We start from the raw sequence: 72,089 nt of genomic DNA, 5'->3' as shown, positions 1-72,089 counted from the left end.
GCCAAGGACAGAGTCTTTGGAGACTGTTTCCCCAGCCAGGAACTGAGTGGAGACAGAAAAGGGACAGGAAGTTGATCACCATGGAAACCACAAAGGGTGTGAGGATGGTGCCCTCAACCTGTAGCCAACAATTCCTCTAATCAACATGATGGACCGACTCCTATCTGAGGGTCTACTCCAGAATTTAGGAACTCTACGTCAAGAATTCACTAACCCTAAGATCGTAAATTGGTCTTCAATCAGAGGGCTATTCAGACAAAAAAGTTCAGTTAATTGGTTCCTGTTAGGAATAAAGAATCTTGAATTAGCGCCAAAGTAACAACAACAATAGCAACAATAGAAGCAAAACAAATAAATAAAATGCAGGACAGCCTAGTGCCACAGGTACAACCAGGGCTGTCCCAAGAAATTCTGGGCATCTGGCCTGAATTGATTACAGACAATGAGGTCCACGTCATTATTTTGGGAGTCTATAAGAAGGTGCACCTACAGTATGCAGATAACTTAAGGAAAGGGTCACTCTCAATTTTACGAGGGAGAAAAGCAAGGGTTTCAGAACTAGGAAGACCTCAGTTCAAATCAGGGCTCCTCCCGTTGCTGCCCATCACAAGCAAACGTCCTAATGCCAAGAAGCCCACGTTCTTCATCTTTAGAACTGCAAAAACAACATCTTCCTTTATAAGGATGTTGCCAATGTCATCTGTGCTAATAGTCATAAAGCAATTCACATGGTGCCTGACACACAGAAAGTGCTCAGTCAGTGGAGGCTGTCGTCACTGCAGATAGGCAGCTGCTAAGCTGTGTGCCCCAGAGCTAGTATGCAAATATGAATGTGCAATCTAATCTAATCTAGTCCTGCATCAAATCAAGAGGGCGTTACTCTGAAACTGTAACCCACTCAATTGTATTGTGAAACATCTGAGGTCATTGTGCTGTCATAAAGGAAATGGGATGCTTGGAATCTAGAAAAAGTATAAACAAAGACTGTAACAAGTATTGCATGCTTACTATGGGCTGTATGGATTGTGTTATATGAAATAATTCATTCACTCCTCAGGGCAGTTCTCTGAGGTATGAACTATTATAGTCCCCTTTCTGCAAATGAGGAAATTGAGGTGCAAAGCAGTTAATAACTTGCCCAAGGTTTCACAACTATTAAGTGGTAGTGGGGAAACAGAAACCCAAGGTCTCCAACTCTGGGGCCTACGAATTTAATCCATATTCTACGCTTTCTCAAAAGAAGGCATGGTCTCCAGAACTGCTGATGGAGTCATGACCAATGGACACAATGCACTGTTCCTTCCATGATAGATTTCCACAGTAGAAATAGGTAGAGCAATCCGGTTGCTTTCTGAATCCCCTCCAAGACAAGGTGATGGGGAAGGGAGTGCTAGACTATTGGTTGGAAAAAAGGTTCTGGTTGCTGGGCTAGATGTGGGAATGAGCAGGATCAGTGCCAAGAGTTATCTGGAGGACAGAAGCCAGGGGTGAAAGTCAGGTTGAGAACCGGGGGCCATCTGAGGAAACATCAATACCAAAGCAGATGGATTGAAAGGTGAAAACCAGATTGAGGAAAAGGGAGTATGAAAGGGAGCCAATAAGATGCAGTCATCAGATTCAGGAGGATCTGGAGCCTGAAGAGAGAATCCCTGAGTGTGGAATGGGAAGTAAATCCTTTCTTGAAGGGAGCCAGCTGTAGGGAAAGGAGCACTTGTCAAGGCAGCCAGACTCCTCTGCTGTAATCCACGTTTTCCAAGCTTGCATCGGTCATTTGGCTTCTATGAAGACTTTACTACTGAAGAGGTGTGTGTTGATCAGCCAAGAGCAAAAACAAACATGGTTGTTTTTCACTTTGTAAATTAATAAACAGGCCTCTCATTTATTAGTCAGCATATCTAGTGAACTTGGTAACTCAGTCTGTCCTCCAGGGCTTAGTTACATTTGGGTGACACAATAAATTAAGTTTTACACCTGTGAGGCTGAAGACAACATCCTGGGTCTCAACTGATTCCATTCAAAGGACAATCTCCTTTCGTGAGAGAGTTAGTCAGCCTGTCTCTAACATCTTTTTAGGAGCAAGAAGTTCCAGGAATTCCATGTACTAAGAGTTTACTCAGTTCAATCACTCATACATTTACCAAATTTACCAACAATCTATGTGGTTTCTTAATTGGATTGAAATCATTTGAAGACCCAGGCTGCTTTTCATCGATCTTCATGTGCCCAGGACCTAGCACAGCGCTAAGCACTTGTAGACTAAAAAAATGTGTGTTGAACCAAGCTGAATCAATGGGGATAAGAATAATCTATCATACTAAAGACAACACAGGCAGTACACCCAGTATGTTTCCAGATAGTGGATTAAACCACTTTCAAGATATCACTTGACCTCTCTCCATGTACTAAATATAATAGATATTTTTAAATTATAGATTAAACACTCATTTGATAAATGTAATTGACTGCCATTTTGTTTCAAACCGATTGTAGTATTTTCCTTCCTGTCCCCAATTTCATACCCAATTTCAACAGCCAAACCCTTTGATACCATAGAACAAACAAGAGCAAAATTAACCTTGCTTCATTTAGTCAACACACTTTCCCTTAAACAAATTCTCTCTGAGCAAATGTTTGGTTTACCGGATGTTCTTCGTCTTTGTACCCAGAAGATCAATGAACTCAGATCATGAGTCATGGAGTCAAAGATCCCCTCGGTGAGCACACATTAGCCATGACTGTGTTCAATTCAGACCATTCAGTCAACATGGAGGTGACTTTAAATTTTTTCTCTACTGCTTATGTGATCATTAATTCATTGGTTACTTTTATCAATTCAACTGTTAAAAGCACCTTGGCTATGTGGGGATTTGACTAAATAGTCAGATTAATCTGCAAAGGTCTGTGTGAGTAGCTACTGTCATAGTCTCCAAATTCTTTGTATTAAACCAGAAGACATTAGAGATGTTTTGACAGCATACTTTCACTGAAAAATATGGTATTTCAAAATACACCTTTAATTCACTACCAAAGACAGAGGTTTTGCTGCCAGTGGCGTATTCTGCAGTGAGTTCCTAAATAATGGTCTTTTTAAAACCATATGATTTTATTTTAAAATTTCTAGAGGTCATTGTATTATAGTTTTCACCAGCCACTAAGTTAAATTTTTAAAAATTGTAATAATAATAAAAACTTCGGTGGATTCAGGAGATGAGGGAAACTTACCTTGCATGTGTGCCTCAGTGTCTCATGGGCAGACTTCTCCTAGAAGTCGGTGGAGAGTTCCAGGATATTCTTTAGGTTATGACACCATGTCTTCTCTAAGGATAAGGTAAAGGTCACCCTTTTCTTAATCTCCTTACTTTGCCATTGACTGAGAAGTGGATCGGTGACCATTGCCGCCTCTCCCCATTGAGCTACAACAATGTGAGGTCAGGAGAAGAGAGCTACCTGGAAAAGAGCTCTAAAAACAGATTTTTGTGCCCTCTGTAGTTAATGGAGCAGTTAGAATTGTAATTTGTGGAGTAGCTTCTGGAAAGAAAGCCTTCTGATCTAACACTTTTATAGACATGGCTGACCCTATAACGAACTGAAAGAGTGATAAGCACTTGCTAGAACAGAAAGGAATTTCCAGATTCCCAGGACTGTGTGGAGAGCACACTGCGCTGTTCACAGCAACCAGAAGGCACTTGGGGCTCTCCACCAATAGAGCTCGAAAAGCAAGCAGTGGACTCCTATCCCAGTTGCTGAGAGGTTTGGGAAGTCTTCAATGCCCTTCTCAGGATATTGTGTCCAACACCCTTGCTAGTGGGGGGATGCATGGACTTCCAGAAGAATGGATGTCCTTGTGGGACATGTGACTCCTCACCCTGATCCCCAACCTGATGAACAGTTTAGGCTCTTGATAGACTGAAGTTGCAGTTATAGTACCAACTGCCCTATACACAGTTGTTGTTGCTAATACGCTTTCTGTGGGGCACTCGATTTCAGTTCTATTGCAGCTCTGGAGGTGGATTTGCACAAGATCACTCCCGGCCCATGTGATCAGCTGTGTGTGATTGGGAGATACACGTGGCTGGGCTGTGGAGTCTGTCCAGGCCAAGCAGCACTTACAGGACTGAGCCCTCACCTCAGCCTCACTCTCACAGAGAGCTGCAAGTCTACCAAAGGACACTTTTCCCAAGTGTGGTGTATTCATTCTATGAAATAGCATACTCAGAGAGAAATCAGGGGTCACAGATGGGGCAAGTCTCAGAAGACGGGGAGAATAGGATGGGCGGTCTGTTATGCACATTACTGGTAAGCTTTGTTTAAGCTAAATATTTAAACATCTGTTTCTTGGGTCATATAAAAGTGGGTACATACCAGGTGGATGCGTGCTTCTTGGGTACATACCAGGCACTGTACCACTGCCTGGGTAAAAATGGCTATATCAGAATGTCATGTAAGTGAGGGCATTTCTGAAGACGGAGGGCCGCTGGGAAATCTGAATGTCACAACATATACTATAAGCTAGACACACTCCAATAGATTAACATTGGAATTAATTTTGGAAACTGTTTTCCAGATTGATTTTAGTTTGAGGTGTTTTCAAAGTATCCCATGCCACAAAAGACAAATTTTGAAAAAGCTTATTTATTTGTATGACAAACGTTTACTGTGCTAAGCCCTTTAAGCCATACCAAGAAATATAAAACACAGTTCTTACTTTTGAAGAGTTTATCATCTATTTAGGGGAGAAAAAACACCTGCAGGCATACACACGTACACACACACAGACAAGAACAGATAAGAAACTGTATATAATTAAGGGCTAAGTGAGTAATTCACACCATGGCTGGTGCAGGCATTTGACTGTGGGAGATTTCACTGTTCAATGGAATTGTGAGAGAAGGGTTCATAAATGAGGTAGAAAGTGGACCTGGCCTACGAAAGAAGAGATGAGTAGGGCTTGAACAGGAAGAGAAGCAGAGGAAGGGCATTCCAAGTGAAAAGACAACAGCACAAGAAGAACTTGTAGGTAGAAATGAGTGAGGCACTCTGTGGGACCTATATGGGCCCTTCTGGATGAAACGGAGTGTGTGGTGTTGGGGGATATTGACACACATATTAGGGCAGATATGGAGGAGCCAGACTGGTGGGAGACGTTGAATATCAGAGTAGGGAGTTTGGGCTTTATCCTTTACAGAATGGGGAATCACTGAGTTTTACCAAAGGAAATGTTGTAACTCAATTGTGTTTTAAAAAGATTTCTCTCTCGGGGAAGCACAGAGTCAATCAGGGAGCAGAGGGAGGCAGGGAGCTCATTTTTTTCTGTTATTTTTCAATGTTGTTTTATTTTTTCTCTTTATTAATAAAACAAATGTAAAGTATAAAAATTCATGGTACAATGAACACTCTGAGCCCCGCTCGCAGTCTATGATGAGCAATAGGTCCGTTACCTTACTGCCCCCTATGTGGCCCCTCAAATCCCTTCCTTCTCCCACCCCCTCGGAGGTAATCACTCTCGTGAGCTTTTTATCTGTCATCCCTTTGCACTTCTTCATAGGTTTACCACCGACGCTTGGTCCCTAAAAATACGTTGAACAATTTAGCATGTGTTTTTTTCTTAACGTAAAAGGAATCATTCTTTATGCATTCTTCTGCAACATATTTTTTTGTTTAATTATGTTTCAGAGATTCACTTATGTTGTTTGTTATGTGTAATTGTAATTCATTAATTTCTACTGCCTTGTGGTATTCCATTGTAAAAACTTAGTCCATTTATGCATTTCACTAGTGATTAGAATCTGGGTTGTTTCTAGTTATTTTGCCGTTAGAAACAGTCCTGTTTTGTGCCTTTCTCTGGCACACTTATGCAATAATTTTTCCAGAGTGTATTCCCATGTGTGGAATTGCTGGGTCATTAAGTACACACATCCTTCAAATTTATTAGATAATGCCAAACTAGGTTTGGTTTCAAAAGAGGTTATACCAATTTACACTGTTACCAGCAATGCCTTGGTGTTGTAGTGGTTCTAAATCCTTGCCGACCCTGGTATTTCTTTGCTTTTGCCAATCTGGTTGGTATGAAATGTTTATCTCACTGGTGTTTTAATTCGCATTTGGTCAATTACTAGCAAAGCGGAGCATATTTTCATGTTTATTGGCCACGTGGCGTTCTTCTTTGGGTTGCTGATTTTGCTTTACAGGTACTAGACATCCTCTTTGTTTGCTATATGTGATGCATATATCTTCTTCGGAATGTCTTTGGACTCCCTTTGTGTTATCCTTTGATAAACTTTCTTTAATTTTAATGTAGTCAGACATATCAACATTCTCTCCTATGGTGCGGGCATTTGGGTCTTGTTTAGGAAATCTATCCCTCTGGGGACAACAGCGGACCTTGAATTCTCAGCCTAGAAGTTTTTACCTTATTCTATAGTTTGTTAAAAGAGGAGAAGTGAGGCATAACCTGTGTTTTAGGACAATGGCTGAAAACAGTCTAAAATTTGGGCTGGACAGGAAGACTCTCAAGGTAGGGAGAGCAGTCAATTTCAACTGTCCACACAAAAATACAATCGAGATTTTTAGAAATAAATTATTACAAGTTCCAAATAGGTTTAATTCAGCTTTGATTAAAATAGAGACCAGAGACCACAAACTTCAATAGCAGGTACTTTGTCCTAAGTAATTTTGAGAACAGCAGAGTACTAGAGCATGCTGCCTTAGCTTATATAGATAGGAGGGAAGACTAGCAGATAGTTGCATACCAGCTACAAAAATTTAAATTCCGTCTATTCTTAATTTAAATCTTGTCCTCAGAGCATAAGCGTTCTTTGTTTACTAAAAAGGACAAAAACTTTCCTGCAATAGTTAGAGGTTCCTTTTCGAGTTACAAGGATTGTTGACTTGTAACATTTAGAATGGTGAATAATTGTTAAAGGAAAAGCATTTATTAAAATGTTTGCTGTTGAACATTGTATTTATATACTACAGCTGTAAATTATAATTGCAATAAAAAGTTCATATTTACTGACCACGTGCTGATTAACCTACTTACTGTGACTTCATTCATGTAGTTCTAATTAAACTAAGTAGACTGTAAAGATTCAATTACATCCAGGAATATAGCTAAAGGCATTCCTCCTTGTAAAATACCATTTTACTAATAAAATAAAGAAGTGACTATAAAAGATCAACTGTAAAATATAACATATATCTAATTCTTATTCAACAGATAGAAAACTGAGGGATGGGCAAAGATACAGCAAACAAATATAACAGCAGAGAGTGGCAATATCAATAGCACATGAAGTGTAATATGAGACGAAAAAGCATTTAATGGTTGAAAAAGAACGATTTATTTTGATAAAATATGTAACATAAAGTTGTAATAGTCAGGAAAATTTATGCAAAAACAATTTATTAGGGTTCAGAGAAGCAGAATCACATAAATGTATGTATATGTATGTGTGTGTATAGATGTATGATATGTGTGTATATATATGTGTGTGTATATATGTATGTTATGTATATGATGTGTATATATAGGTATGTGTGTATATATACATGTACAAATATTTGTACGTATGTGTAAAGGGATCTGTTACAGAGAGTTGACTGTGTGTAATTGTGGGAGCTGGTTTAGCAGTTTCTTCCAAGACTGTTGTCTCCAAATCTGGTGCCAAAGCTTGAGGTCTACAGCGCAGGCACTCAGGAAGGGAAGATGGATGCAAGGTGGGGGAGAACGAGAACAAACTGGAAACTACCAGCACAATCAGGAGTTCATAAAGACAGACTGACACCTACTGAAAACTATGTCCGTTCTTGTTGCCCCTGACCTCGATGCTGTAGATGTCCTACAGAAGTTGGGACACTTCATCACGGAGTTAAACACACACACACCTTGTGCAGGAGTCAGAGAAGCTGAAGGAGGATCCAGGGGAAGGTGGAGCAGGTGCAAGTCTGGCTGCTGCCTCACACGTGGTGAGCCAGCAGACAAGCAGCGACACGTGTGAGCCACAAAACGGCTGCTACTTTGATTCTGTCCTTCACATCTTACACAAGATCTCTCTGGCAGCTCACCCTAACCAGAAACATACAGAAAAGGGAATTCTGGCAAATGCATTCAGCCTAGGAAAGTTGACACAGTACAAAGCCACCATGAACAACATAGCACGGACATATATTAAGCAGAAACTTCCAATAGTACAAGGAGAATTCCATGGAATCGTTATCATGGGGAAGATTTGAAGATACTTTTCTCAGAATTTGATAGGTTAAGTGTGGTAGGCAGGATTCTAAGATGGTCTCCAAGCTTCCCACCTTCTGGTGTATACACTCTCTATGATCCCCTCTCCTGGAGTGTGAGGCAGACTTGTGAATATGATGGGATAGCACTCTTGTGATCATGTTATGTTATATGGCTGAAGGGATTTGGAGATATAATTAAAGTCCCTAATCAGTTGACTTTGAGCAGGCCTGATATAATTAGAGGAGCCCTTAAAATGGACTGGGCCCTTCCTAAACTAAGAAGTTTGGAAGTCTAGAGGGCCAGTGGAGGGGGTCACAAGGCAAGGACCTGAAGGCGATATCTAGCTGCTGAGAGTGGCTCCCAAGTAACAGCTGGCAACACAGTAGAAGGCTTATTCTTTCGACCACAAGGAAATGAATTCCGCCAATGGCCTGAGGTGCTGAGAATTGATTCTTTCTCTGGTCAAACCTCCTGATGATGATGCAGCTGGCCAACACCTTGTTTTCAGCCTGCGAGATCCTGAGCAGAGGAACCATCTATGCCGTGCCAGGCCTGTGGCCCGTACAGTCTACGAGATAATAAATTCATGTTGTTTTACAATACTAGGTTTGTGGTAATTTGTTATACAATAAGAGAAAACTGATACACTAAGTATAATAAAGTAACACAAATTTAGATACACATTCATCTTGCTTATGTGAATATATAACTTTGTGCAATGTAATGTAATCCTTCAAAAGTTTGCAAAACACTGAAAACCTTGATTATATATTAGACCACAAAGACATTTTCTATACCTTCCACAAATCTGAAATCTTATAGGCTACATTCTCTGAGTATTCTACAATAAAGCTAGGTATTAATAATAAAACTTTCTTGGATGCTATGTTAAAAAATTACACTGACAAGTAACTTTTTGATTTAAAGGAAATCAAACAGAAGTGACAGATTTTCTAAGAATTAACAACAATGAAACACAGTGTGTCAAAATATATTGAAACAACTAAAGCAGTTCTCAGAAGAAAATTCACAACCTTAATTATTTCTACAAGAAAGAATAAAAATAAATTAATCAGTAAACTTAAATAAATAAATAAGAACAATAAAAGAAATTAAAATAAATCAGAAGAACTATATTAAGAAAAATAATAAATTAGTTGATTTTAAACAAAACAAACCTATAATTGACATAAAACGAGGGTGTGGTTTTTCAAAAATAACAATAAAAGTGATACACTTCTGGCAACTGAGACCAAGGAGAAAAGAAAGGAAAATGTAAGTAAATAGTGTTTGAAATGAAAAAAGAAGCTTTAAAATTGTATGCCACATCTGTAGTAACAATTTTGAAAATCTACTCTAGATAAAATAATTTCTAGGAAAGCATAACCAACCAAAATTCACTTAAGATGTATAAACAACAGTAAGTATAGTAGACATCAAAACATTCTCAAAGACCTACTGCCCAAAGAGAAGCTTGGCTTATATTTACGTATAAATGGAACCCATCAATTTTTAAGAAACAGACAGTTCTTGGGTTATTAAACTGTTCCATAGGATAGAAAGATCCGGAAATCTTTCCAGTTCATTTGTTCATAAATAGCATTAGTCTAATATCAAAGTCTGACAAATAAAGCACAAATAACCTGTTTATAATTTTATTTGTGAATATCCAAGCCAAAAAGAAATAAAAAACTAAATACTGGAAAATTAAATCAGCAATATATGCATATGTGTATCATACCAAGTAGAGATATTTTCAGGAATACAAGGCTAGTTCAACAACCGAACATTTAAAATATAGCTGTTGTTGTTGTTAGTGCCATCTGGCTGATTGCAACTCCTAGCAGCCCTGTGCACAGCAGAGCGGAACCCCGCCTGCCTTTCTGCACCATCCTCTCTCCTTCTGGTGCTCTAGCAGACAGTGCTCCACTGCTAGTCACAGGGTTTTCATGGCAACTTTTTTTTTGGAAGTGGGTGGCCAGTTCCTTCTTCCTAGTCTGTCTTAGTCTGGAAGCTCCACTGAAACCTGTCCACCATGGGTGACCCTGCTTGTGTTTGAAATACTGGAGGCATAGCATTTAGCATCACAGCAACATGCAACTACCACAGCATGAACCTACAGACGGATGATGTGGATCCCTGACTGGAAACTGAACCCAAGCCACGGTGGTGAGAGTACCAAATTTTAATCACTAGACCACCAGGGTTGGCTTTAAAATATAGTATAATTAATTAATAACCTAACAAGTAGCAGAAGAATTGTTTGAAACGCAGTATCCTCATTAAATATTCAAAAGACATTTGATCAAATCCAACATCCATTCCTGTTTTTAAAAAAACATTTTGGGGCCAGCCCAGTGGGATAGTGGTTAAGTTTGTGTGCTCTGCTTTGGTGGTCCTGGGTTCACCAGTTCAGATCCTGGGCACGGACCTACACACTGCTCATCAAGCCATGCTGTGCAGGCATCCCACATAGAAGAACTGGAAGGACTTAGAATTAGGATATACAACTATCTACTGGGGCTTTGGGGAGAAAAAAAAAAGAGGAAGATTGGCAACAGATATTAGCTCAGGGCTAATAATCCTAAAAAAAATAAAAATAAAAATAATCTCAGTACATTAAAAAAAAAAAAACCTCTTAGCATGATAAATAGGAAACATGAAACTTAATGAATGGTCCACTAAAGGCATTGCCTTTAAATTCAAGAGCAATATAAGGAGGCTTATTTTCATTAGTATGATTCAATATTTTTGTAATGATTTCTTCCTGTACAATAAGGCAAGAAAAAGAAATAAATGAAAGTATTAAAAGGAAGAAAGTAAATGATGATTATTTATAGTTTATTTTATATTCTATCTCAAAAGTCCAAGATAACCAAACAAGTTAGGCTTTTTAATATTGAAATTAACAGAAATCCCATTCAAATTGATTTGGAAAATAGGAAGCATTCTTATTTTAGATAAATGCAAACCCAGAGATGGAGTGGGCCTCAGGTTGATTGATCCAGTAATTGAGTGATGTCATCAAGGACTCAGGTATATTCTGTCTTTATGTCCTACTGGTCTCTGTGTCAGCTTAATTAGAAGGCTAGTTTCCCCCAAGATTATAGGACGGGTGTCTGTAATAGTTGGGGCTATAGCTTCTTTGTTCATGTCCAGCGGATGACAGAGAACTAGATTCTTATAACTTTCAGAAAATTGAGGAATTCCTCTCCAAAGCCCCAGAAAGCTTCTTCTCAAATTTCATTGGCCCAAATTAAATCACATTATTATTCCTGAACTAAGCACAGTTTCAAGGGTGAGCAAATGATTCTGATAAGCTTAGACTAATCAGCATTTACCCTTAAACCAGGCTATAATCAATCTTCCACTCAACGCCTATAGTTGAATAGAAAAAAGATGGATATCCTGGGGCTGGCCCAGTGGCATAGCAGTTAAGTTTGTGCACTCTGCTTGAGTGGCCTAGGTTTCACAGGTTTGGATCCAGGGCATGGACCTAGCATGGCTCATTAAGCCACGCTGTGGTGGCATTCCACATAAAACAGAGGAAGATTGGCACATATGTTAGCTCAGTGACAATTTCCTCAAGCAAAAAAGAGGAAGACCAGCAACAGACATTAGCTCAGGGCCAATCTTTCTCACACACACACACAAAAAGTGGATATCCAAATGAAAATCTAGTACTAATAGAGAGTTTAGTAGAGTCACATAAGCAACTATCAATGTTCACTACAACATCAACCAGAAACGTACTTGAAACTATGAGAAAGTTCATTAGGATGGTCAGATACAAGATGTACACACAGAAATAAGATTTTGTTTGTAATGGTCAGTCAGAAGATAGAATACAAAAGGAGATCTCATCCTAACTTTAAAAATAAATACAACTAAATATCAAATGCCTAGAAATAAACTTAAGAATTTGCAAGACACAAGGAGAAAACAATGTAATTTTACTTAAGAACATAAAAAAAAATAATTCGAATAAATGGTGAGATGAGAATTATATTTTTGAGTAAGAAAATTCAGTATTATAACTTTATTCATAAAGTTAATGCTTTTTCATTAATTATAGTTGGGTGGAGATGGAACTTAAAAAATGATCATAAAGTTCACCTAGCTAATAAATATTTGAAAATAATAATGAGGGACCTACTCTACTGGAAAGACATCAAAAAGTATAGCAAGACTAGAGTAATTAAAATCATAATTTTACTTCTAGAAATTTTTTATATAGGAAAGATGAAATTTAAAATCAAATATTATTGGGAAACTTGTCAAAATATTTGGGAAATATATTAGAGTCCTACCTTATGTGACACCTTATATTCTAGAAAAATTTAAGTAAAATCATGAAAATGCTGGAACAAAATATAGGACAAAGTTTAAAATTTTTGTAACTTTGGGATAGAGCAGGTCTTCCTTAGCATAAATACCAACTTTGGAAACCATACAGAAAAAGGTTTGTAGACCTGAGTACATACAGTTTCTAAACTTCTATATGGTAGCCAAACAACGCTATAAGTTAAAGATGAATGACTAACTGGAAAATGATTTGACACATATAACAGATAGCAAATTTATAGCCTTATATTGTAAAGAGTGGCAAAAATTAATAAATAAAAAAATTAAACACCACTGATAAAAATGGGTAGAGGACACAAATATAAAATTTATAAAAGAATAAATATAGATACCTAACATGTGAAAGATGGTCAATCTCACCACTAACCAAAGAAATGCATGCTAAAACAATATTATTTTTGAATTGTTATATTGGGGAAAGATTGAAAGGATTTACATTACCAATATTGAAGAGAATGGGAGAAATAGGTACTTTTAAAACACTTTATATATGCATATTCTTTGACAGTTGTGCTAAGAGATAGACAAGTATATACATAAGGATGTTCATTTAATGGGGGAAAACTGGAAACAACCAACTCTCTATCAAAAGGAGCTTTAAATTATGACACATTTGTATAGTGGAGTATTACGCAGTCATTAAAAAGATGAGCTATACATTGGCATAGAAAGATGAACAGAATATTTTAAGTGGATAAAACACTTTATTCTAGTATATATAGTACAATCCTACTTTTAGATCACAGTAGATATAGATCTCCAGAAAAAATTCTGGAGGGATATAGTCCAATCTGTTAACAGTGGTTATCTCTGTTTGCTGAGATTATGAGGGATTTTTATGTTTTAATTTATATTCTCTGAATTATTTTTACTTTTTTCAGTTTAATATGATTTTATGCTCAAGAGAAAGTGGTTATTTCTTCCCCAAATGAAAAAGAAAGAAGAAGGAGGAGACAGATGAAATGGTTGCTACGAACTGAATGTTTATGTCCCCCCAAAATTCATATGTTGAGGCCCTAATCCCCAGTGTGGTGGTGTTTGGAGGCGGGGCCTTTGGGGCGAAATTGGTTTTCAATGAAGGCGTGGGGGTGGAGTCCCCATGATGAGATGGGTGCCCTTAAAAGGGGATAAAAAGACCAGAGCTCTCTCTCAGTCATGTGAGGATACAGCAAGAACGTGGCTGTCTACAAGCCAAGAAGTGGTCCCGAACCCAAACCCGACCACACTGGAACCCTAATCTCAAACTTCCAGCCTCGAGAATTGTGAGAAATAAATGCTGGTTTTTTAAGCCACCCAGTCTCTAGGTCTTGTTACAGTGGCCCGGACTGACTAAGAGAATGGAATTTGAGGTGGAACTCTGAAGGAATGTTTTTCAGGATGGATAAGACCTGAGCTTGTTTTTAGGTCCTGGGAAAGAAGCCAATGGGGGAAAGAGATTGAGAGGGTGAGGAGAACATTAATCAGCCAAGATCCCAGAGGGACAGGAACAGTGTACCAGCATCAGGGCTAACTTTAGAAAGAAGAAGGAAAGGAAAGGAAAACAACATGGATAAAGTTAGGACAACTTTTTGAGGAGGAGAGGCACAAAGGTATTACAGCCTATGAACCCATGTGTCTTCCCAATGGATTGGGAAAAAAGATCATGAGCTGAGTAGAAGGGTTGGGACTGGGAGCTGGAGGGGTGCAGAAGAGGCCTATTGCTGCCGCTCAGAACGAAATAGGGCATGGTATCTGAATTATCAGATATGCTTGTGAGATTCCTAGGCTCCACCCCAGATCTACCAAACCGTAGTCTCTGGAAGTGGGTGATCCTAATGTGCACTAAATTCTGGAAACTTGGAACTTTTGAAATAAAAGGTTAACTAAGGATATGGGGCCACTGATGATGCTAGATCACGATGATCTGAAATAGGATCAATCAATACATGTATGATTTTCTCAGGCATCATTCAACGGCCTGGGAAGAGAGTATTTGAGAAAAATAGATGCCTGGGTGTACCAGAGTTGGGCTTTGGCAACATGAGTATAGAAGAAAGTCAACGGGTCCATGGAACCTAAGAGGCTGGTAAGTGCATCATTAATCTGGGTAATCATGAGGTAAGAACTAGGTGGAGGCGGAGGAGTTGGGGACCTGGAATTCATGAAGAGGTTGCAAAGCAAATTTGTGAAAGTCAGAGAGTGGATGAAATGCGAGAATTGGAAGTTTTAGTCAAGGAGATGTGTCTTGGTGGAAAAGATTTTGAAAGTGGAGATGGTGACACAGTCGCCACAGGGGCCATCAAAGGGGCTTCTGACTAGAGTGGATATAAAGTTGGCCAAAGTAGAAGAGGTTGGGGAAATGAGGTCACAGTGTGAGATGGTTACCCTTAGGAATACCAGACTTGCTGAATTCCATGAGTGGAGGCAAAGATGGTTACTCGAGGCAAAACCAGATAAAGAAGAAGAGAATGTTAGGGTCAGGGAGGGACACAGTAAAGGGGAACTATAGAGCTGGGTAGGCTAGCTCTGGAGATTCAGCAAGGCACTGTATCAAGGGGAGCACAATTTTAGAACCGTTGGTGGCAGGATGAGTCAACATGTTGGCAATGTACAGTGACCTCTCAGATGTCCATGTGGTCATAGCTGGAATTTTGGCTCAATACTTTGCATATACCTCTATTTTATTACATGATGTATTCGTTTGAAGGTCTTTGTCACTTAGACTATATAATTCTTTAACACTAGAGATCTGGCTTCCTCATGTTTGAAGGCCCACTGCTTAATGCTGTGTCTAACATGTGGTAAATATTCAATAAAAGGTTATTTTGGATGAATGAATGAAAGAAACTAAGACACCTTATACTACCAACTGGAATATTAGCATGAAGGTGCTTTGAAAAGATCTTTTCCCGGATGGAGAAGAGATATTATTCCCTGCTTACCTTCTCTGGATGCTTTTGAATGTTCGGTGGCTGGCTGGGGAGTGTAAGTGAGTTACGTTTGACGATAAGTTGTTCATGGTGATGGAGGTGAAAAGTGTGACTGTCATCTGAAGGTGGAATAAAAGAAATAACAAAGATTTCCTCCTCTACCAGAGCATGAAACGGTCAGTACCAAAAGCTCAGCCTCTGCTCTCTTCTTTTTAAAACTCAAATCTGATGGCATCGTGTTCCTGCTTAAACCACCTCAGTGACTTATGATTGCTTTTAGCCCTAAACATGATTTACAAGGTTCAGTACAGTTGGACCAGGATCATTTTGCACTGTGCTCCTTCACTCTCTCTGTGAGGCAGTCACACTGGGCTTCTTTTATTCTTGGGTAAGCACCATACTCTTTCCACTCCCACCCCCAAGGCATTTGTCTATGCATCTCCTTCCCCACTTTATGTGGTTAACCCTACCCTTCCTTCTGACCTCAGAGCAGACATGATTTCCTTGGAGAAGCCATTGAAGATCTCTCTGACAAAGTGAAATCCCCGTGTTATATTCACTCATAGAAATATGTCCCCCATCTTTTTGGTATGCATCTCAGTTGTGATTTTGTATTTGTATGCATGATTATTTCACTCGTGTCTATCTCCCTCACGAGAGTTTAAGCTCTGGGAAGGACAAGAACACCCTGTGCTTTTGCTAAGTGCAGTGCTTGGCACATAATGAATATGCCATAAATATTTGTCAGATGAGTGAATGAAGAGCCCAAAGAACACCCTTGTGTGGTATTTATTGTAGTCACGGCGATAAAGTCCTGTTTCTCTGGTCCATCCACTGGGACTTGGGAATCATGTGGTCATAAGTAACTTTCAAGACAATGGTGTTCACGATAACTTAACCAGGAGTTAAGGCAAAATGCTGCATTCTTGTCCTGGCTCTGCAACAGTGTGTCCTCAAGCAAGTTATAACTTCTTTAGGCTCAAAGTCTGTGTTTCACCTACAGATTACATATCTCCTCCTACCCTTGGACTCTCAACAGCTGTTTTCTCCAGACCTCTCCTCCCTCCCCTCCTGCCTGCCTCCTCACCTAGAAATGATTGCCCGCTTCCTGCAGAGGTATTCCAAAACAACTGCTGGATTCTATTTCTTAGACAAACCAGTTTTGAAAAACAAGGCTTGATTATTTGATGTGATAAGAAGCTAGTCCTGAACACAATTTGTTGCCAGAGAGGATGTTACTTCGTCTTCAATGATATAACTAGGAGCCTTGTTTAGGTGTATTTATCTCCTTTCTTGTTTAATTAGAGTGGCATATACTCAGATTGATCTCTTTCTCGCTCAAGGATCTCCAAGAAGTATAAACTGTCAAGCTGCTATTGTTTGTTTTTGTGTGTTTTGCCTAAATAGTTTATGGTAAACGAAGAGAAGTAACTTGGCTTTCAAACTGGAATCCTTTTTCAGAAGAAAGTCAAGTTGCCTTCTCCATCTTTCTGATTCTTGGATCCCAAATTTTCCTCAGTAGATGAAGCCCAGCTTCAGTAAACAAGAAGGAGATCCCACGCTGTTCTACAGACTTCCAATGTGAAACTTGCAATGGTCTCTCTGTATGTTAATTTCCCCATCTCAGGAACGGACACAGTGGTTCTTACCACCCTCAGGAAGGTGTCATCAAATCACTGAAATGATACTGGAAGAAAACAAGAGTGATGAATCTTGCAGAACAGCGCATCTATCTTTTCTTCATGTTTTCCAATTTGCATGAAAAGCTCCTTCAGAAAAGAATGTTTACGCTCGATGTATATATACCTGGTTTGACAATTCCAAACTACACCCCAACCACCCACTTCCGAATAGGGGAAAAAAAAAAATCAGAAGCTTGAATTGTGTAACATGTAAATCTCTTCTGGACTCGTGCCCATCCCCGTGGTTTGGCAACACAACCAGCACAGCATTTCTTTTCTCATCTCTTGAAAAAAAAACCCAACAGAGAAAAAATACCTTGAGAATAAAGGTAATGATTAATCCACCGGGCACAAAAAGGATCGTTTTGGGGATTTCAGGTTCTCACTCGATAATTCAAATAAACAGCAGTGAACAGGGAATGACAATTTCACCAGAAGAGGATTAAGTCACAGGCTCTAATTGCATCTGCACAGAGAATCTCACCAGACATCTCCAGGAACCTCTGTGCAGTTGTCAAAACTTCCATCTTCATTTGCGAGTGAAGTAGGGACCAGAGGAAGCAGGTATTGGTGGAAAGAGTGGTCCTTGAAGAAGCCCCAAGATGCAGCCTGAGAAGGGACAAAATGCGAAAAGCTTCAAGCAGAGACTGGTTTTGAAGAGCAGCTTAGCTAAAGAAACACTCTCCGAGTTCTTGGGCACGTTTATAATGATTGTAAGTATTTCCTAATTTCCTGAGTTCCGACCCAATAATGCCTCCCTGTCTACCTAGCTGGGGGCGGGGAGTTTTGGTTTGTTTTCTTTAAGTTCATCATTAGATTCATCTCTTCCAAGAAACCCCAAGTTACTTCCAGGCTGTTTGGCTACTTAGTGGCCACAATATTAGGCTTCCATTTCTCATGTCTTTATCCACAAGAGTGGTTGGGGTAGAAGGGCGGGGGGGTGAAGTACTTTCTTCGTTTCAGAGATTTACTCAGACTCTGAGAGGGCTTTGTGATTAGAGTCAGCTGTTAGAAATTTTTCTCATTGATTAATTGGTTACAATTTTCCTCATTGATTAATTGGTTTATACCCTGCTTGTTTCCCACAAACACCGAGGTGACTCAGTCACTTGAAATAAGTATTGAAAGTCAATAAATATGCATAACAAGAAACAGCTCATTATTACAGTTGCTTTGCAGACACTGTGTTGTCGGACCACTTGACTTCTAGTAAGCTAGAAATTGCACTAGGTAGAAATAGTGGACTGTGCGGTAGTCTAGCTTTGGTTTTGTGTCATTTTTCCCCCTATTTAATTCAAGATAATTTCTAAAGATCTTTAATTAGACAATTTCGAGAAACTTCTATATATAAAGGCAGGATTGATTCTAAGAACCTCTCGAGGTTTTGTCCAGAGATTTGTGCAGCTATTAATAAAAGATCAGAGGGGCCAGCCCGGTGGTGTAGTGGTTAAGTTCCTGCGCTCTGCTTTGCAGCCTGGGGTTCGCTGGTTCGGATCCTGGACAGGGACCTACGCACCGCTTATCAAGCCATGCTGTGGTGGGCATCCCACATATAAAATAGAGGAAGATGGGCATGGATGTTAGCTCAGGACCAGTCTTCCTCAGTAGAAAGAGGAGGATTGGCGGCAGCTGTTAGCTCAGGGCTAATCTTCCTCAAAAAATAATAAAATAAATTTTAAAATAAATAAAAGACTGGGAAGATTACTAAAGTGGCGTGGGCTGTAGGCTTTCATCTGGCTGCATTTCCAGCATTCTCTGGATCTTGAATTGTTAGTTGGAGCAAGACTATTTGTGTACAGAAAGTTAAATGTTCAGTTGTTCCCATGTGTAGCAACTACTGATTTTAGCTTGCTTTTAAAAAAACAAACAAACAAAAAACTGCTCAAAGATTCCCTGCTCTAGGTATAAATAATTTCATTTTTGTTAAGCTTATAGAGAATTGTCCATAAACTTTGTACATTAAGAAGTTCTTTGGTAATATAGGGCATGGTGACTACAAGTAATAATCCTGTAATGCATATTTAAAAGTTGCTAAGAAAGTAGATCTTAAAAGCTCTCATCACAAGAAAAGAAAATTTTGTAACTATGTATGTTTGGATGTTAACTAGACTTACTTTGGTGCTCATTTCACAGTATATACAAATATCAAATCATTAGGTTGTACACCTGAAACTAATATAATGTTAAATGTCAATAGTACCTCAATAAAAAGAAAATCCTTTGCTTTGGGTAGACACATATTAATTTAGGAGGATAAGCCAAGATTGAGAAATGAATATGAACTCGAAAAATTGAACTAGTGTAAAATGAGTGAGAGTCATAACTTTTCTGGTCTCTGAGAGCCTCTTTTTACCTGATTCATTCCAGTGTTTTCAAAATGTTATGGACAATTTTCCGCACTCCTTGACTGTCCTCACCAGTGTGACTTAGGTAGGGGGAACTCTAAAGAAAATGAAAACCCATGATTCTTCTGATTCCAATCACTGCTTACTGAAAAATCGCCCACACAAATCCTTGGATTTCTATTATTTGACTATCTGGTCCCAAAGAAGAGAGTGGCTGTCACCACAGACTGACTTCAGCCCACGAAGCCTCTGACTTAGGGTCCGGAGAAGTGAAGCAAATTCAGTCACAATTTTGAGTGCTCTGCAGAAAACGCAGAGGAGGAAGTGAATCCATTTTGCAACGGAAAAAGTTAAAACCCTCTTTATTTCTTCACAAGAACTTGTTTCATAATCCCATCCCATCTGGGATGAGTAAGTGAAAGTCGTTTTCAGCCATTCACTGTTCTCCTCTTGCAGCTAGCAGCATGTCTTCCCCTAGAATTCAAGGTGGGAGCTAAAGAAGTAATATCCTAATATTGTAATTTGAAAAATCAGACCTCATCTTCTGGCTAAAGCCAATCATTTCCTGGAAGGTTTGATTTCTATCTACACTGTATGTTTATCTTTCTAAAGTGAACCCTGATGAAATCTGTAATCGTAATTATAATCTGCAAGTTTGCTCAGGTTTCTGGAGATGTGTAAACAAGAAATTTCTGCACAAACACAATCATTTTTAAGCCAATAAATCGACATGGTTTTGCTCAAAGGTTATCCAAAGTAATTGTTTCTGCTTTATTAAAAAATGTCCATTTTGCCTTGCTTTCTCCTGTAAAATGCTTTGCATGTTGATAAGGCACGAGGAAAGGGAGCATTAGAAAGACAGCAGAGGAAAAAGAGGGGGATTGGCAGCAGTTAGCTCAGGGCTAATCTTCCTCAAAAAAAAAAAAAAAAAAAAGATAGTGGAGGATATTAGGACCCATCAGTCCTTCAGATTTTTGAAGTTGGTTTTCCCCCAGACCTTGGGAATCTGGTGCCATTTTTTTCCCCTTCTCTCAAAAACAGCTCTTAGGGGAAGTAGGTCAAACTCATTCACACCCTGGTTTAAATGACTGATCAGGCTTACTGCTAGCATTAAGGGAAAAGAAGGTCCATGAAAAATACTTCCTAAACTACAACTAAAAACAGCAATAGTTAAGTCACGTGACAAAGAGCTGGCTCTAATTTGGCATTTAGACGGGGGATAGATAGGCCTTTTCACCTTTGCTAGTGTCAGGAAGGTTTGCAATGCATCTTCTCTATTACAGGGAAGAGGTCTCGGAACCCTGAGCTGCCAAGGGAGGGAGCATGTATTAAGTACCTATCATATGTTAGCTTCTTTACGTCCATTTGTTTAAGCCGTAAGTATAGCTGCATTAGGGTGGCTTTATTATCACCCAAAAACAGTTGGAGAAATGAGGGCCCAAAGCAATGAAGCAGCAAGCCAAAACAAGGAAAGCAGAGAACTGGGATTCTTTCTAATTCTAGAGCCTCCACTTCCCACCCATTGCTGGAATCCCTTGGTCAATGTCCTTGATAGATAGGAAATCAGACTCCCTCTGCTTCAACATTTCCGTAGATTGGAGCCATGCCTTAGCTCCCCTTTGCTTGCGGCCATGTGAGTTTAACTGGCGGGCACCTGATGAGACCAGACCACTATTTGTGCCCTAAAGTCAATGTCTTTACTTTCTCTGAAGCAGGAAATACTGCTCAATGTGGGTGGACAGGTTTAAGGTGATGATAGAGAACAGAGGACTGCTCAGCCCCCTCCACAGGGGCCTGTCATCTGGGGAGTTCAATGCACGTTAAATACACGCTTCACGTCAAGTTCCTGACATAGGGAACGTTGCTCATTAAATGCTAGCTCCCTTTCCCCTTACCTGCTCCTTCTCCTCCTCTGCTTGAAAGTCCTTATAGTATCTGAAAACAACTGCTTTGTCTCTTCTGGGCATCTTGCAGACACCTTCCCCCAGCATCTGCCATGGACCTCTGCACATACATAAATGGGACCTGTTAACGTGAGTTGAATTAGAATCTCCTCTTTGGGTTAAACTTCCTGGGATCTCTAGTCAGTGCTCATAGTAGCCATGTTCACTCCCTACTATTCTGTGTACCCTCTTCTCTCTTCAAACATTTCAGGATTCTTTGAGACAGAGCTCATCCTATTGAAGATGCTGAGGTGAACAGGCCAGCAAGCAGCCATATTTCCTCCTGCAGTAGAAGAGCATCCTTCTGGGGCTGCACTCATGAGTGGGTAGCATCTACTTATGTAATGGGGAGGACCCTAAATTCTTTTCTCATCCTATCAAGCTTGCCCATTAGAGATCTACCTTTTGACATCTCTAAGAATGAAAAAATGTAAGCACTTCTTTTAAAAGTAATACCCTTGAGGGGCTGGCCCCGTGGCCGAGTGGTTAAGTTCGCGCGCTCCGCTGCAGGCGGCCCAGTGTTTCATCAGTTCGAATCCTGGGCGCGGACATGGCACTGCTCATCAAACCACGCTGAGGCAGCGTCCCACATGCCACAAGTAGAAGGACCCACAACTAAGAATATGCAGCTATGTACCTGGGGGCTTTGGGGAGAAAAAGGAAAAAAATAAAATCTTAAAAAAAAAAAAATAAGCCTTTAAAAAAAAAAAAAAGTAATACCCTTGATCTGTGCCCCGAAGGGAAATGGAAAGGGTAGAGGCCTGGGACACAGGCCATGGAGGGCATGGGAGAGTGGGCCATGCAGGAGGCAGGGAGGAAGTGTGACTGATGCTACATGAGAAACTTCAGACCCCACACTGTTTCCTGTCTGCTCTGGCTTCCCTCCATGACTTCATGACTAAACTGGCCCCTTTGTCAGAGTCACCGCATTCATCATTCCATCGTGTGTGGATTCCATTCCATTCTCAGATGTGCTGACTATTGAAATCCTAGGACTTTAAAGTTATTATTACAAAGTGTGTTCAGATCTTGGAGTAGGTCTATTCCATATTAGAGAGCTTTGAAACAAAAGAATACATGGTCAGCAATTAGAGTGAAATAGGAAAGTTCTTAAAATAAGCCTGCTTTGCAGGGCATGATTCAGGACAATTTTGGTCTACTACATTACTTACAATTCCCAGGAACTGGGAGGACAGTTCTGAAATAAGGGTGGGATGGATGTAGTTGGCCCTTCATATTGATGGGGAAGCTGAGACACAGGCTGGTACAATCACATGTCCTCTGAATTATCAGGAGCTCAGTTGCCCAACCTATGTCCTCACTCACCCTCGGGTTCCAGTGTGCTTTTCCTCCAAGAGACATAGGGTGTTTCCTCATGTAGATTCCTGTTTGTCTTTATATCTTTTCTGGGAGAGAGAGAGAGGGTGACAGAGAAAGGTGATCAACTCCATTTCGCCAGATGAGAAAACAGATGTAACATAATTAACAGGTTCACCCAAGATCACCCAGCCCATGCATGCAAGACCTGGGCTTGATATCTTGACTCCAGTCATTCCTAACATACCATTATTTGATGAGCACTAACTACTTTTATGTGAAAGCCCAAGAGAACTTTACTAATTTTATAGCCTAAAACACGTTAGATATTAGAGATGTCAAAAGTTGATTATATAGAACAGACATGATGATGGCAGGGAAATTTTATAGATGATCTATTAGCAGAGTTTTCGACCTCTTTTCCCCCTACAAACACATCCAAGCCTCTTGTAACACTGGGGTTGTGAGGGGGTACAGCATATTGACCGTGCATTACAATGCGTTTTTCCACTGGTGGTTCTATTTTCTAGATTCTCCTTAAGACTACCCTGTGGCTCAGAGCAAAGGACCTACAGGGAAGTGGGCCTTAAGAGACCCCATAACTCCTCTCTCTTGCTTTCTGGCTCAGCAGTCCCCAGCCCTCTATCTGTTTCTTCTCTGCTTGGTTCTAGCTTCTTGCTTTGCAATGCCATGCCCTACTCCAAGTCTGGGATGTTCAGGACAACGGTCGCAGAGCACTAGATCTGTCAGTTTGCCAACAGATGATGGGCCAGAAGCCTCTGCTGTGAGCAGTGTCCTGGCTGATTCCGGCCATGGATGGCTTGTCGGCCAGAGGCGTGGAAGGATCTGCCATCCTTAGGCCCCGATGCACTGGCTTTGGAATGAAGTGGTCTCTGTTGTCCTGTCCCTATGTCTCTCAGATGAGACAACAGAGACCCACATGCTCACAGAATTCTGTCAAATGCTCTTTCAACCACAGCAGGACACCAGAGAGAATGTCCGCTGTCAATCCCACTCGTTTCTTGTTATTTACTCATGATTTTTATGTCCTGTACTCAGCAGGACATCCACTCAAGTGGATCTGCACTTCTGTACTTGGGTGTTTGGTCACTGTAAGAAAGTCCAAGGTTCCAAATATGAACGTGTGGAAGAGCTAAAGAGGGAGAGTTCCATGCGGATTCTTGTCCTGTATCTTCAGCAAGTGGTAAAGGGGCCTGAAGCAGGAAGTTTAAAGAGTTGTAGTTCTCTACCTTCAGACACAGTGCTGGGGACAAAAGACAGGGAAGGAGGGTAACATTTACTGAGAATACCCTATACCCAGCCTCTCATTAATCCTTGAAAATCTCATGAGATGAGGGAATTGTTCTTATTTTACAGATGAGGAAATTAAGGGTTAGTACAGTTAAGCAACTTGCCCACAGGCAAGTGTTTGGTGGAGCCAGGATTGAAATCAAATCTCTGGTGTCTCTTCCCCTTGCTGAAGTTATCATTCTCACGTATGCTTTTGAGCTTTTACCACTGCTGCCTATAGCCATATATGTCACTGTTTTGTTTGTTTAAAAAATTTACATATATGGCTTCATAGCTTGTATACCTTCTACAATTTGAGATTTTTCCCTGAAGACACTTTTTGCAATTTATCTATTTGGGGACATGGAGATGTAGGTAATTCATTTGAATTGTTGTGTGGTATGGCGGGTTTGGATGTCCATCCCCACAGGAACTGTTATGTTGTTTGCGATTTGTCACAATTACCCACACTGCTGCACTGAACATCTTTGTACACGTCTCCTTGCACACGTGTTCCAGAGTTTCTCTTGAGTATATACTTAGAAGTGGGTTTGGTGGCCCGAGGGCATGTGCATCTTCAACTTTATGTGTATTGGAGAATTGCTCTCCACAGTGGTTTCAAATTTGTACTTCCAGCGGCAACATATGAGTTCCCATTTTCCGCATACTCACTGACCCTTGATATTATCCAACTTTATATTTTTGTCCATTTGACACATAGGAAATAGAATTTCACTAGTAGTTTTAATGAATTCCTAGTGCAGTTGATCATCTTTTCATGTTTACCAAAACTTTAGATTTCCTGTTGTAAATTGTCTGTTGTTATCCTCTGCACATTTTGTGTTTTTTTGTTGTTTTTTTTTTTTACTTTTTCTTATTGGTTAAGGGATTTTGGTATTTACTTAAAATCCAGACGTTAGAGATATTTTGTGTTTTCTTATACAGTTTAATATTTTGCTTTTCATATTTAGGTCTTTAAGTCATTAGAATTAATTTCGGTGTGCCACATAGAGTAGGTGTCTCTTTATCTATATCTGGAAAACTAGCCAATTGTCCCTGTACCATTTTTGACCAGTCTATCCTATCTCTACTGACTGCGATGACGTCTCTGTCATATACTAGTTCATATATGTGTATATGGCTGACATCTAGACTTTATTCAGTTCCGTTGATCTCTCTTTCCAAACCCTCACCAATGTCACGTATTTTTGTTAGAATCACTTTCTAAATAATTTTTGTCTGGCATTATCCTTCCTTATTATTTTTTCAATATTGTCTTGGCTATTTTTAGGGTTTTATTCTTCCACATGAATTTTAGGATCAGTTTATTGAGTTCCATAAATACCCTGTAGAGATTTTGACTGGAATTGCATTGAGTTTGTATGTTATTCTGGATAGAAATGACATCTTTAAAATACTGAATCTTAGCTGTGAATAGCTATTCATTTACAGGTCTGATTTTATATTTCTTTTTAAAGTTTTATAATTTACCTGGTATTAGTCATATGTATCTTTTGTTTGATGTATTTCTAGGTACCTTAGGTTACTGTTACTATTGGGGAGGGTACGTTTTAAAAATTATATTTTCTGATTGGTTATTACTAGGGTTTAGGAACAATATTGATTTTTGCATGTTGACCTTGTATTCAGCAACTTGGTAATTCATTTATTAATTCAAGTTAGTTTATAGATTATCTTGGATATTTTGTGTAGATCAGGGCTGTCAAATCTGATAGCCACAAGCCATATACGGCTACTTAAATTAAAATTAAAGTTAAATTAAATAAAAACTTTAGTTCCTCAGTCTTCCTAGTCCCATTTCAGGTGCTCAAGAACCATATATGATTATTGGCTACCATACTGGGCAGCACAGATCTAGAACTTTTCCTTCATTGCAAAATCTTCTATTGGATGTGCTGACACAGATGATTATTTTTTTCCTGAGACTATGAGAGCTTTTATTTTCTTTTGTTTCTTTCTAGAACTTAAACATTTAGTTTCTTCTTTTTGTCTTATTATCATGATTAAAACCTCTTGCACAACATCATTAGAAGCTATAATTGGGGGGATTCTTGTTTTATTCCTCACTTTAAAAAATCTGCTTCCAATGTTTTACCATTAAATGTGACAATTCCTGTAGGTTTTTGGTAGACACTCTTAATTTGAGTAATTTTGTCTACTCCTCATTTACTAAAACTTTCACTAGGAATTATTGTTGAATTTTTAAAAAGTACCTTTTCTACATCGATTGAGAGAAACATATGGGTTTCTCTTTTATCTATTGATGAAGAAAATTACACTGATAAATATTTTGGGCCTTAAATCATCCTTACATTCCTGAGACTAATTTCCCACCTAATCATACAGCATTTAGTTTGCAATGTTTTAATAAGAATTTGGACTATAATTTCTTTTTATTACGTTGTCCTTGTCGTATTATTATCAATTCATGTTAGCCTCGTGAAATGAATTGCAGTTCTTTCCTTCTTTTTATATTTTCTGGAACACTTTGTATAAAATGAGGATTGTCTGTTTCTTAGAGATTACTTAGTATGTGCAGTGAAAAGGGTGTGGAGAGAGAGAGGTGTGTGCGAGAGAAGATTTCTGTAAAAGTTGTAAGTCTAGTTTAGATTTTCTCTTCTAAGTTCCATCTTGGCAATTTATTTTTTTTTCTAGGAAACTGTACTTCATGTGTGTTTTCAAATGTAGTTTTTCAAAATGGTTAATAGTTTCAAGTTAATACAGGGCAAGCAATAATTTTGAAAGGACTTTTCATAGTATTTGCTTATGGCTTTTAAAATCTCTATTGTACCCGGGATGATGTCCTGTTTTTAATTTTTAATGCAATTTCCTTGTTTTCCCTTCTGTAGTTTCTGGTTTGACCTTTCTCATATCCTCCCATTAAATTGATCAGCTTTCTTTATTTCTTTATTTATTGCTCTTCCCATTCCTTGAGTATTTACCCTTATACTTTTAAAAAAAATGTATTCCTGAGTTATAAAGTTTAAAGTAAATCAACATCTTTCCTTCTGAACAATACGAAATTTTTTAAAATCCTAATTGTGATCAGCCACTCCATCTTACATGTCTTTATTGTGTAATAGTTAAATTCTACCTTTATTATTATTATAGGTGTTTTTAATATTGAGGAGTTATTTAAATTTACTGTTACTTACCAGTCTGTTTGCTACTCATGACTGCATATATCCACTGCTTTCTTTCGGTGCACTCTTTGTGTAGTACGTTCTTTAGGACATTTTTCAGAAAAAGGATGTGAGGGATAAATTTCCTCAGTCTCTGTTTGCCCGAATCTGTCTTTATTTCACTCTCAAGGTTCAATGATAAATTAGCTGATAAATTTTAGATTGATGATTGTTTTTGCTTGGCATTTTGTGGGTGCCACCTCAACATCTCTATTGTTGCTGTTGACAAGTCTGTTGTTGGTCTAATTTTTGTCCTTCATAATCTGCGTTTCTCTGGTTCTCTGCATTTCTCTGGTTAAGAATTGCCCTTTTTCCCCCCCTGAAATTTCACTATATTGTGACTAGGGGTGAACTTATTTTATTTGTAGTGCTCAGGATTCATTGTTTATCTTTAATTTAAAGATTCATAATTTTCAACAATTCTGGAAAATTCTCAGCTTTATCACCTTGCCTCTCCCCCAGTCTCTCTCTATTTTCTCCTTTTAGAACTCCTATTATATTTGTGTATTTGCTTGACCTTCTCACTTTTTTCATTATGTCTCAACATTTCATTATGTCTCTTTGTATTTCTCTCTTAATTTCTCCATGCCGAGTTTTGTGTAGTTGTCTCAAATCTACCTTCCAATCCACTAATTCCCTATTTAGTTGTATCTAGTCTTCTGTTTAACACATTCATTAAGTCTTTAGTTTCATTAATATGCTTTCATTTCTAGAAGTTCTATTAGGTTCTTTTTCTTAATTGCTTTTCTTTTCTCTTCTTATGTGCTTATTTCTTTTATCTCTTTAACCCACTAAGGTCTAATATATACGATTATTCTGTCATCTCAAGTCTTGAGGGAGCTAATCTTCTTGCTTATTTTATCCACTGATTGTCATCCACAGAGGGTCATTTCGTTTAGTATTTTGTAAATTTGTATCATAAACTCTTCAGGAACATTTATTGTTCAGTGTGAGAATTCCATATGGCCTGAACTGTGGAGCTATTCTTCCAAAACCTGTTTGCATTTGCTTCTGCTAGGTTGCCCAGGTATATTACCAACCAGAAAGGGTTATTGTGAAGTGAAAAACTGAAGAGGTTAGATTGATGAGTGTGGGTGCCAGGTTGAAGAGCGCTCTCCCAGAAGAACAGCTCTCTGCTCCGTTTCTCCCACGTGGGATGTGTAACCATGAAGGACTAGGAAATCCTACGCTTTCTCCAAATCAGGCTGGTTCTCTTCCAGTCCTTAGACCCTGAGTCAGTATCAGCTGAAGGAGGACTTTCCTGCAGGTTCCCCTTAGCAGCAGTGAACGTGAAGGGCCAGACTGGCCTGGGAAATTTCAGAGTTCCAAAGAACCTGGGGAGTCTGTTCTGAGTGACTGATCTAGGGCTGCAGATTCCTGAAGCCAAACCGGATTCTGCTCAAGAGAACTGTGCTTTTGATCCCTGAATTTTAATTTGGACCCAGAAAACTCGCTATTGTCATTGATTTTCAAAGGGGAAGTTTTTTGTTTTCTACTTCCCAGAAGTGGGTTTGGTTAGTTTTTTTCAGTGACAAAGTCCATTGCAACATGTTCTCATTAATTGACAAGAAAGGGGAACAGAGGAATGAGGGCAGAAGTTGGCTCTTCTTTACTCATCAGCCTTGTGATGAAGATAGGGCATAAAGTGAAGGACTGTGGGGAAGGGAAGCCTCATAAAAGTGAGATAACCAATAGAACTGATCAAAATGCTAAACAGCCCAGCAGTGAAGGCTGCTCTCCACATCTGATGAGCACCTTATTTCATGTCTGAGGTAGGATTGCAAATGTTTTCAGAGGAAATATGCCAGCAAAACGGACCATGCCCCCTTCTCCATCTTGACAGGTTGGCCAGTCATGCTAAGACACAGGCCTGGGATAGCCAGTCAAGACCAAAAAGGACCTCAGGGCTTAGTCCCTCTCAGCCTAGAATCAGCCCACATGACTTAGTCTCTGTTTGGAAGTTTAGACTTTCTTAGGAGGAAGTCTCCCAAAAACCCTGCACTGCTCTCAATAGGTGAGTGGTTAAAGAGATTGGGGTGTATCCATGCAATGGACTCTTACGTAGCTATTAAAGACAATGAAGCCAATCTTTACATGCTCATATGCGAAGACTCTCTAAGCTGTTAAATTGAAAAAGCAGGCTGAAGATGGTATGTATAAGATGCTCCCATTTGCATAAACATACACACCCCACATATTTTTGACAAAATATACCGGAAAGTATTGATATTAGTTACCTGTGGAGAATAAAATATGAAATCCACGGTGGGAGAGAGATGATTTCCTTATACTTTATGGTACATTTTTTGTAATTAAAAAAATTTGTAGGTTCATGTATATTTTCTTCACCTCCCTCTCCTGCCAAAGAGTTCACTTGATGGAATTTGTCTCTTCCAAGTGTCTTACAGAGTGGTTCAAAATATATTCTGAAGAACACTAGCTCCATGAAATGCAAATACAAATTAAATGGAAGAATTAAGTGAAAGAAAACATGTTGTCCTTTCCAAATATGATTGGGAGACACTGGTTTAAATCAAGTTAAGTAGTTTTCTCAACTTCAGGAATTATCAGAGCCTTTACTGTTCACTATAAATCTCTAAGACAAGACTAGAATATACAGCTGTCCCCAGACTTACTTGACCACAAATCCCGTTTTTTTGAGCAGCATCTTATGGAACTGATGATCTATGGAACATTCTTTGGGAACCGCAGGCCCTGGAATGAATCTAAGACAAAATCAGCTCCCAGAACATCTCCATCTTCAGGGATCTTTCAGGTTGAGAGTGACCCAAGGTATACTTGACATTGTTGGGCCGCTCTGAATAAAGAGAGAACTGTCCTCAGCAACTCCCCATCCACACCTAGCACACTCAGACCCGTGGTTATCTTAATGATGCGCGGTCGGTGAGCCGAGGAGTCGAAAGAAAGATTTCTTGGACTCTCAAGATCTGGCAGTAGTGCTCTTTTATTTAGAGAATAGTGTAGCATGGGGACAGGACCCACGGGCAGTCAGAGCTTCTGCTGCCGCTGCTTCTGCTGCCCACGCTGGCATGGGGACAGGACCCATGGGCAGGCAGAGCTGGTGCGTGGGGACAGGGCCCACGGGCAGTCAGAGCTCCTGCTGCTGCTCTGAGTTGAGGGTTAGGGCTAATTTTATAAGGCATGGGTATGTGAGTCATTTCTTTACAAAACAAAGGAAAGAACATGAAAAAAAGTTAAAATGGTATCAGTGCAGGTGGGGTCTGGTCGTTGGGTGATCCCATGACTTTTAGACAAGAATCAAATGAGATTAAGTAAAGGTCAGAAGCCACCACCCTAAATCGGTTACATGAGATTGCCAGACAGCAACCAACTTAAGTTCTTGCCTTCCCCATTAAGAGTTTCTAGGGATAAGGTCATCTCTCTTCTTCTTCCTAGTACAGAGAGGGAGGCACCTTTTACAGATAGATTTACCTTACAAATGTAAATGTGTCCCAAGAAGGGCAAGTTCCATTCCCCAGAGCCTCCTTCCCTGTTCCAGTTTATCAAAAGCAATCAGCCCCAAACAATCCTGATGCCAAAGAGACATATCCTGGGGTGGCCAATTTCAGGTCCCTACAAGGTCATCCCCGCTTCCTTCACAAATGCAAATGTCTCTCCAAAGGGCAAGCAAAATTCCAGCCCTTGGAGCCTGCTTCTCATCTGCAGTTTTAAAAATAACCAGCCTAAAATCCTCATCATAAACCGTTTTAAATTAAGCAGCCTAAAAATCCTCATCATTAATATAAATATGCACATCTTAATAAATAAATTATTTCATTTCTTATTCTGGCCCTAGGATCATGATCAAGTTCTTGTCCAATCTAGCATTATTTGGGATGAGTTAAGGGATGTGAATGCCTGGTGTAGATCAGAAAAGGAGAGCATTGTTTTTCTTCAACCTAGCAAAAATAATGGAGTGTAAACACTTTTCTAACAGCCAGCCTTAGTGGTCTAGTGGTTAAGACTTGGTGCTCTCACCACCATGGCCTGGGTTCCTTTCCCAACCAGGGAACCATACCACCCATCTGTCAGTTGTCATACTGTGGTGGCTGCGTGTTTTGTGATGCTGAAGGCTACACCACTGGTATCTCACTAACCAACAACAAAAATCACCGTTCACTTCTGAAGTCTGAGTTGGGTCTTGGTACTCTCTTGGTTGGCCATTTGCCCATTCACCTGGTTCTCAAATCTCAGATTCCTCTCTTTTTATGAGCCTGCCCTAATATCATCTCTTTTTGAGTACAGCTGGTTCTTGAGGGGTGACTGATCTCATCCCGATTGTCCCTCAGGCGGCATGTCACTGAATATTTTTAACCAGAATGTCCAGTTTTCAGTCTTGGTTCTTGATGACTATTTTTGTCATGATTGAGAAAGTTTTATTTTCAATTGGAAAACTAACTGACCAGAAAGCCGTGCATAAATATGCATTCTGTCCTAGTAAAGGGAACAAGTAGACCTACTGAGACAGCAGCAGTTGTCAGAGGAGAAACACAGAGCTGGGAATCACAAAACCTGGCTCCACATTCAGATTCTGCCACTTAATTAGAGATATGAATTTTTTCAAGTTGTCCAGTCTTCCGCTTTTTAAATGGAGATTAAGTGTTGAGAGGAATAATGGAAGTAATGTATGTGAGAGTGCCGGGCCCGCAGTGGACATGCTAGAAACATTTGCTCGTTCACCCATCCAGTGGTCAAAATTATGCACAAACCTGGGCTCCACCACTTACTACTCATGCGAATGTGAGAAATTCTCTTGACCTCTTAACCTCTCTAAGCTTCATTTCCTGATTTGTAAAATGGAGACAGTAAGAGCACCCAACTTGTAGGGTCATTGTGCAGATTAATGGGCTAATGTGTGGAAAGTACTTAGCTCATAAAAAGCACTCAATAAATATTAGCTGTTATTGTTGTTGTTACTATTACTATTACATGTTCCAATGGTTATAGTCACATAAACTAAATAGGTGTATGTAGACAGGTGGAGTAGGATGTGGGACTTAGGGTAACATACACACAGCCCAGCCTGGAGGGCCAAGTTTTGCAGAGAATGCTGTACTGACAGATTGGTATTTGTTCTCCTTCCACTCCAGTTACAAAAAGCAAAATGTTTACAGGAGGAGGGGAATCTCCAGCAAGCCCCAAAGTGACTCCCTTCTCAAGAATGGGGAATGTGTTTTTTGGTCTCCCTATCTCCACCACCTTAGATAAAGTTTTGCCCATAGCCGGTCCTTCATTTGGAGGTAGCCACAGATCCCGCCTCCAGGAACTGGGAGGCTGTGCTGCATCTCAGCCCAGGTATGTTATCACCATGGTATCTGTGGGGCCGGGACGTCACTGGCACCAAAAGCCAAATGGGTTTCTCTTCAGAGGGGAGAGAATAATCCCAAAGCTTATCGAGACTGGGCAGGTAACACCTAAGTGAAGTTGACAAGGTGGGGTTAGGAAGGAAGTGGACAGTGTATGCCCTGTTTTAGGGACATCTGCCACCTAGACCCTCTCCACTGTGGCTGAGCAGGAATAGGTTAAGACTTCATCAGATTTTCCAGTTTTTCAAGAATGGTCAGAAATCCAGAGTTCTATGTGTAATTTTTCCATTTTTAGATACTGGAAACATTTTCTAAAGTTAAAAAAAAAATCACGGTGTGAGTCAAACAAAACATCTTTGGGTCAGTCTCACTCACAGGTTGTCTTCAGGGGTGTACTACCAGACCGTGACTCTGCTCTGAAGGGGTCCTTAACCACATTCTACAAAGACAACATTTTCTCACCAGAAAAGGGCAAATGGAGAGATTGTGAGGGTCTAAGCCTTCTGTTCAGTATCATCTGTTTACAGGAGGCCTGGCTACTGGAGATCTAATGCCTGCATGTAGGGTTGTGGCTCCTTTCTCTTCCCATCCTACCAACTGGTAACATTGGTTGAGGCAATAGCATGAAAACCTTTTTTATTTCAGGAAATATCAGAAAAGAAATCTTGATCTCATATCATCTTGAGTTCCTCATTAGGCATTAGTGCACTGTCATACACTTACGTGCATATATTAATATATCTCAGATTTAGTAGTATTATGTCAGCTGGTGCAATAATTTTGAGTATTAATCAAGTGATTCAAGAATTTGGGAAGACGAATGTCCAAATAGCCATCATTTAGTGAGTAAGACTGAATTACAAAACCATATCTCCCTGCAGCCTCTTCCTAGGCATAGATGCTTAAGCCATTCGTTAATATCAAGCTTCTAACATTAAATGACAGTTCATCACTTCGCCTCTACTTTTCTTGCTGTTCTTACTAGTTCTCTGCCATCCTACCTCTTCCACTGTCCATGAGCTCTCAGAGGACCTGGGTCTGACTCTTTGTACTCCTGCTACCACTAGGCGCTTAGAACTTTCAAATGTACATATACATGGAGGAATGAATGAAGGGAGGAAGGAATGGCTGAACAAACGCCAAATCCCAGTTAGAGGTACTTGTAGACTTGGGGATCTTAGTTTCCTATAATTTTGACCTTTTGAAAGACTTCTAAAGCACAAATCTGAACAAACTGCTTACTTGGCCCAGTGCAGTTGAGTGTAAGTGAAGGAGCACAAACTGTAGACACAAACTAGTTTTGGGTTCACGAAGAGCTTTTTCACCAGCTGTCTGTCCTCAGGCAAGTTACTTAATTTCTTTGTCCCAAGGTTTCTTTCGATGAAAACAACAGAGTTTTCCTTCCCCTCAGGTTATTATGAGGACTAAATGAGAGTATTTATAACATATATATATATCTGTGTGTCTGTGTGTCTACATATCTGATACACCCAGCCATACACACACACTCACACACGTATATATAAAACAAATCCATTTATTTAAAACACAAATGTTGCCATAGATATACTCTTTTAATCTTGCTTTCTGTTTTATGAACATCTGCATCATTTAATGACAAGTTGTTTACTGGAGGATGTTTTTCATTTAAAATACATTCCTTACCTATTTCCAAGACAACCTGCAATGTACAAGATAAACAGTCATACATGACTCATAGTCTTGGGTCGCATTGTTGCTGCCCACGTGGCACATAGCAAACATGCCCGAAACTGGCACTCCTGGATTAAAGGAGGATATTAGCTTCCTATAAAAGTTTTTAAAAGAACAACAACAGAAACTAGCCAGTCTGCTCTGGAGGTATTGGGGCATTTTAGAATGGCCACTGGGGTTTCTTCTTTGGCTATGATTCAACAAAAGGCACTAAGGAGGCAGGCAGGGGTGAGAGAATTGTTTGGCTTCTAGGGTCTTGGTGATGAGATTAGATATGAGTTCTAATAAGCCCCCCAAATGATGGCCATTGTCACAAGAAATCTATGTGGCTCGTGGGTGTGGTTCATCAGTGTGGAACACGCCTGCCCCACCATTATCTCAGCCCACTCCCTCGCAGTACAAGGCACGTTTGATCAGCATTAGGGGAATGAGTGTGCCTTCTGCTGATGACCACAAGCTTGGGAGACACCATGAGGAAAGGAGATAGCAAGAAAGAACAAGAGAGGAAAGGGGTTAACTGGGCCTTCAGGTCTGGTTTTCCCGTGGTGAGTAGTTGGTCATCTAGTGGAAGTTGTCAATGCAAGGGGAGCTAGAAATCAGGCACATAGAAATCAATAAAATAGGTTTTGCATAAATTGAAAAAGCTGTACTTAATCACCTACATATCTCGTTGACCTCTGAGAAAAGAAGGGAAATGGGGCTGAAAAGGATTTTTCTCTAGGTCATGGAAGCTTTGGTGAAAAAGCACAAGTATTGGGTATTTTTATGAACCAGAGTGACCGCATTTGTTGTCACCAGGAAAGCCCACTTGTCCTGACACAAAGACCAGGACCCACAAAGAGGCTCCCAAATGAGCTTCATCTTCAGTCCTTTCTCCTCGGACTGATGTATCTGGTTTTCAGTGAGGCCTGTTATAGGTAGATTGGTAACAGCCGGCTGCTGTCTGAGCTCTCCAAGTCCTTCAGCATTCCCAGACAGCCCTTCGCTTTCAGTATGCAGATAGGAAAACTGGTGCCCCTGTCCCACACACACCCTGTGAAACCCTAGTGTGCTCCCTGAATATTTCTATGAATTCTTGGGGGCATTGGTTGCTTCTGATGACTTCTTGCCCCATCTGATGTATAATGGTTAAGAGCACAGGCCTCTGACAAGACAGACCTGAAGTCAAATCCTGGCTCTGTCTCCTTTATTTTTATTACGTTACATTGGGCAAATTGCTTGGCCTTTCTCAGCCTCATTTCCTTATCCATAAAACGGAGACAATAATACTTCCCTCCCAGGGTGATCATAAGTTAATAATGGGATAATGATGAAGTATTACAGGTAAGGCTCTTACCATGGAACCTGGCACAAATCTCACACCAAAGAGACGGGAGCTGGTATTTGTATTCCTTTATTCCCACTACCTGAAACAGAAGAGTGAAGGCAGTAAACATCTCATACAGCCTTTATTCCAAAGTCCATGACAGTGTCCCAGTGAACTCCTTTCAACTTCAAAAAGTTTCAAGATCTCCTTAGAATAGAAACTGTTGTTTTAATGTCCATTAATTCTGAAAATACTGAGCCATAAAAGAGAGATACAAGACATGTTACTTTTTCCTTCTTTGGACAATGTTTGATGCACCCAAAAAATTACAGGGCCCTTGCAATAATTGCAAGGTTCCCGGGTGACCCTTGACCCCAGGTTGCATGCATTTGCAAACATTTTACTAAGGAAGTCCTAACTTTCGTTAACTACTGCTTTTCTGGAAGGGCTCGGTTTTTACATACTCACTGAACAAATATTTATTGAGTGTCTGTTACACACCATGTACTATGCTGGGAATAGCTTGATTTGCGCTTAAAGGAGATAATAGATGTGCAAGAGATTTGAGAAGGGTCAAATGAAATAAAATCTGTGGGTTTGCTGTTCTTTGTCCCCATCCCCAGCATTTCAGTTCATGATAATCACTTTATCACATTAGGTTTTATTATTGTGTTTATATTGTGATTATTGTGTCTAGTAATCAGCTTATCATAAGGGTCATGGCTCAGCTGGGAACTTCCCAGCTGTCCCAACTGATACTTCTTAGAAATTACACCTGCCACTTTTCACATCCTACCCCCAAATTTACTTTTTCTCTTGAAAAGGCATTTGTACAGGGTTTTTTTCCCACTTGTGTTTAGATATTTTAATATCTTCCATCATATATTGTTTGAGCATGGAATGTAAAGAAGCGTGAGTTGCTCTGGTGGACATTATAGTTTTGGTGACGGTGCCACAAGGCAAGGTGGAATATAATGAAATGACATTGTAAAGACATGGTAGAAGAAGAAGAAGAGGCCTCTGAGGGCTTAAGTTGTCAGAGAAAGTCCTACGGGAAAGGTAGGATTTGAGCTCAGTGTTAAGAATAGATTGGGTTTGGTTGGGGAAGGTGCAGGCAAAGGACATTCTGCTGGAAGGTACAGCATGAGTAGGTGTGCAGAGGTGGGAATGAGTGTCGTGAGCTCAGAGGACTCAAAGTGATTAGGATGCTAGCCTGGCTGATGCAGAAGATTTATGCTGAAGAATATAAGGCAGGAAGTGGCAGGAGCTCTTGAGACAAGGCACTGGAGAACCCCGCGTACCACATTGAGGAGTTTGTGCTGGCACTTCCTGAGCAACAGAGGGGCAGCATATAAGTCGTGCTTCATCTGGCATGGGAGACACCAGAGGGGGAGACACTGGAGGTGGGGATACTGGTTGGAGGCTGCAGAAGAAGGCTCAGTGAGATTTGGGTGTGCTTGGCTATGAGTGGCCAAGAGAGAGAAATGGAAGGAATACCAAACGATTCCAGAATGTTTGGCCTGGGTGATTGGGAATGACTTGCGGATACCTCACTCACCAATTTATCTTTTGTAGGAATTCAGCCTTTTAAATGTCTTTCTTTCTTTTCCATCGAAATTCTTACTCTTGCTCCTGACATGCGTGGAACCTGATAATAAACACAGTTGTTTACTCTCTCCTCTTTGCTAGCATTGCTTTCCCACCAAAAGCACTAAAACCTCGCCAGCGATGAAATGACTCTTCTTTGGAGAAAGACAAAACAACCTGAAGGTCTTTCAGTTTCCCACTCCCCCCTCTCTGCAAATTGTGATCCATTTGATCCAGGAATGAAACGGCAACTATTTCTAAAATCTGTCATAGATGTGTTTTCTCCCCTGTTTTTATTGCCAGACATTGATTTAGTGGTTAAGATCATGAGTCCCTTTGTCTTAACTTATTCACCCTGAATTGGAGTTTCCCTTTTGAGTTTATACTAAAAGCAATAATAGTTGTACTTATTATTGCCCTTTGTTGTTTAAATAGTGCCTTCACTAATGTTACCCCATCTGAACCTTTTCTGAACAGTCTTATGAAACAGCCTCGCAGGTGTTTTTACTCCCCTTCAATAGATGAACAAGCTGAGACTGAAAAGTGAAGTGTTCATTTACACAGACACCAGTCATTCCTGGAAGCAGCACCTGGGATCTGGTTATTTAATTACCTCCAATATACTAGACGCTACTACAGAGACAAAGAAGTTTAATACATGATCTTGAGTATCTTCTTATAAAATTGGGAAAACTAGGCATAGATACGGAAACAGTTCAATGACATCTGTGACTAAGTGCCCCACTAGATGGCAATAGAAGCAATGAAGGTACATGCTTCTAAGAAAAGAACGAAAAAAGCAATTTCAGCATCTAGGGTGGAAGAGGAGAGTATCAATCATAGTGAAATTTGACAGGACAGAGGCCTCCCCAGGTCCACTCAGGCCCTTTAAAGTTTTCACGCCCTCTCTGGACTAGCACAAGTGCATCATGCACATCAGACCACAAAAGAGAGAAGATGCTCATTCGGAAAGCAGTCATAGCTCGGGGCTGGCCCGCGTCTGAATGCATTTCTTCTAACCCCTCAGTTGTCTAAATCAGGTCATCCCGCTGTCGGTAGTATTTTTTAGTTCTTTCCAGAAGATGCTACCTAAATGCTAGTTAGCTTGCAAGTTGTGCCCAGGGCATTTAAGTGGCTTTAAATCAAAAAGAAAGAAAGACACCAATGTGGTTTTAATTCTGACAGTTATTATAGTAGATAGGGATTCTAGAGAAAATAATGTCAAGTCTAGGTGAAGTTGGTAGGCTATGCCATGAACCCAGGGGATTATTTTGAAAAGGGAAAAGGGAATGTGTTCCTCCTGCAACTTTGTTTAGCATTCAATGTAGAGTCTGGAGGCAAGGCTGTGATGAAAGTCAAAGACAGCCATGTGCGCGGGATGCGTAGCACTTCCCTCGAGATGTCAAGCCCGCCTACTTCTCCCTGCTGTCTAGTAGTTAGAACTAAGGCAAGTCAATATATCCCAGAACTGGGGACTGGAAGGATGTTAAAAGATCATCTAGGTAATTCTCTGTCTTCAGGAAGGAGTAAACCAAAGTCATTCTATATGTATTAAACATCCCTTGTTTGTAAATTATACTTCTCTGGAAGACCTCACAAATGCGCCCCCCGGGAGAGCTATTTAGAATTAATTCATCACTACCAGGAAACTGTTTATGTGCAAGCTCTCATATTACAGTCTCAAACTTCCAGTTTCATCCTTGTGGGAAGAAACACCGTAGGTGGTTATTACCTTCCTGAAAAGAAGTGTTCACGTTCTTTATCTCTTTTTTCTTAGATATATTTGTCTCTGAAAACTTTCCTCGTACGTCCTTCAATAATATTCATCACTTGGTGCTGAGCCCTCCCTCAAGTTGGTTGCTCTTTAGTGATGACACCCAAACTGGACTCTCTATTTTAGAAAAAGTTTGGCCAATTGGATACATAAAGAGCAATGATGTAACGATCCTACAGTCCAGGACTTAGTCCTCCAGGACCACACGAGCTCTGTAACCCACAGCATGAGCTGATGGTCATTAACATGGTGTCTTGTTATTTTCCTACGAAACTTGTCTGCACTGTTCCATCTTTCCCAATAACCCTGCTTCACCAGATGTTCTTTAATGGATCATGATTAAATGGTTTTAATTGGTTGTTCAATGAATATATAGGACCCACTTTTTAACAATTAGGAAATACATGGTCTGAATGTTTGTGCCCTCCCCAAATTCACTTGTTAAAAATCTAATGCTCAGGGTGATGGTATTAGGAGGTGGGGCCTGTGGGAGGTGATTAGGTCATGAGAGCAGAGCCCTCACGAATGACACTGGTGCCCCCATAAAAGAAGTCCCAGAGAGCTAGCTCACCCTTCCACCACATGAGAACACAGAGAGAAGTCTGCAACCCGGAAGAGGGCCCTCCCCTGACCAGGCTGGCACTATCTTGGACTTCTAGCCTCCAGAACCATGAGAAATAAGTCTCTGTTATTTATGAGCTACCCAGTCTGTCGTATTTTGTTATAGCAGCCCAAATGGACTAAGACACATGGTTAAAAAACAGAAAAAAAAGAATATACAATGAAAAGTTTTCTTCCGACTCCTGTCCTGGCCATGTAGTTTCCCCCTCTAAGATCCAACCCCACTTCCTGCCGTTTGCGCATTCATGGTAATAGACCATGTATATGAAAAGAAATATATATAATGTGTTTTTAATACAATTGGCAGTGTGCTGTAACACTGCGTTGCATCTTTTTTTTAATTTAATAATATACCTTGGGGATCTTTCTACTTTGGTACACACAGATCTTCCTCATTCTATTTTATGGCTGCATAGTATTCTGTTGAGGGAATGGACCATAATGTATTTATTCCAAACCTTTCTGAACACTGATTCTATTCTCCAAAAGATCCTCTAGCAGCTGCAGATTGTGGATGACTCACTATCATACTTCACCTGCGTTGTACAGCGGTGCAGAGTGCTCACAGCATTGTGCTTAGTGCCCTAAGAAATGCAAGAAGCAGTAAGTTTGCCAGCTTCCGCTCTTTAGGAAACTACGGTCTCATTAGAAAGAAAAAACATGGGGATTAGGAGGGCTTCATTGCCAACTCTATCCCCCGACAGTTTCTTTTGTTTTCTTACACAACACACACTCTTTCTAATGGCCTTGCACATGGTACGAATGGCCTTTCCACTTGTTGGATGTACATGTGATTATTTTTGAGCCTGATCTGGCTTATACTGGGAACTTCTAGAGCAGGGATCTCAACCCCAAATTCCTATAGGGCCCAGAAAGGAGACCTAAATGAGTGAAGTGAAGCGAAGTGAGCCATTTGGGAGAGCACACACTCTGCTCAAAGGGAGCAGCCAACTGCTACTTTGCTCCAGGAAGTTATTTTCCTGAGGGTTGCCAGATTTTCTGATTGATTTAAAGAAACCAATGGGTAAAAGGCACATGGGATCTTTCTGTGCCACTTCTTATAACCTCTTGTGAATCTACAACTATCTCAAAGTAAAAAAGTTAATTTAAAATAAAGCCAGAAACCTGGATCATTGTGTGGCATTACCCAATTTACAAATGCAGGCAAAATTTTAACACTGTGCAGGCCCAGCAAAACTCATCTGTAAGCCAAATGCAGTCTTGGGACCACCATTTTGCTATCTGCACATAGGTGGATCATTATAATTTGATTTGTATGAAGCTTGAGGCAGCCCAATCCATGAGTTTGGTTAAAAAACATGTCTTGTTATTGCGACTTTCCATTATCTTTGACAGTGGCCATTGCCACTTACCTGTTGAGTTTCTTCTCATTCTAGGTCCTTGGATGTGGCTCTGTTGCCCAAGCTATCCTCAGTCGAGGACATTTTGGAGGAATTGTCACTATCAATGTTGGATTTGCAACGGCCGTTGCAATGGCCATTTATGTGACTGGAGGTGTCTCTGGTAAGTAATAGAAATAATAATAGCGACTACTAACTCATTCCAATGTGCTAGAACAGTGCTGCATGCTTTACATTCCTTAATTTATTTAGATCTCAACAATCTTGCAAGAATATCTATTTGATTCTGTTTTGATAGACGATAAATTGCAATGGGCAGCAAATAGTGACTTGTGCAAAGGCGACATTTAGCAAGAGACAGAGATGGCAGTTAGAACTCAGAACTGACTGATTCCTAAATCTGACCAGTGCATCATATTCTTCACGTCAAAATGATCTTTTACTTGCTCTACCCCATGCTTAGAAACTGTTTCCCAGATACTCTGAACAGCCCAGTGAAGATCACTCCAACAGAGGCAAGTCCCTGGACCTGGAGCCACCGCTATCAGAGAGTCTAGGTCATTGCACAATGGCTGGTGCTTTCATGGGCACACAGGTCTGATCCGGAAGTCTTGATCTAATTCTGCCCTGAGAGGTAGGCTGATTAGAAGCCTCTCTCAAGGTTCTGAGAAGCAAAATGAAATGATGGTGTTTAATGCAGTCTGGGAACTTAGGAGGAAGCTGATGTGGAAATGATCCAGTTCCCAAAGGCACTCGGAATCTTTCAGCAACCTGGTCTGGGTGCTCCGAACACTCAGGCAGGACTCTTGGTGATGCTGGACACTGTGCTGGTGCTCTACCGACTTCATCTCCTCTCTCCTCTCCCGCAGCGCTTGGAGGCAGGCGTTATTGTCTCCGTTCTACAGAGAAAACTGGAGCTATGAGGAATTAAATAAATTGCTGGAAGTCCCACAGCTGGTAAAGAGGCAGAGCAAAGATTTGACCCAGGCCTATGTGACAGCAAAGCTCATGTCCCCTTTATTACACGATATTTCAAAAGGTCTCTTATGAGAAGGGTATTCCAGGCAGGACTTTTGGGCAGAATGGTCCTGCCAGAGGATCCTGCAGTTAACCTAGCTGGCCTGGTGACAAATGCTGTCATTGGAGCCCTGAAGAATGATTGCTCAGACTCCCTGGGAGCCTCCTTGGGCTGGGCACCTGCAACGGTCGTTTGCTGGCTGGCACCTTTTCCATATCACAGTCAGACAGATCCAGGGGCAGGCTGGGTTACAGATTCCTGTGTACTCCCTGATTTGTTTGGCATGAGCACTGTTTCTGTTCAAACTCTTGTCGAGCCTTTGCTGTGATCCCAGCATAGTACTGCCTTCCTAAGGCACAAGAATAACCAGGGGACCACCCGACTGTACCAAGGCGTTATTACAGCGCAGACCTGACACACAGAACACAGTCCTGGATTAGAACAAGCACCCACCATACTCCTCTGCCACCCCCTACATGCTCCCACTACATTCACACAAGTGTGGTTACCACAAACCGTGCAATACAAATGTGGGCCTATTCTCAGCTATTTTTTTAGCTGGAGATTTTTTGCTGGTTTTGGAGTGTTTTGCCAGCATCATGCCCTAAATTGAACATTGTCAAATATTTACTTAAGATAAATTGGTCCCTGGCCCTACCGATGTAGCTAGAGGGGTGGCGTGGAGTCTTCCCATCTGGCCTGGACTGGGGTTAAGCCCCTGTGCTCAGAGGGGTGCCCAGAACTAATGGGGCTGTTTTCACTAGAGCTTGTTTCCGAGTGAGAGTCAGGAGCTGATGAAATTGTTTACAAGAGGCTGAGACCCCAAAATACAAGTAGAGCTGTTTCTGAGCCTGACTGATAAAAGGCAGCATTGGGCTGGAAAGGGAACTGGTCTTGCCAGCTCTGTTTGGAACCTAGCGCTGTTCCAGCTTCCTGAGGACTGGTGGCTTTGGGAACAGGGCAAGACAACACAACGGCCCACTGATGACATCCACGCCAATGTCAGTATTGGCTTCAGCAGCCACAGGAACAGGAGAGAGAGATTGTGAGTGGGAGGTGACTTTCTCAGTGGTGGCTACAGCTAACATACTGGTTGATGGGCACATATGAGGCCCACTTTGAGGATTCCAAAAACAACCAGTGTACATTGGGCTGAAACATAAATGGGATCCCATTTTGTGGTCGCAGACTGGTAAGGCCAGCTTCCCTGTGGTTTTGATCTATAAGACGTGACCTGACTGCCAGGAAGTTCCTGCATCCTGCTCCGTTGGGAACATGCCAGTGGTCTGGCCAGCCAATCCGCCAGTCAGAACCCACAGCGCCCTAATTATGCGGCGTCCCCCACGAAGTGTTTACAGTGCCTACTCGTACCTAGACTACCGTGGTTGTTTTTGATGTAGTGTTTTATAAGTAATATAAATTCACTGGAAAAGCAAAATAGCTTTGCTTAATGGCAAATTCCCAAGTTTATTTCCATCACAGAATTGTCTGTGGGTAGCGGGCAGGAGGGGACTTGTCTAGAATAGAACCTTGAAGGAGTTCACCCTGCTCACATAAGACTTTCATCTCAGGCCTCCTGGTCTCCAGCTGCAACCCCGGGCTCTTTGTGTAAATAAATAAGCTGATTTTCACAAAAACCTTGGCTGATCCAAGGCAAGGGTGGAGTGCCCCACTCTGACTCCAGCACTCGTGTTCTTTCCGCTACACTGCTCTGCCTTTTCCTTCCACTAAGCCGGAGCGACCATTCACCTCTGCAAGGAGAGTTTTCCTCACTGCTTTGCAGGGCACCCTCCCAGACACACCCTCTCTGACCCCCAAACAACTTTCCCTCTCTGTAGATCTTTGTAGTCTGAGCCCTCGGAATACAGACCTCTTATTTCTTCAACATTCATATCTTGAACACGTGTGAAGTGCCTTGCAGCAAGATGAAGAAGAGTTCCTGCCTCAGGGTGCTTATGAGGGGCTAAAAAGCATAAAGCTGTCTACGGGAAGTTTTATTTTGGAAGAGGAGCTTGCTAAAGAAATAACTCTTTGATTGGCAAACTCATAGAAGGAGTGGTATCTTTGATTGGAGGTGATTTCTTATGTCCTCTCGTCCTTTCCTAATGGGTCCCTCTAGGCTGGTTCGGTGGCGGCTACTCTCCAACCAGCCTCTGGGACAATAGGAACAGAGCTGGCTTCAGGAACTTTCCACCACCGTGCTTGCTCCCATCTCCTAACCCCTGTTTCCAGCTTTCCTAGTAAGCTGTACTCCTGCTAGTCTCCAGAATTGTGGCTGTCTTGGATTTAAAAGTAAAACAAAACAGTTTAAGTGTTTGTAAGACTTCAGGAAGTCATCTATACTTTGATACGTTGGAATTTTCTTGCTCATATTAGCCCGAGTGGCAAGGGCACATGAAGAAAAGACTCGTGGTTTTGCCTGCAGCCAGAACCCCTCCTCACTGCAAGCCCACTTTGGCTTGGAAATTTGAGAAAAGCATCTCTTTCTTCACAGGGGGAGAGCTTCCAAAAACAGGTTCACTGATAGGTTCTGTGGAGGGTCAAATGGAGAGGAATACATCATCATCATCATCATCATCATCATCATCATCATCACTCTTCTTTTGATTTCCATAACCCAAAGGTCCACATTTCAATGTGGTCGCATTGACAGTGACTGTAATTCTCCCTCCACACAAAATGTCATCTGTACTCTTTAAGTGAACATCCTTCATCCATAGGAAGTGAGCCCATATGCTCAAAGATAGTTTTTGAAATTCTTTTTATTTCCTGCCCACTAAGGCGAAGAAGCCTTGATAGACTTGGTGAAGAAGTTCTGGAAGTGGTATAACATAAAAAACATAGGCACCAAAGTTCAGGTTAACCTGGACTGGAATCCTAGTTCTACCACTTATTAACCATATGGCCTTAAGAAAGTTACTTTACTTCTGTGCCTCAGTTTCCTCACAGTTAACTGGAGCAGTACCCATCTCACTGGGTTCTTACAAGGATCAAGTGCATGTAATGCCCCTATGACAGCATCTGGCAGGTGTTCAATAGATGTTGTTGTTCCTGGCAAAGCCAGCTGGGGATATTACTGATCTACCACAGAGCAAACTCTCTAACTGATCTTGTGGGTACATGGGAATCAAGGAGGCTGATTTCTCTAGATTAGGCTGGGGTGACAGAAGTGTTGCTGTATCTCTGGATGTGAGAGCCATACATTGTTTATGCAGAGGAAATGTGGGGAATCTACTCAGACACTGTGATCACCTCAGATAAACGGAGCCACTTACCCCAGTGAGAGGCACAGCCCACCGACCAAGGGGCATTTCCCCTTAAAGATTGTTTTTATATCCTCTGGCCATGGACCAAGGAATGGCTAGTGACTTTTTAAAATATATATTGAAATTAACAGTTTACATCAATCTCTTTGGGGTTGCTGCTTTATAGATAGATAAAACTCAGTAGATAGATGATCATGATAGATGATAGGTGACAGATAGGTGATAGATAGATAGAAAATGAGCCACTTGAGTACAAATTCCTTTCTGTAAAGACTCGCCTTTCAGCAGGCTAAGCTTCCTAAACAGTGTCTAATGATGCCATGAAGATTATTAGTCCTTCCTCCCTCCCCACTCAGGCACACACATACCCAAGCCTCTGTCTCCTCACCTACAGTTCTCTGAGTTCTGCCGAGGTCTCCAGATAAGGCTTCTTCATAATACTTCTCCCTGGCCTGCCCTCCGACACTCCTAATCATCTCATCTTCCTCACAGGTGGCCACATCAACCCGGCCGTGACTTTTGCAATGTGTCTTTTTGGACGGATGAAATGGTTCAAATTGCCTTTTTACATGGGAGCCCAGTTCTTGGGGGCCTTTGCGGGGGCCGCAACCCTCTTTGGCATTTACTATGGTGAGTAGGGCCCCTGAGTCCAGAGGTTAGGCAGAGCTGGGCAGAATTTGGCAGTCAGAATTACTTGGTAGGAAAAAGTGAGATAAAGCAAGAACAGGAAGCATTTTACAATTAACAGGCAGTTCTAACAGTTCTAGGTTCTAAATAATGGGGCCAACATTATCATTAGGGCAAATTCATGAAGCCTCTTCATGAAAATGCTCCCAGCTTAAATAGGGAACAGGGGAAGAACTTAAAGGAAGTCTATCTTTAGGCCCAACCAGCACTACAGTGTGAACATACACAAAATAAGCTTAGGCCAGTGGCTTCTCCATGACTTTCTCTGACTTGGCTGAGAGAGGAGGCTTTAACTGGTAGCAAAGGATATGATGAGGGAGTATTTAGAGTAGGAATCTGGAACACAGTCTTTGAAGGAAGAGGCAGAGCAGAGAAAAGGGCTGTGTGGGGAACATCTTCCCCCTCTGTCCGACAGCCAGGGCTTCCATTCTGCAGCAGTCCTCGGGGGAAAACACAGTCTCGACAATCGAAGACCCAGACTTTAGTTCTGTGTGAACTAAATAAGTAGCTGTGTGGTCCTCCTCCTCTGGAAAATGAGAGAATTGAGCTAGATGATTCTCCTGGAAAATGAGGGAATTGAACTAGATGATTCCTCTGGAAAACGAGGGAATTGAACTAAACGATTTCCAAGGTCCTTCAAACTAAAATGTCTTGGAGTTCTATGAAATCCACTGTTAAGGTATTTCCTTCTGTCTAACCCAAGGTAAGTCTTAATACACTATGACTTCTCAAACTGAAGCCCTTAGAAACTAGAATCTATGAGCCAAGCCTTAGAAAAATACATTGTGGAAAGAGGCCTCTTCCCAGTGTCTTTCTCAGAATTAGAGTCTAAGAAGACTACAGGGAAATTCAAGACCAGACCAGAAACTCAGAGAGCCAGTTGCTGTGGCAGGAGAGACCCGGGGTTGACACTGGTTGTGTGGGGGGACTGCTGTCCTCCTTGCTCCAAGGGCCCCTGCACTGTACCACAACACCCTCAAATTCTGGACTGGTGTTAGGGGTTACCGAGAACCCTCTGGGAATTATGAATTCTGCCTAGAGTAAGCCCAAGCTCCACTTAGGCTTTGAGTCGATCTTGAAAATTCCAAGAATTCCCCCAGAAGAAGATTGGCTCTCAGGACTCACTGGCTAAGGATTTGGCTCAAGTTTGGAGTGAACCATCAAGGGCACCCAGGGTTTTCTATCCTTGACCCTCCATCCTGGGATTTCTCTAGGCTTCCCTAAAACTGCCATACTATGAAGCAAAGAGAGGTAAACGATATGGATCTGCCACACTGAACCTGAGTGCTTGACAGTAGTTCTTTAGGACAAGACCTGGCACAGGCATCCCTCGCCCCTGCCAGAGTACACTAACATGCCAGAGCTCTGTCTTCCATAGATGGACTCATGTCCTTTGCTGGTGGAAAACTGCTCATCGTGGGAGAAAATGCAACAGCACACATTTTTGCAACGTACCCAGCTCCATATTTGTCTCTGGCGAATGCATTTGCAGACCAAGTAAGTGTACATTCAACAAAGACCTAACTTTGGTGAAAAAATGTAATCTAACAGAGGAACACATAGGAGCATTATGGATCTCTCAGAAAGAAAAGGCTGTGTTTCCAAAATCAGAGATCACAAGGCACAACCCAAGCTTTCTTGACAAATTTTGCCTTTGCTGGAGTTGACACCACTAAGACAGTTTTCTGCTTCCTCTTCAATACATACGCTTATGTTAAAAAAAAAATTCAATTGAGTAAATTTTAAAGGTCTTATTGGCTTTATTCAACAATTCATGAACTGGGCAGCATCCTAGCTAGCAAATAGAAAGGAGCTCCAAAGAGCTGTACAAAACGGAAAGTTTATATAGGTTGAAGGAGGTGGGACAAGGAAATTGCTAGCAAAGAGCGAATTGTTTCAGGCACCTTCCTTTGAGGGCAATAGGGGTCTACCAGGCAGATTGCCTCACGAGAGCTGACCAGGTAATTCCAGACTGACTGGTTAAGATTGCATTCCTGAGAGAGGCTGAAACTGCAGTTAGGTTGGGTAGTAAGTCTCAGGCTTAGCACAAGTGACCCCATTTGGGGCCTGTTGTCTCTTTTTTAACACTTGTTTTACATCAGTTGAGGTCCAGAAGAGAGTGGATGACTGGACATTTCAACCCCAGGGGCAAATGGAGTTTGCCTCACTATTATTGTATTTTTGTGTGCATTATCTAAATGTGGAGGCCACAAGAAAAGACATCTTGGTCTCGATTCAAGGATGGTGAAGTGTGGTAGTTGAGCCCAGGGTATCGCGGATCCTCTGTGCCTCTCTCCATGAGCATAGGTTTATCCAGACTCTCAAGGTAGACAGAAGTATCTCTGCCTTATCGATGTTTAAACAAACTGCATCTAAGCATCGGTAGTGGAGCCAGTAGTACAACTGTTCTGGTCACTTTGTGGCAGGATCAACATTGGCAACCCAACAGACTCTCCCTCCCTTACTGTGTCCCAGGAAGACTGCTCAGTTAGAGTAGAGGAATAAAGGAAGGGAGGGAGGAAGGAAGGGAGGAAGGGAGGAAGGAAGGGAGGAAGGGAGGAAGGGAGGGAGGGAGGAAGGGAGGAAGGAAGGACATCTTCTCCAGCAACTCTAAGTTCTTCTCTTGTGATCAGGACGTACACAATGGGGCAGGTTAGAGTGGGCATGTGTATTAAATAGATCTTCCAGTTTGCCAACTCTGCACAGCTCCATTCAACGGACAGATGAAAAAACTATGTCTTCATGCCCTCAGCTTTTTCCTTTCCACTTTGATCCATAAGCCAAATAGGCAAAAAATCTTCATAGAGCTCTCACTATGTGCTCAGCCCTGTGTCTGGAACTTGAGGGACAAGTAAATGTGAGTTGTGAAGATCCAAGGTTTGGAGTCTGAGTGCATGAATTAAAATAAGAGTTCTGCCCACAGCTCCCTGTGTAACTTCAGCAAATTACTGGAATTTTCGGGTTTCAGGCTTTTCAGTTGCGAATTGGGGATAATGCTAGCACTTATCAGATTACTTGTAAGGATAAAGTGAATAATATGAAGAAAATGCCATGTAAACGGTATCTGCCCAGGAATTTAGAATCTAGTTGAAGATCAAAATGATCATATAAGAACAAAAGGAACAATGAAAACTGAATATAATTAGATAGGAAAGAGGACTGTAGGGGTCACATTAGTGATTAGGAACAGAGCTAGAATGATAGGAAAAGTTTCAGTGGAAAAGATACAGAGAGATGTAGCTGCCAGATAAAGGAATGTTATCATAAGATGCAATAATAGAAGCACAGTATTCAAATGAAGTAGTTGAGGGTCTTCCTCTACTCTGTCCTGGGAGTATTAGACTCATTTCCAAATGTCACACTTCAAGGGAGCATGCAACCAAAGGAGAGGAACCGAAAAGGTAATGACGTCACACAGCAGTGAGGAGAATGGGGGTGTTTGCTCTAGAGAAGGTGTGTAAGGCAGTGGGGGGGATGGATGGATAGGATAGGATAGCAGCTTTCAGAGATTTGAAGGGCTACCAAGCACAAAAGAGGTTAGACTTGGTGTGTATACCCCCCATAGAGACTTGGTGGAAGTACAATGCCTGGTACATAATAGGTACTCAATAAATATTTATTCAGTGAATGGATGAGTCCATAAACAAGTGAAATTATGGTGAGATAAAGTTACATTCAATAAAAGAAAGGCTTTTCTAGCAATTGGGGTTGGGCTAAATATAGACCCTATTGACCCAAGACAATAGTTGCTAGAGGTTTGGAGGCTTGTCTGGGTGACCTCTAGGGGTAGAAAGTGGGAATGGGGAGATTCTTGAGGAGATTCTAACACCAGATGGCGGGCAGTGAGGGATATGTCACCTTTAAGATCCTTTCCAGCTTGGAGACTAGATTAGCCAGTTGGAAACTAGGAAAAACTGGTACCAACTGAAGAAAGGAGGCAGGAGGGCAGTTGTTTCATAAACTTGGACAGCAACACAGAAAAAGAGGTGAGGAGGGAAGACTAGGAGGAGGGGGAAGAGATCACTGAAGGCAAGATGGTACGGGTCCCTTACCTCTGTGGGCATCAGTCTCTACTGAGAGAGAGAGAGAGAGAGAGAAAGAGAGATCGACCAGGTGATTCTTTCTAGCTTCAAAGTGCCAGGAGTCTATTCTCCTAGGCAGGTTTAGAAGGACAGAGAAGGTGGTACCTGTTAAGCCGTGAGTGCACACATTGACTAGAGCAATTAGCTGGGTATTTACTGAGTCAATTAGGGCCCCAGCGGGTGCCTCAGAATGGGCTTTCAGGATGAGTAAGAATTACAGGGTTACTCAAGGATCCTGTTTTCCATTCAATTCAAACCCAATTTATCTTATAATGAAGAAGATAGGATTGGAGCCAAGAGCTCTTAAAGGATCTTTAGTGATTTCTCATGAGAATTCAGGTCCTTTCCATTGGAGCTAAGAGAGAAAGAATGACTTTCTCTCTCAAACCTTGGAGAAAAAGACTATGACTTTGTTCCTTGTGATTTGGATCCACAGTCACCTCCCTATACTCTTGGGCTGTTTGGAGAATGTGAGGGGCGCATGAAGACTCCAGCCCTGTGTGCTTTCCCCCAGAGAGAGGCCCTCTCCGCTGAGTCCTGGAGCAATGCTCTCCTCCTTTCTTTCCTCCAGAGAATTAGCGGGCGCCAGGACATCTCTGACACAAGGTCACTCCAAGGTCAGGAGAGTGGTGCGAGCCTCTCTTGGAATTCTGCAGTCTTCTAGGAGACTCGTCCCAGCCTTGACTCGTCCCCACGCTTTTGCCCTTGCACAAGTTACTCAGAACCTTCTGAAGCATCAGTTTAGTCTTCTGATAAATGGCATCAATAATACCTGAGTAATACACCATGGCAATAAAATCCCTGGCGAATAGTGGTCAGTCAACAAATGGTCTTTTTTCTGCCATTAGCAGGCCTTTTCTTCCTCCTTCTCTTTCTCCCTTTCTCTCTTCCTCCCAACTTTGTTCTTCTAATGGAATCTCATAGAATTTTATGTGTTTTCCCAATTCCTATCCTCAAGACATTTCACCGGGTGTCTTGGTCACAAGGAAATTGCTCGGTCTTCTGGTCAGTGGAGGTTCAGCCTCACTGAGGGTTTACATATCTTGCCTGATGTTCATCCACATATCATCTCCTCAGTTTTCTTCACTGTGTGCTTGTCTCAAAGTGGGCTTCCCATTTCTCTAAGGACTGTGGTTTTAAGCCAGTTATTATGTATAGCTAAGTAGAGAAAACAATTGTTAGAAGATGCTGGTGCTCAACCATTAGCAAGCCCTGCAAGCTCTGTATTCATTAGGCCTTGAGGAGAGTTCCAGAAAGTGCCAATGATCAGTCAGTGGACACCCAACAGCACTCTTGGCCACCATGGCCATATTTCTAGGCCATCTTATCTCAAGACTACTAAATTGTTTTGCTCTAAATATGGTCCAAGCTTATTCCATAATTTAACTAATAAACAATCATTCTTTCAATCAATAAATATTTATTGATCCCTGCTGAGCTGGGTAAACTCCATGCTGTTCCTTCTCCTAGGAGTTTAGCATCTGGTGCTCAATCTGACAAATAAGCAGACCACCCTCTTGCAGAGTAATAACAGCTGTGATAGAAGGAAAGTCCAAAGGCAATGGAAGCCCAGAGGAGGAAGCTTCCACCCTGCCTGGGAGGGCGCGGAAGGCTTTTCAGAGAACAGAGCTCTTGCGACCACATATCTCTTTGAATACAAATTCTTTTCATCTTATTATTTTGGAAAGCAGATAAAATGCTAAAGTTGCCTGGTTCTCATTCTGATTCTTCTGCGTAAAGGCTGTGTGTCCTTGGGCAAGTTTCTTAACCTCCTTCTACTCTGGTTTCCCGACCTGTAAACGGACAATAATAATAGGACTTATCTTATGAATTGTTACGAAGTCCTAATGAGAAAAATCGTATGAAGTACCTGGTACATAGTAAGTGTTCAGGGAATAGTAGCTATCATTTAGCTGTTAAAGTAAAATAATAGTTTGGCAAGTTTAGAAAATAGAAAGTGGGGAAAACACCAGCTATAACCCACCGCTTCAGAATACCTGTTATCATTGTGTGTAGATTCTCTTGCACTTTTTCTTTTATAAGTGTTCTTGAATGTAAAATATAATGCATGTATATTTTTTCTTAATATCATAAGTATTTTTAAATGTGGCCCCATAGCTTTTATATTTATTGTTTTAATGGCCCTATAACAACCTATAAAATAGGCACCCCATAATTTAGCCATTTCCCTATTGACATGTACTTAGGTGGCTTCCAGATCTTCAGTTCTATAAATAATTCATAAGTGAATGTGTTTGTTTTATGATTTTTCCATATTTTAGATTATTTCCATGGAATGGTTCTCAAATATCCAGCTGGGTCAAACTGAACAAATAACTTTATGGGGTTTTTAAAATGCATATTGCTAAATTACTGCTGAATTTCCTTTAGAAATTTAGAAAGTGCGGTATGTGTTTAGTTCTACTAGAAAAGCCTGAGAGAACTGATATCATTTCCCTAACATTTGGTATTGTTTGCATTTTCTCATTGCAAATCCATTTTTCCCACTTATTTGTTTCTTAATTCTATTTTTCTTTTATGAATTTTCCGTTCGTTTCCTTTGCCCGATTATCTATTGATATCTGACATTGTTTTTCTTGCCATTTTGAATGAGCCCCTTTGTCCATTTGTTCAGCGTGCCCTTCTATTTAGCTGGGTATTAGCTTAGCAGAACAGTGTGGTCAAGGTAACAGCCTCCAGAGCTGAACCCTCTGGGTCCGCACCTGTCTGCCACTGACTAAGTGTGTGACCGTGGGCAGATAACTAATCTGAAAAGGAGGATGATATTAGCACCACGTCTAGGATTGCTGTGACAAGAAGAGTGCCTGGCATAGTGTCTTCACCCAGAGTATGTTAGTTATTACTAGGTTTGTTTTAACAAGAGGGGGTGAATCTGAGGTGGGTGAGTGGGCAGACTACAAGCTAACCCCCTTGCACATTTTCTCCCTCCTCAGGTAGTGGCCACCATGTTCCTCCTCATGATTGTCTTTGCCATTTTTGACTCCAGAAACTTGGGAGTCCCCAGAGGCCTAGAGCCCATTGTCATCGGCCTCCTGATTATTGTCATATCTTGCTCTTTGGGACTGAACAGTGGCTGTGCCATGAACCCAGCTCGAGACCTGGGTCCCAGATTTTTCACTGCTTTGGCAGGATGGGGGTTTGAGGTCTTCACGTAAGTAACAACGGTGGGGAGGGAAATATTCAGGCGCATCTTATCGAGGAGAGCTGTGCTTTGACTTGGAGATCCAGGAAAGCTCAAGTGGGATGGTGGAGGTGAAGCACATACTCTGGTCATAAGTGTGAAATGTTTCACTGGCGATTGGTGATTTGGGGTGTGTATACGCGAGACAGAGAAAGACGAAGAGATAGAAAGATAGACACAGACACAGGGAGACAGTGAGAGAGCCTCTAGATAAACTCAAAAGAGATAGGCCTGTCCTATATAACAATAATAGTTCCTCAGTTGTTATATGGTTTTACGTGAATATTTTGGTTGTATAATTTGTCGACAGATTCACTTGTGACAAAGTCAGGACTGGAATTTACATCTGATACAACTACAGGGCTTTTTCTAGTCAACCAGGCTAGCGATGCTTCATTCATTCTTTCATTATTCAACAGATCTTCATTGAACACTATTTATGCTATGGTCACTGTACTAGGCAAGGAAATTTCAAAATCAGCTAAGACACTAGCTTTGAGCAATGTAATAAGTGATCTAGCAACCTCTAAAACAAAGTGCTGAGGGAACACAGATAAGGGAGTGGCTAGCTCTGCCTGGGGGAGCTGGAGAAGCACCACGGAAGAAGTGAGAGCTAAGTCGGGTCTAGAGGTATGAGTAAGAAATTCCCGGCAGGACAGATACAAATGAGAGTCTGTGCACAGGAAATGGAAAGACCCCATGCTTTTCTCCTCAGAATGTGTTGAGGAAATATGCCAACTTGGTACCAAGCTCCCAGGACAAACTTTTCCCATTAATTCCTCCCCACATTCTCCTCATAAAGTCCCAGCAGTCCGTCCCATCCACTCATGCATCTCTCCACGGAAAGGAACTCACTGTGGTTTATCAGGAAACAAGTTTCTAACGTGGAGAAAGAGAAGTAGAAAAAACACAGGTGAGCAAATTTTAATGTCTGCTGTGAGAACAAAAGACTTGAGTGTCCCTAAATGCTGACCTGTACATATAGTCAGACACACGTGATGACTTATTTAAGAGAGAGTTTGCCTTGCCTTCACCAGTACAAAAAGCAAGCTATTAAAATAACTGACACCACTCAGATGACCACCACAGATAAGCACTGAGAACCCTAGACTGTAAGGATCACGACGATGGGGACCTTGACAGCTTTTCACTCTTGTAGCCACAGTGACTAGAATAGGGCCTGGCGTACAGGAAGTCCCAATAAAAGTTACTGAATCAAAGAATGGATGGATAAGTGCTGTATGCCAGACAGGTCCTAGGAGATGAGGATACAAAGAGGACCAAGCAACATTCCCTACCTTTAAGAAACTAACGTTACATGGAATTTCCTAGAGCAGAGGTTCTCAACTACAGGCAATTTTGCCCCTAGGGACGTTTGCCTGGAGGCATCTTTGGTTGTCACATTGGGAAGGGTGGAGGTGGAAGTTGTTACTAGGATACTGCTAAGCATCCTAAGGTGCCCAGGACAGATCCCCACAACAAAGAATTATTTGGCCAAAAATTTTAAGAGTGCATGGAGAATGTGAAAAGATTGAACAAAATATCCCCAACTGAGAAGGATGCTTTGTGGTCTTCCAATGGAGAATCTAAAACATATGTCCAAAAGATCTCCTTATTCCCAGAGGCCAGAATTAGCCCATGAGTTTCCTTTAATCCCATCTTCCTTAGTTTCACTCTAGGAGACCACTGCCTCCACCACCAGCTCACCTCTGTTAGCTTTACACAGACCCCTAGAACAAAGATGCACCCCCCCCCCCAAGGTGATCTGGCCTCCCTTTGAGCTTATCGTGGTGGTTCTAAAACAGAGTTCTTGCTTATTCTCTCTTTGTTTCCTTAAGTATATAGTAAGAGACCATGTCTGTGGGAGAATGCTGGGGTTACCTAATGCCAAACTCTGAGCTCCACGTCCCTTGTTAGCATTGGAGTCTTTTCCCTTCACGCTTTCATTCATTCATCCATGCAGCTACGTGATCTCTTCTTCAAGGCCCTGTGCTAAAGATGATATGACCCAATCGCTACCCTTCACTGTTTTATTTAAGTTTTATTTCAAAGGAGTTAACACAGGTTTCTACACAAGGTTGAAGCTGTCAAGTGCCATTAAAGAAATCTGTCTGATTAACTCCAGGAATTGAGAGGAGATTTGCAGCTCCAGATTTAGGAATGATGGAGGTGGAAGTAGGGCCATTTTATAGCATTTGGACATCCTTAAACAGGGGATAGAGAGGTTAAAACAAAGGCAGATTGTTAAAATAGCGAGTGCTTCAGTCTAGCTGGAAGGGTGCATGAAGAAGCTTGGAAAGGGCAACTGTTAGATCATAGAGGTCCTAGACTCCCAGAATGAAAATTTTGGGGTTTTGATGCTCCCTATTCCATAGGCTATGAAGAACAGCAAAGGATTTAGGGCAGAAATGTGACATTTTTAGATCCTCAACTTACGAAAACTAATCTGACATCATTATATAAAGTGGGTCAAAAAGGAGAGAGTAGAAGGGGCAGGAACCAGTTATATAAGAGCTAGGCTGGCTGGTAATCCTCACCCAGAAAGTTCCCAAGAAAACTTTTGAGAGATAAGTGTCCCTAGAGTGTCCCATCCTTTCAGGTTTCGCTACCCAAGGTAAGGATCTCAGGAGTTGTGCTGGCTTGGATCACACCCAAGATCTCAGCTAAAATCAAGGCTGCCTTATTCTTGGATCCTCAGTTGCCTCTGTACAGCAAGCAGTGAGGATGACGGGGGGAGTGGGCACCAGAGGCTCTGAGGAGGGCAAGTCAACGGACCCTGGCTGACTCTTGCTTTTCCGTTAAATATAGGATGCTTCCCTTGCAAGTTCTCTCCACCGATGCACATTAAGGTGTTAGTGACTGAATGGATAAAAGATCTCAGGGGTGTCGTTAATTTTTTAAATAGTTTACCCAAAGGAATGAATCCCTGATGACAGCACCCTAAGCAATGAACACAGACATTTTCCTGGCAGCCCCCAAATCATAGCGTGCAAATGACCCTGTGTACACCTTAGACTGAGCCAGGCAGGGAACCACACCTGAGCTCCTCCATTTATGACATGATTCTGGCACAAAGCATTCAGCTCTGACAGAAGGAGGAAAGGCTGGCCAGTGAAAGGAGGACATGTGTGCTGGCAGACATCTTGGACCCTAATCTGTTAAATGACAGTGGAAGATTTGCCATAAAGCAGTGATGGAAGAAAGGAAATGATGAGCCAAATAAAGTGGCTTATATTTGCTTCATGTATTTCGCTGAAGGGAAGTCTCCTAGTTCTTTTTTAAAGGCCATATGCCTCTTATGGAAAAGTCCATCTGGATGTGGGGGTGTGGGAAAGGGTGCTGTGAGAACAGCAGAGTGCAGCGACCCCTCTCCCATGCAGTAAGAGTGACATCTGGTGGCTGCTGTGCTCAACCTCAGCGCTCTTCCCTGGGGCCTGCATTTGTGGTCTAAGATTGATGTCCTAAGACAGTGCTTGGGTGATCCAGGTGGAAGGGACCACCGTGCAGACGGCAGAAGGAAGCTCAGAGAAGGGGACCCTTGCTCAAAGACCTTCTAGACAGTCCCGAGATTAGAACTAGGTCTCATGAATTCTAGGACAGGCCTCTTGTTTTGTGCTTATTTCCTTTATTATCCTTTCTAATCAAAATTTGATACAAACAAAAGCCCTCATGGACCATATGTGTAGTTATTAAGCGTAACGATGAGAAGAACAGCCATGACTCCTTCCCCCGACTAGAACACTTTGAAATCCTCACGTATCTGTGCTCCTCCTGCTTCCTCTGCCTCCTCCACAATATCCCGAATTTTTTTTCATCATTCTCCTGCTTTTAAAGTTTTATCTCAAATTTACATAGCCTTAAACAATATATTGCATAGTTTTGCTTGCTTCTGAGCATTCATGGTCCTGTCTTTAGAGTTCTTTAAATAGATTTCTTGTCTCCAGAAAAAGATTGGTGACAATTCACAAGGGCACTTGCTTTCTCCTGGAATTATACCTTTAATATGACGTGCTGACACTGAGGATTTCTGGAGGGGAGAGAGAATCATGGCACAAAAGCCTTATCAGCAAGTAACTTTAAACCATAACCTCAAAAAATAAGCACCGAGTTAAATTATATTTAGTAAGTAATTTTATAACCACCTTTGAGTTTTTTAATTCATTCATTCATTGACAAACATCTCTTGGTTGTTTATTTTGTGATTGCCCTTATAGACCAATGATGTCTGAGAATCTCTTCACATCTCCTTTTCATTCATAATCCCCAGGACTCATTATTTCGGGATGAGGGAAAGGCAATTCCTGAATATTCGACCTGAACTTTCCCTAGATGTCCTCAATTTTGACCTTGGGTTCAGAGACTAGATTTTCCGAAAGGAAAATAAATGGGACATATTCTCTCACAAGTACTAATATGACAATGGAATAGATCATCTGAAATCAAGTATACCGGAAAATCTAGGATGATGGTTACCAAGCTACAGTGAGTGCCCTTAGATTTAGCTCTTGCTGGGTTACAAGGGGGCCATGAGCATGAGAAAGACGAGCTGGATAGTGAATAACTAGCAGTAATACCAGGAGGAAGGCGAAGTGGTGTATCACTGATTTCTTGTTTGATTGCAGGGCTGGAAATTACTTCTGGTGGATTCCTGTAGTGGGCCCTCTGGTTGGTGCCTCCATTGGGGGCCTCATCTATGTTCTTGTCATTGAAATCCACCACCCAGACCCTGACTCAGACTTCGAGGCAGAACAATCTGAGGGCAGACCAGAGAAATATGAACTTAATGTGATAATGTAGGAGTGTGCTCTGTTCTGGGTTTGCAACTGGCTGAGCAGGTGTTCTCTTCAGGAAGATGGCATCCAGGTGTCTGTGTTTTCATAAGACTGGGGTGGATTTGCCCAATTTTCTCTGCTAACCATGTGGGACACCTATTTGGAAAAGCATCTGAGTGAAGATTTGAAAACACTGACCTCTTCTCTACCAGCGTCCCCCAGAATAGTACTGACTGTCTGTCCCCTGAAACAACCTTCTCTCCTGCCCTGTTTATTTCATCCTTTGATGGGAGTCCTTATTACTAAGCGAGCACTAATAACTTGGAACCTTGACCATGGACTTATTTGGATGGTCTCAGCTGCATTACCTGTATGAAACAACATCACCAAAAGCCTTTTATTCAACACCCACAAAGATTACATTCTATCAACCAAAACTAAACTAAAAGACAAAACAGTGATTTCAGTTACATATCCACGAATAGGGACATAGTGGGTTAGCTCTCTAGTTATGTTGTGCCTCTGTATTTGCATAAATATTGATATTCTACAGACCTAGGGATGTAAAAAGCAGTAGAATGCAGCTCAGGAGGAGGACACTGTGGCACTCAGAAACCCCAGGAGACAAGATAAATTTCGGAAACCAAATGGAATTTTTTTTAATGGAAACCATTTATCAGACTAATCTCTTGCTCTTTGCACTTTAGAGGGCATCAATGAATTTCTTGGTCTTTAGTATATAATAACCTAAAATGTAATCATAACCTCCGTCATGAAAAATACATCACTCTGTATTTTTAGCTCAAATGTATTTTCCTAATTGCCCACTTGAGCACAGACTTTTCACAACTTAAGTCAACGGCTACACTCATCCATTATTCTATACACCTCCTAGAAGCCAAAACTGAAAGCCACTGGCTCCTGGACTAGTGTAATCTTCAGGATAGAAAGTCCCTGGAAAGATAATATACCTGTTGGGCTTTATAATCCACAATGCACTTTCACACGCATTATCTAACTTAATCCTCATAGTGACTGTGTGAGGTCAATACCATGCTGCCCATTTTTCAGATAAAAACACCAAAATCTCAGGGAAGTTAAGTGAGTGGCCTAAGGTCACATGGAAAGTTGAACATCGTCTAATGCATCCTACACCTTCCAGAAGATCAATAACTGATGAGAATCTTGGCCAGACCTTCCTGGCTGTCCAGACGAAGTGGGATTGGCAGCTGCCAGAACATACATACCTTCTAAACCTAATTCTCCTGGATCCTAAGATATAAAGACCTTCACTGTCTGGAGTTACTCCTGCTGTTACTGAAGCGCTAACAAAGGAAAGAGGGAGTGATTTGATCATATTTTTCATCTGCTGAAAAATATTACCACGAGGCCTCCCTTCCTAGCCCACCTTTGGTCTTGCCAAGCCTTGACCTCCCTTCCCTGCCAATCCCAAACATTCCATTTGAGGACTTTCCTCTTGGCCAACCTCTTGCCTGTGAAGTTCTCTGATGGATATCACTTTGGTCAAAAGCATCTCTGTGAGCTACAAACACCAGAGGAACTCCTCTACATCGAGTGATGCACCTCCAGCCAAACTGTTACAAAGCCCAGCATTCCCAGAGGCATTCAGTTTCCCAACTGCTTTTTGATGGTAACAGAACAGCAAAAAGCACATATGACATGTTTCCAGTGGCTTATGTTCTGTAATCTACCAACATATGCAATTTTTTTCTTGCTCTGAAACTACCTGGATATTTCCTATTTACAATAAAATTGGGGTTTTTTTTTTAAAGTTTGTATAAATACTAAGACTGCTAAGAACACTTAGTTCAGAGGTTGTCTATCCTGTCTACAAACTGAGATCTCCAGGGGAGGTTTTAAAAAATACTCACCCCCAGTTGGTCATTTGTAGCTATCTCAGTGAGTCTAATGTGTAGCCGGGGTTGAGAACATTGACTTGGTTAAATTGCTTGGGTCTAAGGTTTCTTTGAGAACTACTTCTTGCGGTGGCCAGATAATTCCTGATGGGATTCTCATCTTGAGAATCCTCACAGATTAGAGACCAGTGGTTCTCAAAAGTGGGCAGATTTGTTCCCTTCCCACTTCCACCCACTCCCCTTGCAAGGGGACATTTGGCAATGTCTGGAGACATTTTTGGCTGTCACAACTGGGGGGGGAGTGTTACCAGCATCTAGTGGGTAGAAGTCTGGGATGCTGCTAAACATCCTACAATTCACAAGACAGCTCCCCAGAAACATAGAATTATTCAGCATAAAATGTCAATAACGCAGAGGCTGAGAGACCCTAGGATCGAGAAAAGGTGAGGAGAGGAGTAAGAGAAGATGTTGAAATCCAGTGCCCTGATTCAAGTTCTGCCAACAACAGAGATGCCAAACAAGTCGGGAACAGACCCTGGGGGTGGCTTATAATTATCAGAGGTAGAGGCAACCCCAAATTTGAGTTTTCACATTGGTTCAAGTCTATGATCCATGCAGGTGCTCATTAAACACTATTTGGTGATTAATGACTAGGATTAGGAAGAGGAAATGTACATTTAAGGAAATCAACCCCAGGAAGGTTTTTTAAATTGGAAAAAAAAAGTCCTCTTGTTCCCGGTGCTCACGCTCAAGTCCTCCCCTCCCCCAGTTTGTCAGTGGGTTTGCTTGTGTCTGGTTCTTATCAAAGGAAGTTCTGTCAGGCTGAATGATCTGTATAAGAAGTCAGTTAGAGAGAGCCAACTCACCTATTTGTTAAATAGATCCTTAGAAGCTAGACTTGCAACATCCCCCCTCTCCTTTCTTCCTTGTCAATCCTAAAACTTAGTAGAAGCTTTTATTTTAATGCCAAAAATAGAATTTCTCTGTGATTCCCCAGCCAGTTGAGGTCTCAGAGCAGGTCAAAGGTTGTAGGACTCTTCTAAGCAGCAAGAGCCAGAGTAAATATTCAGCTACTGAACAGGATAAATGAGTAAAAATTTCACATTTAAAAATCTGATGCTGAAGACATAAATTATTTTCTTTAAATTGCTTACACACGTCTTTTTTAAAGTTATGTTAGCACCTGAAAATATCGTCGTGGAAAAAGAATTACAACTTCCAGTTATAAAGAATGGTTTACAAGTTTTATTTAGCCACAGAAGCTATTGTTCAACTAAAATCTTATGTGGTACCCACAAGTAAACCAGGGCTGCTCTAAACAGAGGAAGGGTGGGGCAGGAAGGCAGTTTCATCCCGCCTGTGATGTCATCTAACAACCCCCCCCCCCCAAGCAGCCACTGAGGGGTCTCTGAAGAGAAATGTGTGTGTGTGTGTGTGTGTGTGTGTATCTGTGTGTGTGTGTGTCTGTTGAGAGGATCCTCAGAACACAGTGTAAAAAACCATTAGTAAAGGATTTGGGACAAGTTGTTCATGAACATTTTTATAAAAGTTTCGTGTATAGAAACTTCCAAAGGCCATGTTAGTTCAATCTGAGGTAATTTTCCAAAGACTTCTTAACAAATGAACTAGACGGGTTAAACAGAATTGCTCAACCCAGCAAACATCCCCAAACCGATGTTGTACATCCATTCTTAAAGTGGGAGTTTAAATTCTCGAAGATAACACGTTTACTAACCACACGGCATGGAGAGAAGCAATGGTAGTCCTGGTCAGGCTTCCTGGTTGACTCTCTAAAAAGAAATAGGTAGATAGCTGATACAAACATACACAGATACTACACACATACACAGATACTAGATAGGCAGATAGATAAGGTAGCTAGGTAGATCGATGGACTGATTCACTACCTCCCAAGCTCTCTCTTGTGGCTGGAAACCAAGTAGCTCTTACCCAAAAGGAGCTGTCTCTAGACGAATAAAAAGGAGGCCGCCATATAAACAGAACATGAATAAATGAACTGAACTGGCTGAGAGAAGCCATGGAACCGTGTGAGGACGGAGATGCTGCCCGAGCCTGGTTTGACTCATCTCCCTCCAGGGATGCGTTATGTCTTTTGTGGACTTGAAGCGCTTTTGCCTTCGTGCGCCCCTTCCGTCCCAGAAAACTTCTTGTATAAATGATATTTTATGACTGCACTGGTGGCTAGCTAGATTATACTACTTTTTTCATACGGTGTTAGAACATTTTCGCGGGCTACCGCAAGTTTCCTGGGCTCTGTGGCTGCCGAAGGGGTGAGTGGGCCCTGCCGCCCGCTCCCTTCCTCCCGGGCGCCCCCTGGTGGCCCAGAGCGCAGTCACACCGCCGTCTCTTGCTCCACGCGGCCCTCGGCTCCCCGCGTGTGGGGTCTCAGGAAACAAGGCCAAAGGCAGGCTGAGCCCCGGACTAGGGACAGAGACACAGGAGAGCCGGGGGGGTTCTGGAAGTCGTGAGGGGTACTCCAGAGGCCAGGCCTGGGGCCGTGGGGGTCGTCCTTCTCCCTTCTCAAGCACCCTGCAGCAGAGGGGCTTCCTGACCTGACCTGACCTGAGAGGGAAGCGGGGAGGTCCTCGGGCCTGGGCACGGTAAGTTCCAGAAACGCCTAGTATGTTATTTGCATATAAATGTCTCACCGTTTACAAAGCACATTCACATCCAGTGTCTCATAAGACTTTCAGATCAGCCGGGCAAGTAGGTTATCATCCCTATTTAGAGATGGGTAAATTGAGGCTCAGGGGCCTAAATGATTTGCACAGAGTTCCAGAGCGAAGAGTGGCAGAGGTGTAACACAAACCACATGTCTGAGTAGGGTGACCAATCATCCCAGTTTACTCTGGGCTCCGGGGTTTTCTGGGATGCAGGGAGTCAGCGTCATCACCGGGGCAGACTGGTCACCCGCGTCCTGAGCCAAGACTCACACGCTTCCCATCGCGCAGGCTCCTCCCAGGCTGACTCGCTCCCTCAGGCTCACGATCTCCCGCAGGTAAAACGTTCCTGGTTTAATTGGACAGAGAGAAGGTCTTCATTTTCAAATTCAAGCAACTGTAAATGTGAATTGTAAAAGCATCAGCTATTAATTAAAATTCTGTCAGCTCTACCTTCAAAATATAGTTCAGATCTGACCTCTTCCCCCGCACAGCCCTGGTCTAAGCCACTGGGATGTCTCCTGGGTCCTCGAAGAGCCTCTTCACTGGGCTCCCTACTTTCCGGTTAACCTCTTGCAGCCTGTTATCAACACAGTAGCGTGAGTGATTCTTAGGTAAGGTCCCTGTTCTGCTCAAGCCTCCACCCCAGTAGCCCGCATCCCACTCAAACTAAAAGCCCAAATGCCCTTCAAAGCATCACAGGCTCTGACCTCGCTAGCCACGCCTCTACTGTTCTCCCTGTCTGTCCTCAGCTCCAGTTACATGGGCCTCTGTCCTGATCCTTGAACACACCAAGCAAATCTCCTGCCACAGGGCCTTTGCACATGATGCTTCTCTTGCCTGAAATTGACCACCCCACCTCCTTCAAGTCTCTGCTCAAATGTCACCATATTAGTCAGGTCTTTCTCACAGCCTTGTCATTCCCTCTCCTCTTCCTTGCTTTATTTTTTCTAAAGTACTTCTACTGTCTCTAAAATACACATATTATTTGTTAAGCATGATGGGTTTTGTCTGTCTCCTCCCACTGGAATAGATGCCCTACGCTGGCAGGAAGTTTCGTTCTTTTATTCACCACTGCTACCCCAGGGCCTGGAACATGGTAGCTGCTCAATAAATATTTGTTGAATGACTGAAAGAATGGATTATGGAATCAGACTCTCTGGATTCAAATCCTGGCTCCTCAGGATTTTACTTGCTGGGACAGTGGCCAAGTTACTTAGCCTCAGTTTCCTCATCTATTAAGTGAGGATCTTAATAGTGAAATAATCAACGTAAAGCTCTTAAAGCAGTTCCAGGCTCATAGTTTGTATTCACTAAACGTGAACTGTTGCTGCTGCAGTAGCTGCCATTGTTATTATTATCAATGTCATTATAACGTGTTGTCATTTGAAACTATGGAGTAAGGATGTTAGAATTGGTTAGAAGCTCTTCTCTTATTCTCCACTATTTAATAATCTTCAGTTACAGGTATCTTCCAGAAACCATCTTTCAAGTACCTAAGAATTCAGTTTTATTTTTTAGTGTTAACAGAAGTCAATAGAATTGCCTTCATTTTTTTTATTATGGAAGATTTTTAAAATATACAATAGTGGAGAAAATAGTATAGTGTACTTTCCACCCGGCTTCCACAGTTGTCAACATGTGGTCCTACTGTTTCATCTATACCCCTCTCTGCTTCTCTCTACCCCCTGAGATTATTTTTGAAGCAAATCCCAGACATCATATCATTGTATTCATGAACATTTAATACATATATCTAAGAGATTCTTTTAAAAAATCAAAATACCATCATCACAGATAAAAATAATTATCAATAATTTCTTAATAGTATCAAATATCCAGTCACGGTTCGCATTTCCAGTGAGATTGTCCTTTAACTCTGGTGAATAACGATGCGGAACCTGTGAAGGTGGAAGCAGGTGATTTCCTCTGCTGTCTAGTCGCTCAGGAGAACACCGGGGTTTCTAGCACTAGTTTATCTTGGTTTCGTACCTTTGTGTCAAGGTTTTCTGTAAGGTTTTAGCAAAATATTTTCATTTTCATGCCAAGAGGAAAATGCATTTACCTATTAGTAAAAATAACCGTCTTCCAGGAGTGGAATTATGTTTAAGCAGCGAGGAAGTCTCAAATTTGCTTGAAATTGTGGAACACATCTTTAGTAATTATTGTTACATCAAAAAATGCACGCTCCAGGGCCAGCCCAGTGGTGCAGCGGTTAAGTTCGCACGTTCTGCTTTGGCTGCCCGGGGTTCACCAGTTCAGATCCCGGGTGTGGACATGGCACCGCTTGGCAAGCCATGCTGTGGTAGGCATTCCACATATAAAGTAGAGGAAGGTGGGCACGGATGTTAGCTCAGGGCCAGTCTTCCTCAGCAAAAAGAGGAGGATTGGTGGCAGATGTTAGCTCAGGGCTAATCTTCCTCAAAAAAAAAGCACAGTCCACAAAACGATTACACTTTAAAAGCTAGAATGCTGTGAAAAGAAATCCAAATCTTTAACATTGTGCAGCCCTGTGTGAACACTCTGGCTGATGAAGGTAAGTGAAAACCTAGAAACTCCTAAGCTGCTATCACCTGTAGTCGTGGTGTTTTCTCGACACCTTGTATTTATTTATTTATACTTTTTACCCAAGACTTCAGACCTTTGGAAGCAAAAGCTAATAAAAAAGTGGCACAATGCTTTCCAACCTTTGCATAAAGGAAATCATCTCTACCGAAAGGGGACTTTGATGGCCCTCCGATGGCTGATCTCATCTGGTGATATTCTGAAAATAAGATTCTAATCTAATACATGACACAGTGACGGCCAAAAGACCTCCATGGACGGAGGAGAAGGTCGGACCATCAGGGCCTGGTCTTAGCCTGGGGCCAGGGGCAGGGAATAGATGTTTTGTTGCTAAACTATTGGCCTTTGGGACAAGACCATGAAGGGAAGCTGTGAGGTCACAGGGTGGAGGCTGTGTGGCTCATGCTCAAGATGTCAGGCTCCAGAGACAGCCGATTGAATTCTGATCCAGTGCTGAATAGCTCTGTGGTCTAAACCACAGTCTCTTCATCCATAAAATGGGAATGCCACCAGCACTTGCTGTTTATGGGTTATTGAAAATACTAAGAAAATGCCGGTGAAACATTTAACACCGTGCCTGGAATTCACTTTCCTCTTCTTAAGTCTCAGCTAATTCTATTATTATTTCACATTTACAAATTCAGCTGCATATCCTGCTCTGGTAACTTAAAGAATTTAATAAGGAAAAATCCCCAAGTGTGTAAACTTGCTGACACTTAATCCAATTCATGTGACTGACTTAGCTTTGACAGTTCTCTTTATATACTCAGGCACAAAGAACCTGCACAGGGCCATGCTTAGTTCACGAGTTAGAGAGTCTAGCTTCGATAAAGAAATAAACCAAATTACTTAGTTGCTTAATGGAGCTAGCAAATTAATCCAAATATCCATCAAAAATAAAAGTGATTTACAGATTTAATGCAATGCCAATCAAAATTTCAGCATGCATTTTTGTAGAAATTGGCAAGCTGATTCTAAAATGTGAATGCACACACGAAGGAAGAAGAGCCAAAATAAACTTGAAAAAGAGGAAAAGTTGGAGGACTTGTACTATCTAATTTCAAGACTTTTTACAAAGCCGTGGTAATCAGGACATTGTGCTATTAGCATAAGGAGGAAGAAATAGATTAATGAAACAGAACAGAGAATTCAGACTTTTACCCAGACTTATGCAGTAAATTGGTTTTCAATAAGGAAGCCCATGAAATTCTATAGAGAAAGGAAACTAATTCTCAGCAAATGGTGCTGAACAACTGAAAAAAAAAGGAAACCTTGACTTCTACTTCATAATAACACAATACGCAGAAGTTAATCAAGATGGATCATAGGCTTAAGCATTAAAACTATAAAGCTTCTAGAGAAAAATATGGAAGGATATGTGTACAACTTTGGGGTTGGCAAAGATTTCCTGTTTAAGAACATAAAACCATAAAAAATAGATCAATTGGATTTCCATAAGATTTAAAACTCCTACCCATTAAAAGACTTCATTAAGAAAATGAATGGGCAAGCCACAGACAAGGAAAAAAAAATTATTAATAACTATTGCTAACAAAGGATTTGTACCCAGAGTATATAAAGTATTTCTTCAACTCAATAAAAAAGACAAAACAATTTCTTAAACGAGTTAAGGGCTTAAATAGATACTTCAGTAAAGAATATATATGAATGGCCAATAAGCATATCAGGAAAGATCAAATTAAAGACACAATGATGTATCATGTTACAGGCTCTAGCATGGCTAACTCCAAAACAGATTGACAACAGCAAATAACGGCACCTGAAACTTTCATATATTTCTGGTGGAAGTGTAAAATGATACTACTTTGTAAAACCATTTCTTATAAAGTTAAACATACATCTATTATCCAATGATCCTGCAATTCCACTCTCAGTTATTTACCCAAATAAAACAAAAAATATGTCCACAAAAATCCTTAAACACGGGTGTTCATACCATCTTCATTCATCGTAATCCTAACCTGGAAAAAATCCAAATGTCCTTCAACAAGAAAATGGATAAACAATTTGTGGTATATTCTTACAATGAACTATTACTCAGCAATAAAAAATAATATACTATTAATACATGTCACAACTTGGATAAATCTTAAAAACATGCAGAGTAAAAGGAATCAGAAATAAGAGTACATAATGTATGATTTCATTTCTACAGAGTTCAAGAACAGGAAAAAGAAATCATAGCAGTGGTTGCTTCAGAGATGGGTGGGGGGTATCCATTACAAAAGAACTAGAGGAAACTTTCTGGAAATAAAAGTTTTGTATATCTGGATTGGATTAGAGATTACATGGATGTGTATGTTTGTCAAAACTCATCAAACCTCGCACTTAAAAATCTGTGTAGTTCACTATGTATAAATTATACAGGAGCTCTTTAAATATAAACAGCTGATTTCTCATTAGACTCCATAGAGGCCAGAAGGCAGTGGGGTGGCATATTCAAAGCAATAAAAGAAAAGACTGTCAAGCAAGAATTCTACATTCAGCAAAACTATCCTTCAAAATGAAGGAGAAATTAAAACTTTCCCAGATAAACAAAAACTGAGAGTTTGCCACTAGCAGATCTGCCCTACTGAAACACTAAAGGAAATCTCTCAAGGTGAAATAAGAGGACATTAGACAGTAACTAAATCCACATGAAGAAATAAAGAGGCTGGAAAAGGTAACTACAGAGGTAAATATAGAAGGCAGTATATACGTGATTTGGTGGTAAATTTTTTCCCCATGGTCTGTTTTATAAGATCACCGTATAAAGCAGTAATTACAAACCTCTGTTGATGGGCTTATAATGTGTAAAGATGTAATTTGTACAACAATAATAGCACAAAGGAGAGAGGAGGGAATAAAGCTATATAGGAGCTAAGAGTTTTTTATAATATTGAAATTAAGGGGGTATTTATCAAAACTAACTATTATTATAATAACTAATTTTATATATGTATACATAGATATATAAATAGTTTAACTTTATATATGGTTATCGTAAACTATTATTATAAATTAATGAAAATAATAAGGAAAAAGGAAAGATAAGGATTAGAGTAAAAATTAATTAAAAAGGGAATAGAAAATAATAAAGCAAACAAAATGAAAAGTTGGTTCTTTGAAAAGATCAACAAAATTGACATCTTTAGCTACATCAATCACAAAATAAGTGAAAAGATTCAAATTACTAATATCAAGAATGACAGAGGGACCATAACTACTGAACATACAGAAATAAAAACAATTATAAGGGAATACTGTGAAAACTATATACCAAGAAATTAGATGACTTAGAATAAACAAATTCCTGGAAAGATACAAACTGCTGAAACTGACTTAAGAAGAAATGGGAAATCTAAACACACCTATAACAAGTAAGGAGATTAAATTCGTAATCAGAAGACTTCCCACAAAGAAAAATGCAGGACTACATGGCTTCACTGGTGAATTCTGCCTCACTTTTAAAGAAGAATTAACACCAATTCTTCACAAACTCTTCTTAAAAATAAAAAAGAGAATACTTCTCAATTTATTCTATCAGGCCAGTGTTATCCTGATACCAAAATCGAGCAGAGATATTACAGGAAAAGAAAGATACAGACTAAAATCCCTCATGAATATAAATGCAAAAATCCTCAACAAAATACTAGCAAACTGAACCAAGCAAAATATAAAAAGAATTGTACACGTTGACTAACTGGGATCATTCCAGGAGTGTAAGATTAGTTCAATGTGTGAAAGACAATCAATGTAATAAACCATAATAGAATAAAGGACAAAAATCACATGCTCATCTTAATAGAAGTAGGAAAGTCATTTACCAAAGATCCAAAGCACTTTTATGATAAACACACTCAACAAATTAGTAATAGAAAGGAACTTCTTTAGCCTTATAAGGGTCTACAAAAAAAATGCACAGCAACATCATACTCAATGGTGAAAGACTGAAATCGGGAACAAGACAAGAATGTCCCCTTAGGTACTTCTATTGACCATGTTACTGAAGGTCATAGCCAAGCAATTAGGCAAGAAAAAGAAATGAGAGACATTCAGATTGGAAAAGAAGAAGTAAAACTTCCTCTTTTTCCAGGTTTCATGATCTTGTCTGTAGACAATCCTAAGGATTCCACAAAATAATACTATTGCCTATAATAAATGAGTTCAACAAGCTTGCAGAATATAAGATCAAAAAACAAAAAATCAATTTTATTTCTACACACAATCATCTGACAAAGATCTGAAACACTTTTATGATAAAAACACTCAGCAAATCATAATAGGAAGGAACTTTAACCTTATAAGGGTCTACAAAAAACCATCTGAAGGGTCTAGCAACAAACCATCTGAAAATGAAATTACAAAAACAATTCCATTTACAATAGTATCAAAAAGAATAAAATTTATAAATATATTTAACAAAAGAAGTTCAGGCCTTATACACTGAAAACTACAAAACATTATTGTGGGGAGTATGACTACAGAAGAGAGGATGTGCAAGAGAGCAGCGTGAGGAGAACATGGCCGGCCATTGTTGGCTTTGAAGATGGAGGAGCATGTCATGAGCCAAGGAATGAGGGTGGCCTCTAGAAGTTGGAAAAGACAAGAAAATAGATTCTCCCCAGGAGCATCCTGGGAGGAACACAACCCTGCCGACATTTTTTTTTTTTTAAGGAAGATTAGCCCTGAGCTAACATCTGCTGCCAATCCTCCTCTTTTTGCTGAGGAAGACTGGCCCTGAGCTAACATCTGTGCTCATCTTCCTCTATTTTATATGTGGGATGCCTACCACAGCATGGCTTGCCAAGCGGTGCCATGTCCACACCCGGGATCTGAACCATCGAACCCCTGGCCGCCGAACCAGAACATGTACACTTAACCACTGTGCCACCGGGCTGGCCCCCTGCCAACATTTTGATTGTGGTGAATCCTTGTGGGAGTTCTCACCTACAGAGCTCTAAGATAATAAAATTTTGTTGTTTTAAGCCACTAGATTGGTGCCAATTTGTTACAGAAGCCATAGAAAACTAATACAGATGGTAACACTCCCAATCTTGAAAAAAAACAAAGTTGGAGGACACACTTCCTGACTTTACATCTTAGTACAAAGCTGGAGTAATCTAGACAGTGTGGATAAGGATAGACTTATAACAATGGGGTAGAATTGGGAGTCTAGAAATAAACCTTCACATTTATGGTCAAATGATTTTCAACAAGGGTGCCAAGACAATTCCACGGGAAAAGAAGGGTCTTTTCAACAAATGGTGCTGGGACAACTGGAGATCCACATGCAAAAGAATGAATGTGGATCCATACCTTGCAACACATAGAAAAATGAATTTATAGTGGATCAAAAATTCTAAATGTAAGAGCTAAAACTATAAAACTTTTAAAGAAAACGTGAGCATAAATCTTGATGACCTTGGATTAGATAATAGTTTACACCAGGTGCATAAGCTACAAAAGAAAAAATAGATAACTGGACTTCATCAAAATTAACTACTGTGCTTCAGAGGACATGATCAAGGAAGTGAAAAGACAATCTACAGAACGGGTGAAAACGTTTGCGATCATATATCCGACAAAGAACTTGTATCCATAATGTATAAAGAACTATTACAGCCCAACAATAAAAGGACAAATAACCCAATTTAAAAATGGGCAAAGGATTTAAACAGACATTCCTCCAAAGAAAATATATAAATGGCCAATAAGTACATAGAAAGGTGCTCAAAATAATTAGTCATTAGGTGATGCAACTCAAAACCACAATGAGTGGCTGGCCCCATGCCCAAGTGGTTAAGTTCACGAGCTCTGCTTCAGCGGCCCAGGGTTTGGCTGGTTTGGATCCTGGGCGCGAACACAGCACTGCTCATCAGGCCATGCTGAGGCGGTGTCCCACATAGCACAACCAGAGGCACTCACAACTAGAATATACAACTATGTACTGGGGGGCTTTCGGGAGAAAAAGAAGGGAAAAAAAAGAAAGATTGGCAATAGATGTTAGCTCAGGTGCCAATCTTTAAAAAAATAATCTCTACTCCATTAAAAAAAACACAATGAGATACTGCTTCCCACCCACGTGGACGGCCATAATGAAAGAGATGGAAAATAGCAAGTGTTAGTGAAGATGTACAGAACTTAGATCCTTCATATATTGCTAGTGGGAATATAAAGTGATGCGCCTTCTTTGGAAAACAGTCCTCAATAATTAAACTGAGTGACCATATGACCTAGAACTTCCACTCCTGGGTCTGTACTCAAGAGAATTGATAATGTATGTCCACAAAAAAACCTGTACGTGAATGTTCACAGCAGCATTATTCATAATAGCCAAAGGGCAGCCCAAATGTCCATCATCTGATGAATGGATAAATAAAATATATCTCCATACAATGGAATATTATTCAGCGATAAAAAGGAATGAAGTAGTGATACATGCTACAACACGGTTGAACCTTGAAAACAATTTGCTAACTGGGAGAAACCAGATATAAAAGGCCACATACAGTATGATTCCATTTATATGAAATGTAGAAAAGGCAAATCTATAGAGACAGGAAGTCGATTTTCAGCCCACGGGTGACGGGGGATGGGCAGAGAGGAGACGAGGAGTGACTGCTAATAGTTCCCGGGTTTCTTGTGGAGGGGCTGAAAACGTTCTGGAATTAGATGCACAACTCTGTGAATAATCTAAAAACCACTGAATTTTGCACCTTAAACGAGTGAATTTTATGGTATGTGAATCATGTCTCAATTTTAAAAAATGTCATGACCATTTGAAGAACAATCTGGAAGCACTTAGTGATACTAAATATGTATATCCCTGTGACTCAGCAGTCTCACTCCTGTCTCTAGACTCTAATAATCAGATCCTTAGGGACATACGCATGGGGATGTTTATTGTGTTGTTTTCAACAGCAGGGTGTTAGAAACAACCTAAAAGTCCTTCACTGGGGA

General features: G+C 41.0%; 1 protein-coding gene and 1 long non-coding RNA gene across 3 annotated transcripts; one reads left to right on the top strand and one right to left on the bottom strand.

The window, feature by feature from the left end:
• Window positions 1-17,412: 17,412 nt before the first annotated feature.
• AQP9 (aquaporin 9) lies at window positions 17,413-59,795 on the top strand. Of its 2 annotated transcripts, XM_008521807.2 has the most exons (6): window positions 17,413-17,902; window positions 41,013-41,139; window positions 45,753-45,890; window positions 47,326-47,444; window positions 52,984-53,201; window positions 57,854-59,795. In XM_008521807.2, the coding sequence occupies exons 1-6, from the start codon at window positions 17,792-17,794 to the stop codon at window positions 58,026-58,028; spliced, it is 888 nt and encodes a 295-aa protein (XP_008520029.1). In that variant the 5' UTR covers window positions 17,413-17,791; the 3' UTR covers window positions 58,029-59,795. The 2 variants fall into 2 exon arrangements, with proteins under 2 accessions (XP_008520029.1, XP_070435155.1); XM_070579054.1 differs by lacking the exon at window positions 52,984-53,201 and having other exon boundaries at window positions 17,425-17,902; window positions 57,854-59,789.
• On the bottom strand, window positions 21,429-30,061 carry LOC139076506 (uncharacterized). The gene is made up of 3 exons (XR_011528203.1): window positions 29,924-30,061; window positions 22,804-22,883; window positions 21,429-21,538 (listed from the first exon to the last, which is right to left on the bottom strand). It is a non-coding gene; the product is annotated as an uncharacterized lncRNA (long non-coding RNA).
• Window positions 59,796-72,089: the final 12,294 nt, after the last annotated feature.

Source organism: Equus przewalskii, chromosome 1, assembly GCF_037783145.1.
Source record: "Equus przewalskii isolate Varuska chromosome 1, EquPr2, whole genome shotgun sequence".
In the NCBI taxonomy this organism is placed as follows: Eukaryota; Metazoa; Chordata; class Mammalia; order Perissodactyla; family Equidae; genus Equus; species Equus przewalskii.
This window is presented reverse-complemented; position numbering and strand designations above follow the sequence as displayed.

Coding starts and splice junctions, on each gene's coding strand:
- AQP9 (XM_008521807.2), top strand. CDS start 17,792: ATGCAGCCTGAGAAGGGACAAAATGCGAAAAGCTTCAAGCAGAGACTG. Junction 17,903..41,012: donor TGGGCACGTTTATAATGATT/GTAAGTATTTCC, acceptor TTCTCATTCTAG/GTCCTTGGATGTGGCTCTGT. Junction 47,445..52,983: donor CGAATGCATTTGCAGACCAA/GTAAGTGTACAT, acceptor CTCCCTCCTCAG/GTAGTGGCCACCATGTTCCT.